This window comes from Thalassophryne amazonica, chromosome 7, assembly GCF_902500255.1.
Source record: "Thalassophryne amazonica chromosome 7, fThaAma1.1, whole genome shotgun sequence".
NCBI lineage: Eukaryota > Metazoa > Chordata > Actinopteri > Batrachoidiformes > Batrachoididae > Thalassophryne > Thalassophryne amazonica.
In genome coordinates, this window is record NC_047109.1 from 99,987,947 (window position 1) to 100,048,894 (window position 60,948).

General features: G+C 40.4%; 2 protein-coding genes across 2 annotated transcripts in view; one reads left to right on the forward strand and one right to left on the reverse strand.

Annotated features, from left to right (window-relative positions):
• The window catches only part of LOC117514673 (transmembrane protein 65-like), a 165,103-nt gene extending 154,699 nt beyond the window's left edge, over positions 1–10,404 (forward strand). The window contains exons 7-8 of the mRNA XM_034175242.1: positions 6,321–6,426; positions 9,836–10,404. Of these exons, the coding sequence (XP_034031133.1) occupies positions 6,321–6,426; positions 9,836–9,982 (253 nt within the window). The 3' untranslated portion in view covers positions 9,983–10,404. The remainder of the gene's footprint in view (positions 1–6,320; positions 6,427–9,835) is intronic.
• An 18,325-nt stretch (positions 10,405–28,729) lies between these two features.
• Positions 28,730–60,258, reverse strand: mboat1 (membrane bound O-acyltransferase domain containing 1). Its single transcript, XM_034175241.1, has 13 exons — positions 59,999–60,258; positions 49,826–49,971; positions 47,028–47,105; positions 42,788–42,883; positions 36,732–36,787; positions 36,502–36,556; positions 35,437–35,629; positions 33,142–33,334; positions 32,936–33,039; positions 32,766–32,830; positions 32,540–32,672; positions 31,059–31,210; positions 28,730–29,737 (listed from the first exon to the last, which is right to left on the reverse strand). Exons 1-13 carry the CDS (start codon positions 60,077–60,079, stop codon positions 29,587–29,589), a joined length of 1,503 nt encoding a protein of 500 aa, XP_034031132.1. The 5' UTR covers positions 60,080–60,258; the 3' UTR covers positions 28,730–29,586.
• Between the last annotated feature and the right edge of the window lie 690 nt (positions 60,259–60,948).

Genomic DNA, 60,948 nt, shown 5'->3' on the forward strand with positions numbered 1-60,948 from the left:
GAGAGAACAGAGAAGTTTCAGAAGAAGTCAGTTTCAGCATTTTATCCGGATATTCCACTGTTAAAGAGATTTTTTTAATGAAAGACGTGCGGACGGGTCCGCGCGTCGGGACGCAGCCGGCGTGGTGTGGCGGCACAGGAAAAACACCTCCGTGTTGATAACCATTTGTAAAATCCAGGTGGCTTTCAGTGGAGTGAGTATATGAGAAATTGTTTAACAGCTGGACATGTTCCAACTTGTCCTTAAGGCTTCCAACAGAGGTGTTTTTCCTGTGGCGGAGCGTCGCGGCGGCTGCGAGCCGACGCTGCAATCCGTCCGCATGTCTTTCATTAAAAAAAATCTCCTTTAACAGTGGAATATCTGGATAAAATGCTGAAACCGACTTCTTCTGAAACTTCTCTGTTCTCTCACGACGTCCTGGATCAATAGAGCCTGAAATGTGGAGGTTTTCAGCTTGAAACAGGCTGACGATGGCGCCTGAGAGCGCTGCGCGACGTCTCGCACCGTGGGAAGTCCTTAAAGCGACAGTATCACCTCAAAATCTCTCATCAGCCGTTAAAATTTTCACCGAAAACCAGCTTAATTTTTCGAACCGTGTCCACTTCGATGTGTCTCACAGGTTTAGAAAAAATTTTGATCAAACAAAGCGCCAGTCTCTCAGCAACTTCTCAGACAAAGGAATTCCGACGAGGGGCTGGACGACTCCTCCCACAAGGAGTGCTCACAGGCGAATGACGTCACCGACATGCGTGGAAAAACTCACGCATGCGCACGAGGGTTCAAGCATGTCTGACGTAAAAACATATGAATGAAATCCATATAGTTTTTGAAAAAATAAAAAGGACCTATACTTTATTGACAGACCTCGTATGTCAATTCTTAAAGGATTAGTTTAGCTATGCCCAAAACACACCCATGATTAATTAAGGGACCAAGTACAACCCTTCGCGCCCTTTGCAGTACTTTACACTCAGATTACACAGCATGGAAACAGCAAAGTTGGAGTTGGTTACTTCCCAAAAGGAGGAAGACAGAATATGTGAGAAACCTTTCAGTATATTTACAAAAGGCAATGATGGTATTTCGAGTCAGACCAACAAGTGTTTGAGAAAAGCACATCTGCACGTTTTGTCCCCACAGAGTTAGAATGAAGTGTGTGTGTGTGTGTGTGTGTGTGTGTGTGTGTGTGTGTGTGTGTGTGTGTGTGTGTGTGTGTGTGTGTGTGTGTGTGTGTGTGTGTGTGTGTGTGTGTGTGTGTGTGTGTGTGTGTGTGTGTGTGTGAATGAGACAGAACCCATTTTCAAGGGATTAAAGTTCATCACTGGGGCTAAAAACACTTTTTCTTAACATTGAGACGCTTGAGATTCTATTCATTCAGGCACACTATGAAAATCCAAACTTGAAAACTTCTTGAGATCAGTAATTACATAAAATGTTGTTTTACAATATGTTGCTATGATCTTTTTGGAAAGCATGTATATTTCTGCTCCTTTTTCTTAAATCCATCTCACACACACACACTCTCTCATGGGAAAATGTAGGTTTTTTGCAGTGGAAGCTTGACAATTGCACATTTTTCTCCCACACACAAACCTCACCTTATCTTTTTCTCACAGCTGTTTGTTACTTAAAACCATATTTGACAACCTGAGCTTATTTATGTGTGCAGTGAACTGAGGAGTCATTAGTGTCGTGAGGATGAACGTGTCTTCTGGCTCATGGTGTTGGCTGAATTTCATTTCTCCCACTGGAATTACCTGCTGCGCGTGTGTGTGTGTGTGTGTTCCTCAGTAGCCTGACACTCAGCACGCACATTAAAGTGCATCAGACCTTTAAATTCGGTTCATGTGATTGTATTATTGTGAGATCGCCAGCCGTTAGCTTTTGCATAGGTTAGTTTTTGACACTGTGCTATTGCTGTGCCACTTGATTATATTAGCGGTTCCTGCTTTTGACACATTTTTATTCTTGCTGACAGACAAAGACCTGTTTTAGTTTAAAAAATTTCACTGCACCAGGTTTTTGTTCCCCCACTTTATGCCTTCTGTATTGTTTCTGCCCCCACAAGAGCATGAAACATGATTTTAAAATCAATTCTGTGAGCAACTGTTACTCAGCTTAACATGGTTTTCACACAAAGTAGAGTTTCACCACAGCATGACTATTCACTGAAATTATCTGGAATTGTTCATTTTATTTATTTATTTTTAAACCAAAGGCAAATTTTTCCTTTATTCCTTTTTTATTTTATGTCTGGTGATGTGTCATAGGTTGTACACTTATTGTAGGTATTTGGATAGTGACACAATTTTTGTAATCTTGCATCTGTACAACACCACAGTGGAGTTTAAGTGAAACAGTCAGTATGTGCTTGCAGTGTAGATGGTTATTTTAAATGAACCATTCAGATATGATGACTCTTCGAATACATAGTGTCTCCATTGTTGGCGTAGCATTGTGGTAAAGTGCGACACCAGCACATGCTCACAGACCTAACCTCCTTCTATTTTCAGAGTACATAAGTAATGGGACAAATGAAATTTAAGAATTTTTGTTGGATAAAGCCTAATTTCTGAGTCACTGAATATCTCTTAGACTTCATTTACATCAGTCATTAAATGAAAACACCATGGACCTTAGGGTAAATCTATCCAGAGCAGGTAGTTTTCAAAAACCGACCACTCAAGAAGGAGATTAGTGAAGGAAAACACCCGTGACAACTCTGAAGGAGCTACAGATTTCTGTGATTGAAGAAACTGGTCATGGTCTGACTGTTGTCAGTTGCATACAGCTTCACGGCAGCGTAGCACAGAGAAGGATTTTCAGAAAAAAAAACAAGCGTGAAATTTCAGGTGCAGTTTGCCAGAAGGAACATGGGAGATCTGAGCCTAGATTTGGTCTGTTTTCCTATATGAAAATCCTTCTCTTTGCTAATCCATCGACAAAAGCTGCACTATGCACAGGCAAAATTAAAAAATTGTCACTGTCCAGTTACTTATGGACCTGTCTGTATTTCTTATTAACATCTACCAATCAGAAATTATCCAGATCAAATAACTGATCTGAAAAACTGATCATGATGTTGATGGTATTGCATGATCCATTCCGTGGCCCACTGTCACATTGGTGATGACTATGACATCCATGTAGTGCCCACCCACAATACGATTCCTAAAAGATGACATATGTGACACTTTTGCATTCATTCAGTCTAATGAAAATGTGCCAGGTTGATATCACGCCTAAGGAGCCCTTCACACATAGTGCAAAGTTTGGACGAAGTGCACACTTAGTGCACATGACGCAGGAATCATGTGCAAACCATGTAATGTCATCCCTGCCACCAACACGTCGTACACCTGTTGCTACAACTATTTGTGCACACAAGCTCCTGAAAGACAGAGTGTATGCTGTGCGAACCCATCGCACCCTCTTGCAGCAGGTGCCAGCCAAATTCCAGGTGAAACACACGAACATCTAACACCGCTCGCATTGCACTTAGAAAATGTGTGGCCAGTCGCGCTTTTGGCACGACAAGAGACTCCAGACAATCACTGTCGTACTGCTGTGAAATTTGTCTAAGTTCCCCACGAGTGTGACTTTGCAAACACACACTGACACGTGGGTGTGTGTGCTCCACTCACAGGACATATGGCTTCCGACAGAAGCAGCTGTGGTGATCTGTCATTCTGGACATTCCAGTTACACAACACCTACTGTGTTTGGACAGTCACAGACTAACAACTGTCCACTATGATGCGCGTGTGTCTGATTTCTGTATTTGTATGGACATAAATAAAAACCTATATCTCCGTGGTGGCAACAGGCTGCAGCAAGCGAGCGCGCGCACGGAGCGGACACTGACAGCCCCCCAGGTTGAAATGGACCATCAGATCAGAACACAGAGCGGGCGCTCTAACTGTCATGTCACCCATGTGAGCTCTGTTGCACATGATGCAGTGTTTGTGCTGTGGCGCACCATCCACAAGACACACGTGTCGGACAGAACACGCCTGTGACCAACTGGACGCACCTGACCAGTAGATGTGGACATCAGAGCACACTGCTTCTCATGCATATCATTTCATAACTGTATGTCTGTGACCATGGGTCATCACCAGAGGAACAGACAGATCATATTTGTATTGCTTGCTTGATAAATGCAGTGTTTTTATATGGTGTGGGATTTAAATTTTTTTTGTTGTAATACTTCCATGTCCTTCCTGATATGAGGCAGCTTCCTACAGCTTTCAAAGAACAGCTCCATAACTCAGTGGTAAAGTCTCTGACTAGCAATCAGAGCTTTTGGAAGGAGCAAGTTCGCATCCCAGGTGTTGTGTTTTGTGTTTTTTATTTTTAATTTTCCACATAAGCGGCACGATGTGGTCCCATGGGTACAGGCTGGTTTTTATTTTTTATTTATTCCACATAAGCGGCACGATGTGGTTCCACACGTACCAGCTGGTTTTTATTTCTTCCACATAAGTGGCGCCATTTGCTGCACCTGGCACTGTTCCTGCTCGACAGACACTGGCGCGTGCATGAACTCTCGCACTGGGTTCGTGCATGCCTGCCTGTCGGCACGATGTTTCGTGCACTAATTTCGAACTGTCTCGCGCTGTTTCACCGTTTTCTTCCAAACGCCGTCCAAACTTCGCACTATGTGTGAAGGGGCCATAAACTGAAGCAGGTAATAAAATTCATCTCAACTAAGCACTGGTGCCACGCGTTATGTTCCCTCTATCAAGATAAAACCCACTATGTGCATTCTTACACCTTCACATAAACGAATATCTGCTAAGAAACACAACATTAGCTGTAGCCCATTTTTAAGACTGAATTGATCATCTATGGAAACAAAGTTTTAGAAAGTTGTGTTTTGAATGTTTGTTGATTCTAATGTGAAACAGTTTATCAGTTAAAAAAAAAATGTGTGCGTGTGCACTCGCATGCTACATTCATGACGTCCATATTCATTTCTATCACTCTTTTTGTTATTAATGCCAACATTTGACATCCTGCTGGATTGTGACACACAGCAGCAACAAGGAGCAGATTGAAACATTAATCTGCTGATTTGTTTGACATTCTCTTTATGATTGACTACTGTGCCCATTAACGTCGCTGCCTTGGGTGGAAAAGTGTCATTCCTGCAGTGGTTTAATGGCCCATGACCTGCAGTATGGAAGATTTACAGAAAGAATAAATTATGTGACACTGAAACAAAGCAAATACGAAACAATGTTTGTAAAGCTTGTCCTTATGAGTTATGGGATTATGCATCAGTAGGTGATGAATCTAAGAGCCACGTGCTATTCAAACAGGCTGGAGTCGATGAATCCAGACTATATTGTGCACAGTGTTGCCAGATTGAGCAGGATCCTGCCCAGTGGAATGTTTTTGGAAAGCATGAGAAATCCAACATTTCCACATGCAAATTCAGTGATGACATTTTGATTGATTTTAAGCCTCTGTTTCATAATGTGTTGGATGTGAGCTTTTATTGCAAGTGCTTTTACCATTTTATGCATTTCTATAGATTTTAAAGCAACTTCAGTTTTTGCAAATTAAACATTGATAGAGACACACAGGTGTTTTATTGTTGGTAAAGTTGATGCCAGGATTTGTTGCATATGCTCTGTTTCCCGTCTGCCTTCTTTGTATGTTTGGAATGTATATCCAGGGATGCCAATTCTTCCATAATTTACAGAATTTCCATTTAAAAATGTTTCTACCTTCTGTAATTTCCATAAAAAATAACCAGGGATTTATGGAGCCCTCTCAAAGGGAGCCGCGTTATTTATAAGACTGGGTGGGAACACAGCATCTGTGGGCATTTCTGAGTGGAGCAGAAGGATTTTGACTAGAGGGCAGGACAGCATATTTGAAATAAACTGGAGCGTTATATCTTGCTCCATCTTGCCCTACTTTTTCATACCAGAGCAAAGCGGAACCAGACCCAACCACACCATGTGTCTGAAGGTGTAATGCATCATAGTTGATCTGTGATCAGTACAGACCGCCCCTCCCTTATTTTTCATACCGTCTCACCCGTGGACGCACACAATCGTCCGTGGGCTTGTGATTTACGATGCAGGTGCTGTGTGTGAAAACCAAACTCAGTCTGGAGGAAACTAGGGTCCATCAAGTTTCATGTCCCTCTGTGGTCTCAGTTTATTTAAATCTCTAAATGAAAATGCGTTGATATTGTTTGCTTGAAAATAAGAAGCCATAATTAATCAACAGTTTTACTCTTCACTGAGCAGATTGTTGCGGCATTCTTTTGACATTTTGAATTCTTTATTTGTTTGCGTCTTTAGGCTCGCAGGCTATGTGGAGGCCTTGGCGTCTCGGCTGGGGATGCAGATTCCAGACCTGAGCCCAAAACAGGCAGACATGTGGCAGACCCGAGTCAGCTCTCACGCGGTGAGTACCACTGTACTACACTGAGGTACAATCCTCAACCCACAATTCTGACTCTCTGTACCACCTAAGTTTGGACCTTTTTCATAAATGCTTAACACAAACAGTTACTTTCAGAGTTTTCTGCTACAAAGTGCATTTAATGTCGTAAACATCAAAACATGTCAGAGTTGTGTACCAGCACAACAGAATCACAGCTGTGTGTGATGTTCCATTTGGATCGCTCAGTCATCCAGTGAGTAAATCAGGACTGAATTACTTTTATTATGCTGTGAAATGTAATTTACTGCAGTTATTAGTCCAGCACAGAAAGACTCACGGCTAGCTGTAAAACACAGATCAAACATGAGCAAACAGAAATTGCAGACTCTCACCCCGGGTTAATTAACTCGTGATGAACTTCTGCTCACAAGATCCAGATAAATCATCTGGATTATTTAATGTATACTACTCACATTTATTAAAGGAGTAGGCATATTTTTGCATTATTACAGGATTATCAGAAGTATGCCAAATTGATGCCCGGAGTGTGTAAATGCTATACCGAAGGATACATCTTATTGATTGTTTTAAATTTGGTTGGCATACCAAGCTGTTATGTTGTGGGGTAAGTTTCAAACTTGAGTTATTTTGTCGGTTTTAATCATGAGGAAAAGCTGCCAAACAACTTGGAAATACTCATAAGTATCAAAACAAACAAATTTATACACAATTATGTCCATTCACTTGCAATTATATAACATAACTGAAAATTTGTACCAGTTCCATATATTAGATTTAGATACATCACCAACAATAGATTATGAGAATTAAAATGTTGAAAATTGTCCATATGGTTGTCAGTTAAAAATTGTGATAGTAGTAATAATTGTAATTTTCAATATATTGAAAATTACACTTTTATCACAGATAAGGTACCTTTTTAATTCTACAAGCATCATGCCTGCTAGTGCACGTACAGACCGTGTGCTGACTGTAGCCCTTCAGTCACATGTTTTATTATGTTTCAGTGCCAGAGAAATTGGAGCTTGTAAGGTGGTGGCAGGGGAGAGAATAACAACAGATGATCATTTGGAGGATGACTTTGAGGCGAAGAAGAGGAAGAGAACTGAACTGAGGATTAGATGATGGAAGCTGAAGGAGAAAAACTGTTGTGTGAAATTCAGGGAGGAGATGAGACAGACACGGGATGGAGGTGATTCTGGACAGGTGTAGTGAGGGAGACCGCTATGAAAGTACTGGGTGTGCCATCTGGACAGACGAGGGAAGAGAAAGAGACTTACTGGTGCAATGAAGATGTCCAGTAAACTATAAAGAGAAAGAAGTTGGCAAAAAAAAGAACTGGGAAAGTTGGTGATATGATCAAAGTAGAGAGGACTACATGGACATGCAGCATAATGTGAAAAGAGATGGGGCAAAGGCTAAAGAATGGGTATATTGTGCATGTATTTTACATGAATTTGAACACTAAGGAAAGACCAAAGGACTTGTACCAAGTAATTAGACAGAGAGACTGAGCTGGAAAGGATGTGCAGCAGCTTATGGTGATAAAGGATACAGATGGAAATGTGCTGACAAGCCAGAATAATGTGTTGACAAGGTGGAGGGAGTATTTTGAGGGGTTGCTGAATGAAGAGTATGAGAGAGAAGGCTGGATGATGTGGAGAGAGTAAATCTGGAAGTGCAAGGGATTACTAAGGATGACGTGAGGACAGCTATGAAGAGTGGAAAGGCCCAAATGATATACCAGTGGCAGTGTGGAAAAGTTTAGGAGAGGTGGCAGTGCATTTTTTTAACCTGATTGTTGAATAAAATCTTAGAAAGCAAGAAGATGCCTGGGGAGAAGAATTGTGCTGATTGTGTTTTTTTAAGAATAATGGTGATGTGCAGAGTTGAAATAACTATAGAGATAAAGTTGACCAGCCACAATGTTATGAGAAGCAGTAGTGGAAGCGAGACTGAGAAAAGAGATGAAGATTTGTGAGCAGTAATGCGGTTTCATGCTGAGAGAGCACAAGAGATGTAGTGTTTGTTCTGAGTGCTGACGGAGAAGTATAGGAAAGGCCAGGAGGAGTTGCACATTGTGGAGTACAGTGCAATAGTGAGGTTACAAGGAATAAAGATGGTTATGGTAGATGAGTTTAAATACTTGGGGTCAACTGTCTAAAGTAATACAGTATAGAGTGTTGTAGAAAGGTGAAGAAGAGAATGCAGGCAGGGTGGAGTGGGTGGAGAAAGGAATAATCTGTGGTAGAGATATCTGCAAGAGTGAAAGGGGAACCAGGGTATATAGGCAGAAGGATGCTGAGGATGGACTTGCCATGCAGGAGGAGAAGAGGGAGGCCAAACAGGAGGTTTATGGATGTGCTGAGGGAGGACATGCTACGATGCGAATTAGGTACAACCTTTCAAAATAGTTGTTTCAAAAGTCAGTGACATTGAGGCCTGATTGACTACATTGTTGTTGACTCCAAAAACAGTGTTTCACTACACTGGTGTTTCAATGGTTTTGAAGCATTTTGTTAACAGTGTTTCAACTGAGCTGTCACTACTTTTCAACACTGACAAAAAGCTGTGGCACCATCCTCAGCTAAATGTTCCACTCATTCTTTACCCAGTTTTACTGTTCCTACTCTTTTGTCGAATGTGTTCTGTTATTTTCCAGTTCAGGGGGGTTCATATTTTTCCACACAGTTGCTAGCTTAGCTTGTTAACTGGACAGAGGAGGCAGATAAACTACATGCATACAGTTGTTTGTAATTTTTCTTCATTATCCTGCAGCTACTAACCATCCAGCAGGTGGCACACACCTCCATGGATTATTACATATAGAAGGGTAAAACAAAGTTGCTTTTCCAGTCGATCTGGTGCATTAAAATTCATCAGATGCAGTTCAGTTTATCCTCATTACTGGATATGTTTTTATTTTAATTTGCTTGTTTTTGCCTACATAAGCTGGCTGGGGCGGACTAACACAATCATTCATTCTATGTTTCTGCTGTCCAAGCACTACACTAACAGCACAGGCTAAATACAAGGTCAGACCCTGAGCTGTCACGTCTCAGAGGAGGGCCAGACCATAATGACACCTGACCTTGTGCAAAAATTTCAAATTAGATTAATATTTTTACCTCCTTACTCTTACTCTTATTCTTAGTGCCCTGTGCCATGTGTGTGGCCGATGTGGCCTGAGGTTTTTGAGGTTCAGTGCCTTGCTTAAAGTTACTTTGGCTGCCTCCATTGTTTGAACGCCTCACTCTGCTGCTGACTGAGCAACAGTCACACACTGGAAGCTGACTTCATGGCAGCGACTGAGCTGTAAAGCTGAAATATGTTCTTGTGTGAGTTATTTAAAACCCGCTGCCTCACGCTGTTTGTTGTCGTCTTCTTACACCCACACTCCCGTTTGCAGGGAAAAGCCATCGGGGTCGGGATCGGCTGTATCCTTGGCATGTTTCCACTTCTGTTCTTCAAGGATGATGAGGAAAAGAAAGAAGGGAAGAAGGACACTAAAGAGACAGCAACAGCACCTCCTGCAGTGGAGAGCAGCAAAAACTGAAAAGTCTCACCTTGTCTGAGACATACTATTTTGAATCCATCTGAATGCTTAAATCTGGGTCTGAGTGCTCTTCCTGGTGGGTTGGCCTGTGAGAATATCACTGTACTCCATACAATTAACCTTCAGGCACCACACTGAGGGTATTCTGAAGAGGATCTAGATATTATTGATTGCAGACTGAAGTTGTTTGACTCTTAGGGAAATTATAGTCTCTTGGACTTGAACTACTGCTGCTGCTACTCGACAATTGGACCGAACCTTTGTGTTGTTTTGGACCAGCGTGGGCCAACTTTCCTCAAAAGAATGCACCAGTGGCCCCTTTAACTGCTCTGCTTTTCTAACGCGAGCCTCTGACTCTGCAGATGTCTTTTGAGCGAGAACAGAACAAATGGACATATGTGAGATTATTTATTCACACAGCAGAAAAGGTCTTTCAGGCTCTACTCACATGAAGTATCATTAAATGCATGACAACGTCCAGAAGCTGCTGCCGTTGATAAAAGCACTAAGTGGGAACTAGGACTTCTCAGCCAACTGTTCCAGATCATGATAGTGTCGCTAGGTTACATAATACTCCATCTGAAAAACAGGCCGACAAGATAAAAAACATTAATGGAGCAGCGTCCACCGCCGATTCACAGAACACAGGAAGGCGACTGGACGGAATGATGACGCAAGAGTTTTGTGAAGAAGAGGAAGTGACAGGAAAAAACAGAACAATGAAAATCTAAAAAAAAAAACAACAACCTGTTAAGGAAAATCGTGTTTGAAAGCTGCTTAAGAGAAAAAAGAAAAACAGACGTGCAAAGCTGAATCTGACGGGACAGGCGCGAGGCAGTATTTTGTGGATCTCTCCTGAGTTTCCTGAACACTGTTTCACAACAGCTGCATCATTTTTCAGTGTAAGAAGCATGTCTGCCTTTTGATGATGTCAAGAGTCCTCAAACGTCAAACCAGGCTGTTAAATCCGAGCTCCATAGCAACCAGTCAGCTACCATTAGGGAGACTACAAGCACGTAACAGCCGGCTGCTTTTTTCTTTTCTTTTTTAAATATTTGATTATATTTTATTGTTTGGTTGGTAATGAAGACTTTGTCGAAATGGATCTAAACCAATAATTTGGAAAATGAAGTCAAGAGCTAGTGTGAATATATTGACAGTCACTTTCAAAAGTATTAAACACCCCTGAAGGTTTTTTTTTTTTTAGATTTTAATGAATTTGTCCTCCAGATTGATTTGAATTATTAAACATATTTTATTGTCATTAATATAATTCAACCTTTATTTAACCAGGTTAGTCACATTGAGATCAAGATCTATTTTATAAAGGAAACCTGGACAATTTGGGAGGAAGCCAGAGCACCCAGAGGAAACCCACACAAACACAGGGAGAACATGCAAACTCCACACAGAAAGGCCACAGGTGGGAATCAATCCCATGACCTTCTTGCTGTGAGACAACAGTGCTGGTGGTGGTGGCAGCAGTATTGTGCTGCTGTATGTGGATACTTGCAATCGTTTGATATGGGACATTTTACTGTGGAAAACTTGGAAATACAGAAAGCCGGAGGATGCCAAGAATGAGCAGAAATCACTCATGAACTCTGACCTCAAAGGGTTCAGGTTTGCACCTCTTCGGAAAACCAATATACGTCATCAGGTGTCATTATTCTCGCACACATGCAGCAAACACGGTGCAATAGTTGTTTTATGTAGCCCACACCATCGTGGTGTTGCTGCAGGTCGTAACCGCTGACAGTGTGATGTGTCTGAGAGAGACTTTATAAACAGGTCTGCCCAAAACCTCCAAGCAGATTTAACTCTAAAAGGTAGAAGATAAATGATTTTGTAGAATATGACCCATATTAAAGACTTGGATTGAGAGTTGGATTTTCTTTAAGAGAATATTCAATCAGACTGTTTCAAGATCTACAACCATCGATTATTTTCTGTGTTGCTCGATTTTTTTGAATAATTGATTAACTGTTCAGTGTGTAACTTCCTACAGACCAAAGTGCTCTCTGAGCAGTTAATTTAAAATTTGTATGTCATTTAGTTTCCTCAAGAAATTACTTCAAATGTTGTGTGTTGGGGGGTGTGGCTGGATATTTTGGTGTTCTTTTCTTTCTTGCTCTTCAGGTGGCATGAGAACTGATTTGTCTGTGGAGAAGGTGCTGGCTGAAGAATCCTCACCCTCATCAACATCATGTGTAGCACCTGTGAATGGTGCTCACATGCAACCTTAAAGACTTTCAGCTGAAGCAGATAATTGGATGGCGTTCTGCATTTAAGTCATGTGTGATTCAAGCAGAACTGCCGGGAACTCGACCTTGTGATGTCCGTTTGTGAGACGCTGAGGACCGCGCCTGGGTTTGACACATCGAGCCCGTGAAGCAAGGAAGGGTGAGGACACTTGCTGTCAGCACACATTAAAGAGAGTCAGTTTGTCGTGTCCACCTGGGGGGTGTTTGGCGGTGGTAGTGGGTCCAGGAGCGCCGGGCTTTGATCCTTACGGGCGCTGAAGAGCGTGCCAACAGTCACTCCACCAGAGGGATGCTTTTTAAGTTCTTGCACTTTATTATGCACTAATGGGTGTAATAAATACATTGTTTTGTTATTGGAACTGCTTTCTGGTTATTTTTAGCACTGGGTTCCGTCTGACGCAGGTCCGCTCCTCAACCCGCGTCGACACATAACATCAAACACATAATCTATTATCAAAAATTGTTTTTTTTTCTGTTGGATCAACTTCAGAGAAGTTTCAATAAATAGGCGCATCATTGATAATTCAGACAAATCTGACAACCTTCAGGGGTGCAAACATAAAATGCTGATACGCACGATGAGAAGACATTTGTCGGCAGGGAATTAAACCACCAACCCTGCTGTAAACTCAGCACATTGATGGTTTTTCTGCAGAACAACATTTGATAAGTGGCCAAATTCTACCAATCTGTACTCTGTCATGTTTACAGGTGGTTCTGCTTCTGTTGGATGAGATGATGTTCTGCAGAACATTTTAACTGGCAAGCATTAAAGAAGGACAGAAATTAAAATTTAGTTCTGCACGAGTCACATCTGAACAACAATTTGATTTTATTATGGACCAAAGCAATCCTACAAATACACTTTATTTGGACTTTATACTGTATTTAAGATTTGACCTTTTATTTTCTGTTCAAAACATTAATGCTTTTAAAGACTGTTAAATGACTACATGTTAGGATATTTTACTTTTACCTGCTTTATCATTTTTCTGCTATGCTGCCCTCTACTGGTTGAAAATCAGAGGACGTTGTGAGTTTTTTATTCCTGACACTAGAATCTTAATTGTACTGTTTCAGTTGTATTTTTTTTTTTTTTTTCATGACGTATGTTGATCGTCTCAGTAGCTGAAGACTGTTTTGTGTCTGTGTGTGTGATGGTGGGGGGTAATCTGTTTTCACACTGTCAAAAACAAAAGCACTTATTCCATTTTCAGCTGATTCGTCCAAATATGAAGGACTCTCCTAAAATGTAAACCTCCACATGATCACGAAGGAGACTTTCAGCTCGTGTGAAATTCTTAAATTTTTTTTATTTATTATGTTTATATCAGTGATTGTTAGCAGTGATAAAAGTAGAGAAAATAGACACATTTGCTGTTTGGTTCTAGATTTGATTGCATTCAACACCATTGTAAATATTTGCTTTCTAATAATACTAATAATGATTAATGAAGCCTGTTGTAAATTTGCAGATTATGTCTGAATCTAAATCACTAAAGGTGAGAAGTGAGCAACTCAAGCTTAACATGCAAAAATGAAGGTTTTTGTGATTCTAAAACATATTTTTATATTGTTTAAAAAGTAAAAGCACAGAGTTTGTTGTTCTGCAGACACTGTGGGCCTTTACAAGGATAGAATTATTAGAAAAACTACAGGATGGAAAAGTGTGATTATGTCAGTTAAAAACAGCACTTCATTAAATATCATGTTTTCAGTGCATCAATGACTTATTCCACAAAAGCATGACGCCTGTCTGTGCTTCTCATCCCGTGTTCATTGTTATTTTAAAATTGCTTCTATTTAACTTGATGTCCTCATTCAGAAACTCAAACATGATGGATGAAGCCAGTTTAATATTGTTTTTGGTTTTGCGGAATTAAATAAGCAAATTTAGGTGCTTGGAGACCAAACTTTGAGACAGCTATACTTTTTTTATTTTATACCCGTTTTGATCTGTTTAATACGTTTTTGTTGTTTTGATATTTAACCAGATTTGCTCTGAGTAACACCTGGATGTGGTGCTGAATTTCTGTTTGCGTTACACTAAATATCACCTCAATTTATGTACAACTGGAAACTAAACTGGCAGAAGTATTGATTTTGAGGAGGATCTCTGTCCACCAGATGCTCCCGTCATGCTTTTTCAGTTGTTTCAAAGTACTGAATATTTTATGAAACAACTGGTTTAAGTGTTTCAAAACAGTGATTTTTTTTTTCTTAAGCAACTGTTTCAGTTTGTGTTTCGAAACTTTTGAACTGTTTTAACCAGCAAATCCCCACTGTCTATTAGATGTCTCCATTGTAGTGTTAGAAGCGTTTTACTGAAAAGGACAAATCTTTTTTTAAGCAACTGTTCCATTTAGTGTTTTGAAGGTTTAGAAGCAAATCATTTTATAGCGCAGCTTATCTTGTTTGAGGTTTATTTCAGCACTTTCAGCCTTTCACCACAGTGAATAATAAGCATGTGTTTTGTTTAGGGCCTGATTTATGAAAGGTTTGCATGTGTAACTGCGCGCAAACACCATTGCACTCACAATTACACCTGCATGCTGACTCGCTAACAGTGCACAGAATGGATTGCATCTGTCAAATGTACAAAATAGCGAGTATTGCCAATTTTGTGCATTTGCCTTTTTATAAAGATGCAATTTGGGGTTTGTCTACACAAGTGTGCAAAGTTGTGGGAGAAAACATGCAAATAGGTGATGTTTGCACATGCAACACCATTTATGAAGGTCAAAAGGAAATTTAGCAGGTGCTAATAGCCTGGCTTCATGCCCAAGAAGTCAACCATCAACTGCATTCTAACCCTGCGTGTACTCATAGAACTTAAGCATGAATATCAGCAGTGCTTCTTTGCAGCCTATATTGATTTTCACAAAGTGTTGGATGGGACATATCAGGATGTCCCAGAGACATCGCAACATTGTTTTACAGAGACACAGCTATCTCCCACTGTGTCGGACCAGGCAGTGACCCCATCACACGCCTTATTCTTATACCGCATGGACAGGACTGTAGCATCCAAAAAGTGGGTTAAGTTGTCATAGCCAGCTAATGCACAGATACTGTCAGTGCTGTTCGGAGCAGAGACACAGACTCTGAATTTATTCGTCAGGGGTGTGTTCTGGCTCCCACACTGGTCAATGCTTGCATGAACTGGATGTTCGGTAAGGGTTACTTACGAAAACCAGTGACTTAGGTGCTTTTGTTAGTGAGGAAAGATTGACTGACTTTGATTTCACAGACAATGCTCGTGAACTTTGCAGAATCGAAGGATACTTTAAATCCAGGACTTGGAATCTGAGTGAGGAATCTGAGTGCTGGTTTTATGATTGTTCTGGTTTTCAATGACTTCTGGTCTTATCCATCAGAGGTTTATCTGTAGTGGTGAAAGTGTTGAACCTTGTAGAGACATTCACTTATCTCTGCAGGGACATACATATCTCTGGGTTCTCTCCCTTTGAGATTGATGGGTGCCTGAGAATAGCTTATGGAGTCATCACTGGATGGCGGCGATTGACAGTGCTGATATCTTGAAGGAAAATGAAGTTCCATGTCTTAGGGTCCTGTTGCTTCACATCTTACTGTATGATTGTGAGACTTGGACGCTAAACAGTGACCAAAATTAGATAACTGGATGTCTTTGGTACTGCGTCTCTTTGGAGGATTCTTGGGTACCGCTGGAATGACTTTGTATCAAAACAGCAGTTAAGAGAGCCTAAGATGAAGAGTGCCACTTGCACCGTTCAACTTCAACATGAACATGTGGCCCGTTTCTCTGTGCACGATCCAGCACATAGGTGCCTGAGTGTTGAGGACCCCAGTAGTTGGAGAAGGCCAAAGGGACGCTTATGTTTCACATGCCTGGTGCAGATTATTTTAGAGAGCGAACCGGTTGTCTCCCTGGGTGGTTTGCCATCCAGGACCTAAGGTGGTTCCATGATATCATGGTTGTGGCGAAGCACAGCACCAGTACACACTCCAAGACTTGATGTGCTAATAGCATCTGTATTTTGTGAGTTTGAAACCGTGACGTTAACGTATTGTGCATGACAGAATGCTGTTCCAGCACAGAGGCTGCACAGAATCCAAAAAAAAAATAAAATGAGAATTCAAAACTATTCATTCATTGCAGATTTAACTATATTTCATACTTCTTGAAGAATAAATGTCCATGCATAACAGGTGGACTTTGCTGTGCAAAGGACACACAGCACGTGGACAAACTCATGCACCGGCTATTACAACAACAAAACAAACATATAAACAATTTCCTATTTCAGACATGTGACTGTGCACACAGTTCTGTGTGCATTCAGCCGACACACCGCAGCATAATTATTCACCAGTTTGCTAAACTACCATGGATATAACAAGAATTAAACATCTCTAATAAAGATCATTATTTTTTGTTTGTTTTTTTTATTGCGAGCGCGCTCAATTATGTAGCAGAGTTTACTTGTAACAAAATGGCAAAATGCATACTGCAAGTGAATGTACTCTTGATCTACCGTTGTGAGAAGACAACAGAAGGGCTCACAGCAAGAAAAAGAAAGTTGCAGTTTGTTTATAATGAGAGTGGTGGATACACGTAACAACCTGCCAGAAGGCATAATAGATCAGTTTCAAACATAGCAATGGAGGAATAATGATTAAGGAATAACCCTGTTGTGTCTGATGATGTGTCGGACGTTCATGCTGGGATATACAGTCGAAAACAGTTTTATCGGTGACGTGTCAGAACAGCGGTCAGGGCGAGGAGTAATACATCTTTGGCCACAGGTCTAATATTTTGTTCCATTCCACAGATATATGCCTGATTATGTCACATGATTTAACCATTTAGATTCGCAGAAAAAAATGTAATTGGATTAGAATAGCAAATATAATGTAGACAGCATTAGATAATAACATATACTGCTATTCAACTACTGAGTTGTCTTCCACTTGTATTAGCTTTAGATAAAGAGGTGCTTTGCACCTGCGTCCAGTAATTTAACTTGCATGGCTGATTTAATTTCATTTTGAGTTTACACCCCTTAACATGCAAAATCCTCATTTACTGTACAGACTGTTGTCTACGTTACATTACTACCCACTATCAGCTGTGCATTTGCTCTTGGTAAATCACTCACAAACCTGTCTCCATCCCAAAGCACAAAAGGTTGGATTGCCCACACAATTTAGCACTTGTTATCTGGGACCTTCGTAATTAGACTTAGATTAGAGTTTGATCATTTTTAAACAATGGATTGTTTTGTAGAGAATAGTTTTTGTGTTTCTGTCATTACAAAAATTGAAGCATTAACTGAAGATTTTTTTTTTTCTTTCAACAGTGGAAATGTTTCTGAATTAATACAATCATTTTTTTTCTCAAAGTATCCAAAAGTGTCAGTCCTGTCAGCAGTATATGTGAAATATTTCAGGACAGTTTGAACCCAAAATTAGCTCTTAGCCACAATTTATTGCATCGTCATGTAAAATGTTTCAGTATATGAAAAACATTCTTTACTCATGCACCATTCTTGCCATTCATTACTATATTTAAATAGAGAATAGGAACTGCTTCTCAAAGCCACCAACAAAAAAGACCATTTCAAACAGTGTTATCATTCAGTGCTTCTCATGTCTATTCAAATTTTTATTTGAATTTATGCAACATGGAAAAATCGAATTTTTTATTTTTTTTTTTAATTTGTGTGTGTGCTCAAACTTTGTTTCTTTTTGCATGCAAAAGAGCAGTAAATAGTTGCTGTTCTTGCATCATATTATTTGAAATGTGAAGAGGGAAAAGGCTTTTGTGCAGTCTGTCTTCAACTAAACAAAGTTGATAAAAGACCTTTACTTCACCTGAGTTGCAGTATGGTGATAAAGCAGCTCTTCCACCTGGCTGAGTATTCCTCAAGGCCCAACTTGGTATAATTTGTTCAAACAGCTAACTTAACATGTACTCAACTCAGGATAGTTACGGTAAGATCAGTGTAACCTTGTGCCCAATTCCCAAGCATGGAAAGCGTTACGCTGAGTTAGAGTTGTCTAGATTGGAGTATAACTCGACTGGTGTTGACCTGGAGTTTGCCCGGTGTCGATGTTGACTTTAGCCTGGTCACAAACCAAGTTAGACCAACTTACCCTGAGTTACCCGGAATTAGTTTTGGATTTTAACAGAGTTCCCTTTCCCAACTTGTGCTGAACTATGCCGAGTGGTGTGCTGAGTTCTCCTAAACTATATACGAGTTGTGCCAGGATACTATACTGAGGAAAACTCAGCTGCTTAGGTTTCTCCTCCTTTGACTTAAAATTTGAATGATTCTCAATTTTGGATGAAGGACTTAATAAAAATGATGTTTTCTTGTTCTTATATACTTTCCAGCACTGTGTTCTTCAGTTTGGAGCTGTATTCTCATCAATTGCCAGCCTGTTTAAAATACATTTGACTTTGTGCTCTGTAATATTTGGGGGAAAACTGTATAAAGTAATTTAAGTACTTAATCCTTTCATGTAGCACAAACGTAAAGACGAGTAGACTATTATTAGAGAGAATGCCTAAAGAGTCAAGTGTTTCTGTGTGATGTTTTTGATTGATCTGTTTTATTAAATATGACGTGGCTGCAAACATCTGGGGCTGCTGTGAGTGTTTTCCCTAAAATATATTATTCATTCTGATTACGGTCATAACTTTGTTTCATGTTTGTTGATTGCACATGTCTCCTTTTTTTTTTTGTTTTGCATCCATATCACAACTCTCTGCACTATTGCGGTTGTAAAATTAATCATCATAAATCTTCATAAAAGATTATCCAACCTTGGAAATTAGGGTTTGAGTTGTTTAGCATAAAATGTGGCTCCATGTTATTTATTGTTCCAATATGTTTAATTAACTTTAAAACTTGTTACCCTCCGCACAGATGATGGAAAAACATTTGCGCTCAATCAGCTTGTGGTGGCATTTTAAATCTAATTGGTCATGATTTTATGTTTCCTTGCCGTAGGATTACCTGTTTGGTAAAATGGTACATTTGGAAATAAATGTCAGACTTTTCTTTTTGTGTTGGGAAATGTTGCTCCAAGGACAGAAATAATTACTTGTCAACAAACAACAAGGTAACTGCCAAGAGGGTGAAATGATTAAATGTCATTCACTGAGTAGAATGTTTACTATATGATCTAGATTCTGAAATATAATTTGTTACTTTCATTTAATTTTATTTAAATGATTTATTTGAATGATTTGAAGATGTCTTTGGGTTCTGGGAAAATATAATAAGCACATTTTTCTAGTTTTTGATATCGTACGGGTGGGGAAAAACATTTCTCCTAATTTTAAAAGTATAGTTTTCTTAAACGTGGTGTTTCACACAGCTATACTTGTACATCAGTACAAGACTTTTAAAACACAAAATTTTAAAATAGGGACAATGAATAAAAATAGCAAACACACACACACACATCTTCAACCACTTACAACAATCAAGGGTCACAGCTGGGCTAGAGCCTATCCCACCAGTCATCGGACGTGAGGCAGGGTACACCCTGGACAGGACACCAGTCTGTCACAGGGCCAAATGGCACAACACATAAGATCTAAATTATAGACCTGAAAAAGTAATCATTTTAATTAGAGATACAAGCTCAAAACACCATTAAAATGAAGTAATAAATTATGCTGACACATCTGGAACAAAACAGGTGATTCCTTTTATTAGCGAGTTATAGATTGTCTTAAATTTAATCTGCTGAAGAAGGTACGTAAGGTCCTACAATATATGTGAGGTAAGAGTGTGCACGACTTAAATATTTTACATGCAAACAATAAAACCTTCGAAATGGATCAATAAAAAAACTTGAACAATGAAATAAAATGCAAATTGACACTAAAAACTAGAACACCAATTTGAGCAGATTCGTCACACTCCAAATTCGCTTCTATTAAACTCGATTGATAACTGTCTCGTCACCGCTGAAGACTCCAGGTTTCGCACAGCTGATGTCAAGTCTGCTCAGGAAATAGAGGCCAGCGGAAAGTAGAAGTGTTGTTTTGTTCGTAACACTGAGTATGAGATGTCCTGTCAGGCCCAATCAGGCTCACATGACCTGAATCCAAATTGTCCACAATCAGAACATGTGCACATGCTTTAAACAACTCAGCATAGAACTGTTTGTCACTGAGTACAGTGTAACCGTTTGCAGCTCAGATAAAAGCAAATTGCATTTGGAAGCGTGTGAGATATCTGGACATTTTGAGAAAAACATTACAGTTGCGAACAGATTTTTGCTGTAATATTTGGTGAACAGCAGGAGTCCAGTTTAAGCACCTGAAGCTTTATGGCTTCTGGGGAAGTACATAAACTACACATCAGAAGTGTAATATCACTAAAATCACTTCCCAATAAGGGTACTGTGTCCAAGTTAATGAGTGTCTCCTCTTATGAATAAGCAAAAGAAAATACTACATACAGTGCTTCAGGAAAGTGGTTTACAGCGCTTCACTTTTCCACATTTTGTTATGTTACAGCCTTATTCCAAAACGAGGAGGTTGGCCCGTCATTTGTACTACTATACACGGAGGACAGCTCACTTTTGGGGAAATCTGTTTTACAGTTATTGAAGTTGAATCTGTTTTCAGATATGTTAAATTTTTTCTAATGAATTATCTGTTGTCAATAAGCTTTTCTGAGGCTGCTTAACCAGTACAATATTCTGTGTAAGAAATACCAATAACTAAGGTTTTACAACCCCTGGCAAAAATTATGGAATCACCGGGCCTCGGAGGATGTTCAGTCAGTTGTTTATTTTGTAGAAAAAAAAGCAGATCACAGACATGACACACAACTAAAGTCATTTCAAATGGCAACCTTTCTGGCTTTAGGAAACACTATAAGAAATCAAGAAAAAAAGATTGTGACAGTCAGTAACGGTTACTTTTTTAGACCAAGCAGAGGAAAAAATATGGACTCACTCAATTCTGAGGAATAAATTATGGAATCACCCTGTAAATTCCCATCCCCAAAACTAACACCTGCATCAAATCACATCTGCTCGTTGACATTAACCCTATGTCCATGAAATTGACCCTATGTGTCTTTTTGCAAGGAATGTTTCACAGTTTTTGCTCTATGGCAAGATGCATTATCTTCTTGAAAATGATTTCATCATCCTTAAACATCAGCAAAGTGTCCAAAATATCAACGTAAACTTGTGCATTTATTGATGATGTAATGACAGCCATCTCCCCAGTGCCTTACATGACATGCAGCCCCATATCATCAATGACTGTGGAATTTACATGTTTGTCTTCAGGCAGTCATCTTTATAAATCTCATTGGAATGGCACCAAACAAAAGTTCCAGCATCATCACCTTGCCCCAATGCAGATTCGAGATTCATCACTGAATATGACTTTCATCCAGTCATCCACAGTCCACGATTGCTTTTCTTTAGCCCATTGTAACCTTGTTTTTTTCTGTTTAGAGTGTTAATAATGGCTTTCGTTTAGCTTTTCTGTATGTAAATCCCATTTCCTTTAGGCGGTTTCTTACAGTTCGGTCCACAGACGTTGACTCCAGTTTCCTCCCATTCGTTCCTCATTTGTTTTGTTGTGCATTATCGATTTTTAGACATATTGCTTTAAGTTTTTGTCTTGACGCTTTGATGTCTTCCTTGGTCTACCAGTATGTTTGCCTTTAACAACCTTCCCATGTTGTTTGTATTTGGTCCAGAGGTTTAGACACAGCTGACTGTGAATAACCAACATCTTTTGCAACATTGCGTGATGATTTATCCTCTTTTAAGAGTTTGATAATCCTCTCCTTTGTTTCAACTGACATCTCTCGTGTTGGAGCCATGATTCATGTTAGTCCACTTGGTGCAACAGCTCTCCAAGGTGTGATCACTCCTTTTATATGCAGACTAACAAGCAGATGTGATTTGAGGTGTAGTTTTGGGATGAAAATTTACAGGGTGATTCCATAATTTATTCCTCAGAATTGAGTGAGTCCATATTTTTTTCCTCTGCTTGGTCTAAAAAAGGTAACCGTTACTGACTGCCACACTCTTTTTTTCTTGATTTCTTATAGTGTTTCTTTAAGCCAGAAAGTTGCCATTTGAAATGACTTTAGTTTTGTGTCATGTCCTGTGATCTGCTTTTTTTTCTACAAATTAAACAACTGAATGAACATCCTCCGAGGCCGGTGATTCCATAATTTTTGCCAGGGGTTGTATATTTGCACTGTAGTGTTCACATTGAATATTTTTTCCTTTTCGTTTTTTCTTTTCTTTTCTTTTTTTTTGCCTGTGTGAGACACTGTTGAGACACAATTCTGCTGTTTTGTCCAGAGCGTGAACACAGAAAATGTGCAGATTTGAATCTGCTGTCTGGGATGTTAGAGGACAGAGAGACTGATGAATTCTGTCAGGTCTGCAGCAACCTCACAGGCTTTTATTTTGAAAATACAGGCCTTTATTGTGGAAGTGTGACAAACAGGCTTTGTTGTTCTCAAAAATGACTGATTTCTCAAAAAATATTGGGTCTGCTGGATTACTTTGCTGTTTTCACAATTTGAATCCTCATGAAAAAAATACATAAGTACACCAAAGGACAAAAGTCAAGTTGACGCTCTGGATACACAAACACACAGAGGCCACTTCCCTTTTATTATATAGAGGGATTAAATTCTTTTTTTTCCCTCAAAAATCTACACACAATACCCCATAATGACAATATGAAAAAAGTTTTTTTACAGACAATTCCTTTGACTTCATGCTTGGTTTGTGCTCTGACATGCACTATCAGCTGTATATGTAGACAGGTGTGTACTTTTCCAGATCATGTCCAATCAACTGAATTTACCCCAGGTGGCCTCCAATTAAGCTACAGAAACCTCTCAATGATGATCAGTGGAAACAGGATGCACCTGAGCTCAATTTTGACTTCATGGTAAAGGCTGTGAATACTTATGTACAGGTGATTTCTCAGTTTTTTTTATTATTATTTGTAATAAATTTGCAAAAATCTAAAAGAAAAGCTTTTTTACATCGTCATTATGGGGCATTGTGTGTAGGATTTTGAGAAAGAAAAAAATATTTCATCCATTTTGGAATAAGGCTGTAATAACAAAATGTGGCAAAAGCGAAGTGCTGTGCGTACTTTCTGGATTCACTAGTTGCCATAGACCTTGGATAAAAACCTTTAAACTCTATTTACCCTGACAGCCCATGCTCCATTTGTCAAAATATGTATTTTATCAGTTAGAATGCTTTTATTTGCTTTTTCAATATTATAGTACAACAGATTTCAGTCAGATTTTTAGTGAGTCACCAAAGTTTCTTTTAGCTGTGAAGAAGAGTCCAGATTATTCCTGAAACAAGTCCAATTTTTTTGTAAACGCTTTTGAAAGAAAATCGTATTTTCCAGTTGCTGTTTTGTTGTTGTTGTTTTTTTTTTTTACTAGTTTGGGAGGCCCAGCGACTTATACTCCGAGGTGACTTATATACCAAAAAATATCTGACTTTCCCAAGAATCAAAGCACTAAACAAAATAAACTCCAATAAAGAAAGAATAAATGCCAGTAATAAAAAAAAAATACACTACAACAATGCACAAAAATCCCAAATTAAAGAGCTCATAACACAGAAAAAGGTGTGCCATACAGTTCGGTGTGATTTATACTCCAGAAAATACAGTAATTGGCATAATTACGGATTAATTGAGTGTTTTTCTGTATTTAAGGGCCTACCTGAACGTCCAGGGCTGTCTTACATTTAAGAGCAGGAAAAATAATAATAAAGACCTAAACAATTAAACCAAGGTTTCCCGAACAATATTTTGAGTCTGTGCAAGTCCACGTGCTCCTTAAGCCACAGTGTGCAGGATTTAGCGTCTTCTACTGGTGAAGGGTGCAAAACTGCATTATGTTTGTCACCGGTCATGATTTTGTTTCCCGTCACGTCTTGGTGACGGGGACTGGTGCTTTCTTGACTTCTCTTGTGATCAGCTAAATGTGTGATCCACCATTTAACAAAAATGAGGGTTCCACGATGCCAAAAGTCAAAGACACATTTTGGCGACTCGATATTAACATGTCGGTGCAACATGACACCATGAGGGTACAAAGAGCTCATTCTAAACTCATGAAAAACACACAACTCATTGTTTAGAGGCAGGACTGATGGAAGTAGGACTGCTCATGAGGCTTCAGCACCCCCTGCTGGAAAGGAGCTGTAGTTGCACGTAAAATAACAAAAATGAATATTATTTTAATAGTAGCTCCAAAACCAATATTTTTACAATTATTACATTTGATTTAATTTTAGGACATTCAGTGTATTTTCTGTGGAGCCTGTTTGATGCACAAACACAGACAGATGGATGTCAGGGCAACTGAACTGATATCATTTGATAAGTTGCATTATTTCTTGTTTTGACTTGTATATACAGTGGATCAGACCTGCAGTCTGCATGTAAAGAAAAACACCAGTTCTATCAACATTTTTAAATCTAGCTTGAAAATACTTTCTCAGTTGATGGAGGAATTATTTTCTTTTTTAGTGTTTTTATTTCTGTTTTATGTACTTTATTTTTTATTTTAATTATTAACTCATGGTAGTGTGTTGATTCCCAGCAAAGCTTTTCTTTATTTTCCAAATAGTGCAATAACAACAACATGTTTTGAGTAAAGAATAAATAAGCATTGAAAAATGATGACCCGACTCCGGGTTACGCACACTACATCAGCTTGTCACGTGCAATTGTCAAGGTTGCTAGATGACAGTGGTAGGAGTGGGAAAAACTAATGATTTAATTGTAAAATGTGTTTCAGAGACATTTGTTTAATCTCCACAGTTTCAGAAGGCCAGATCTTTGTAGGACACAGCCTCAGAAGGATGCAGCCCCTGACTTGAGACACAGCTACTATTTAGGGTAGTATCACACTGCGCTGCGATAAATTTTGTCGGCATTCGCAAAACGTTCACGAGGGTTCACAATCTCCTCACGTGAGTCACAGGGTGTCATTGTCGTGTTGCTTGAATTCTGAACACGTTGCGAACCATTTTACGATTTAGTTTCCAGGACTCAGAACGTGTAAGAAATGTGAGACAACTTTGTGAGAGGTTGGCGAGGTATGAAACTACACTGTGACAATTGGAGACAAAAATGATTCCCACCTGGTGGTTGTGGAGCACAACCACCTTTGGATACAGAGATCTTTGTGGAATTAGTGGATTTGTGCTTATTCTGGATCAAGACCCAGATCCAGGCTTTCATGGGCTCCAAAGTAGATTTTACCAGGTGCATCTGGTGACCATAAAAGTGTAAAATAAACAAATGCAGTGAAGGTGTCAAACTTTTTTTTTTTTTTCTTTTTTTTTTTAGGTCTTCAGCCTTTGAGATCAAAACTCCCCTGGAAAAGACATGTGGACACATGAGGTCACTGGACAGAAGCGCTTGGCGATACAGATACCTTTGTAGGAAAACAAAAGTCCAGGTTGCCCACCAGTGACCTCAGGTGACGACTGGATGTTTTTGGTATTAAGTCTCTTAGAGGATCCTTGGGTACAACTGGAATGAACATACGAATGGTTTCTTAAGGAAACTCTAATGAGAAGCATCTCTTACATTGTGAGAGAATGCGAGTTACAACATTTGGGACATGTGGTGCATTTCCCCAGCAGCTAGTAAAGGCCATGGGGACGCTCATATTTCTCCTGGTTGTAGCAGGTGGATGTTCATTTTCCAGAGGTGGAGATGGACCGACTGCCTGTCTCGTTGGTTGACTTCCAGTACCCCAGGTGGTTCTGTGATGTGGTGGGTGCAGTGATTCATGGCACCGAGTCCTGACCTGATTCTGACCAAAACAATTTAAACGATGGCTGCAGGCGATAATAATCCCAATAATAAGTGCTGTGTTTAGTGAAGTGGGGAGTCCTTAGAGGCTGTCCGTGAAACATGCGTGTGCTCAAATTCAGATTTGCCAAACAAAGTAATTTTGAATGTTCAGTTCAAATTTAGTGAAAGTCAGGAAAATGACCTGTGTGCACATGCACAGAGCACAGTTTGTAGCTTCCTTCTGACAGTTTTCTCCTCTGCACATGTAATATCAACAGTATAAAACAGAATTAAAAGCCAAAAAAATAAAATCACATAGCACGAATCAAGCACAGCGTGTGAAACAACCACAATCAAGATCATTCAAACAGCATTTTATTCCAACATTCATGGGTGATTCTTAGACTACGGGCACTTATGTCCTTTGATCATATTGTATGAAAAACAGAAAAAAGGGGAAATTTCACACTTTATAGTTATCTTTACAATGAAAGTGTGTTAAGAAATTTGTTCTAGTAGTCTATGATGACTTTTTCACCTTTTTTCAGCATCATTATATGCAAATATTGCCGTTTTGTGCTTGTCCCACACCCAGACTTTTGATCTTCAATGATAAAAATGAATGGTAAGAAACGTTTTTCTAATGTTTTAAAATATCTCTGAATAAATATCAGTAAAATAATCAAAACATAATTGGGTATTCAATGTCATACAACTGTTGTGATTTTTTTTAAACAAAATGTAGTTGTCCCACACTATTGCCGTAATTTCCACCACAACACTATAATGTCCCTAACAGTTTGTATGAAATATTGTTTGGGTAGTTTCTATGGAGATAAACAGTGACATCAGAGCACATGTATATAGCGCCAAATCACAACAAACAGTTGCCCCAAGGCGCTTTATATTGTAAGGCAATGGTATGGTGGAAATCACATTTACAAGGCCAATAGTGCCCGTAGTTAAAGAATCACCCTCATACGGTGCTCCTTTCACACGTTTAACAGCAACATCAAGTGTCAGAAATGTTTCTGATAACTGATATTTAAAGATAATAGTTTTAGTTCAGAGGAAACATTTCACATCTTTGTTATTACGAAGGTTAGAGTTTAAATATCTCAGCACTGTTGTCTTGAGGCATTCAGGTGTGGTCAGTCTTTGTAGCACCATCAGCATGTCTACAAACAGTAACAGCCTGGAGCAGAGCAGTGAATCCACAGAGGAAAAGCACACATTAACTCCAAAACCGGTGCTAATGTGGCACACACACACACACACACACAACCTCAAATACAGTAATCTGAATTAAAATGTGAGCAAAGAGGAGCTCCATCCAATGAGGGGCCTGACAACCGGGGCGGGGCGGGTGTTTAGTCATTAGTGGAAATGCGGATGTAGGCTGTTCATTTGCCAAACAAACCGGTTCACGATGAGGTCAAAATGTCTTTTTGATCGTGTGACACGTGGATAATGTGTGTTGGTAGAAAACAGCGTGGTGTTTATACTGCAACCCGGTTACTGTTACACAAAAGAAAAATCTATTTTCATATTGCATTTGAAAATAAATTTTTCTTTTTATTACATAATGTTAAAAAAAGGACAAAAGATGCTACTGTAGAAAAAACAAGTAACAAACCTTACTGCTCTTTCATAAGTGGTACTTTGACGCATCTATGAAAATAATGCAATAATCTGCTTTTCATTTCTTACATCAGCTTGTCGTTGACAACGCTGGTTTATCAAACCCCACTGTGCACATTTAACAGCTACACAGCAAACAACGGGAGTTTGTTGAAAAACATAAATACATTTAATAAAATGAGTTTTCAGTTGTAGTTGGTGCTAAGATGCTTTTTGTTTTGTGAGTCCTGTGGTTAAGAGTTCTTACTTCTTCACACTGTTTAAAAACACACACACAAAACAACCAGCAAGTTTCTCCATTCCAACAAACATTTAAGATGTTGACCAGCACAGTGCACATACTGATAAGAAACTCATTGACCTGTAAATGCCCATTAAGGGTAACCTGTTCTATTATTTTAGCACTGTGTGGTTACTTCTCACAGAAGAAACAAAAGCCCTTTTGCTGCATTTTCCTGTTTCAGCTGACATATTTAATGATTAAACATGAAGAACCAATTTACAAGCATCAAGATATTAAACTGTGTTACTATTAACCTCTCACTGCTTCAGTAAACTAAAATGAATGAACGGGGTGCGGTTTAAATTATGCTTTTGTACCGTCTGAAGACATCATCTGTTACACAAAAAAGCTGAAGCAAAGGTTTTGTTGGAAGACTGTTGATTTATGGATCGTTTGTCAGCATTCCATTTTATTATTATTATTATTATTATACGACCATAACTGCTCTTTTGCGTGTTTTAAACCTATAAATTATTTGCACACACGGGTCTAAAAGGTTTTAAGTGAAATCATTTTGAACGAAGCAACAGTGAGCTGGGAAAAAAAAAATAGATTGTTCATTTCAGTACACAAATTTAAAAAAAAAAAAAAAAAAAAAAAAAAAAACACATTCCACAGATTGGAAATGGTTTTGGGCTAAATGACCCACAAAAATGGACACTTAATTTATTCACATTTTTCTTAGTCTCAACATTTGAATGTTTTATTGTAATGAAAGCTCTGAGGAGGTTTCCCGGTGAGGCGTCCACGGGCCACAGTGCAGTGAAATTAGTCATTTTTCTTCATTTGGTGAAATCAGTCAATATTTAATTGTACTCTCCACAAAATTAATTCATGATGGATTATTACTTTTTCTTCCGTGTTCATCTTCCCAGCTCAGTCACCGTGTGGCTACACTCACTGTGGACCTGAACGCGTCACCACAACTATATTTCTACTTTACTGATTACAAAAACATTTCAACCTTCTGCAATTTAATCAAATTAGATTTTGTAAGTTCACCGTTTAAGGCCAAAGCACACGATCCTTCAGTACAAACAAGGACATAGTGTGGCGGACATGTTGTGCAAAATTAATCAAGAATGAAGGAGCTGCCTTTATATTTGTGTCACTGCATACTGTGAAAACTGCACATTAGGAGAATCATCGACAGCCTTTGTGATTTTTCACCCGTGGCATGGTTGCAGAGCCTCAGCAGTCACATACAGACAGAAATAAAAACGTCCTGTGGGTGCACGCACGCTGTGCGTCTCCCGGGCGCACTCGGTCACAGTGGACACCTACAGGCTGCTTTTCTGTGCCTGATATTTGTAAGAGTGTGTGTGTGTTTGTTGAGTTTGGCATCTCCTGGTGTTAGCTGGACAAAGCAGAGTCTCTTCACACACTGCTGCATTGTTAACGGAGCGGCAGCTTAAAGAAAGATTGAGTCTCACAGTGTGGGAGATGATGTCACCAACCAGGATCCTGCCACACGTCATACCGTCGTCAATGTTTCACCTCAGAAAATAAATAATGTTTTCCCATTTTAGTCTTTGGCCTTGAGGGACACTCCCCGCAGGCTGAGAGGTGTGAAGCGGCGGGTTTTTCAGTCTTGTTTGTGGTTGTTGTTGGTGTGGACCTGTGGACACTGGGTAGAGGAGGAAGACGCTTCCCTGGGTTTGTGCTTTCTATGGAGGATAAGCAGGAGGACAAGCACAGCCAGAATGCTGAGGATGTGCACGTGAAAGTACATCGACCTAGGACAGAGACAAATGCAGGAAGCAAGTTTAGTAACTTCAGTCTGAGTTGTTGGGATTTTACTGTCAAACAACAGAATCAAGCTGGGAGAAAAATATCACGTTACTTTCTTCTTTTTTCCACTTTTCAATCAGAAACTGTACGCTATTAAAACCTGCTACATCAACAGTTTCACAGATTTTTGAGTGAGAACTTCTTCAAACTGACAGTTTCAGAGGGAGACTCAGTGATGCGTCACTGTGTGCCTCAGCTCTCTGTATGTGCAGGCGGCGCAGGCAGGAAAGGGGATGTCTGTTACTTCCATCAAAGAGGTCATGTTTTCAGAGCTGTTTGTCTGAACAGGATTATGCCAACATGCTAAACCAATTTTCTTGGAAGAAAAAAATATATATATTAATTCACTTTTGCAGTAGGTCCAATTAAGGGGCGGCTCAGGAATATGCCGAGTGCAAGTGATTCAGACACTGACATGAATGCTTCATCTTACCAACAAAACTATCACCTTCCACTGATCCTAGAGTCCAGAGAACTCTTTTGGGCACGACTAAAGTTTCCTCAAGAAGAGACATCTGCTATTACTACAATTACTACTACTAAAATGCTCAATAGCTTTGGTCACTCCCCAAATGTCAAAGTATGGTTGTGCCAAGTTTGGCTCAAGTCTGAAGTGCCGTTTGGACAGGAGAGGGACGGAAACACACACACAGACACACAGACACACACACACAGTTGTCTCTTAGTATGTACATTTTAGATTTTTTTGTTTGTTTTACTCCCTTGTTCTTTGGTGCAATGACAAATTAATTTCATCAAGAAAGTATTTTGATTCTGTTTATGTTGTACTAAACATTAAAAAACTTCTTGTATATTTTAATTATGCACATTTCCTGTCTAGTTACAGTACTGGAAAGTTACAGCTTCTCCCATCATCGCTGATCTTCTGCTGTAGACCCCAAACGGCTGTGACTTCAGGGTCAATGTTGCCGCGTTGGCTGGCAAGAGACACTGGATTAACACACACACACACTCTCGGCACACAAACAGGCCTATTGAGATCAGAATACAAAGAACAGGCACAAATGCACCCCCTCTAAATACGGTGAACACTTAGATGGTGACGTTAAGGAGAAATATATGACAAAATATTAACTACTGTGCAGGAAGCAAACATCTTTATCCAAGCACAGAGGGCTGTGAACCCCAAACCTTCTTGATGGAAGGCACAAGCATTAACCGTTGCACCGAAGTATAAATGTGACAATAATGAAGACAGTTTTCCAGCTCGTTTTGTGACCACTGTCATCGTTTTACTGAATGTACCTGTAAAAAAGAATTGTGGGTTCCACTGCCAGCAGCAGGAAAGGCATGACTGTGTAGCTGATGGCCAGGTGGGTCGCTGCCCAAGTCACGATGTCATAAAACAGCTTCAAACCTCTGGAGTGCAGGAAGTAATGGCGGACAGACTTACGCACCTAGAATGAGCCAAAGAGGGGAACAAATGAACTTCCACACAGGTGAAAAGTAGACAAACAAACCTAGTTTTATTTATGGATTCACACAGTTCACAGGAACAAAGCTGACCTGAGCGGGGTCCAAACTGTGGGTACAGGTTGCATCAGGTCTTGGTTCATGATCACGTGGGAACTAAGAGCCATGACAGCCAATTTATTTATTTATTACCTTCACCGGTGAGGTTTTGTTTACATCACTTTGTCAGAAGAAACAGTCCTAACTAGGCCCTGAGGCCCGCTGGTGCCGGTGCTCATCCCTGTAGACCACAGCGTGAAGCAGACGAGAGCCTACAGTTCTCCCTGTGATAGGACACCAGCCCATCACAGGTTACATCCCCACCAAAGACCAGAAGCAGTTTACAGCTGGCAGAACCAGATGTTATTTTTAATTATCTGTAACAATGGAAGATCAGGGTTTTGTTATTTATTTATTTTCATCAATTTTCCACAAAGTATTCATATCATTTGCATTGTGAGGAAGCGACATTCTGGCCATGTGGCACGTTTCTCTGTGCACGATCCAGCGTGCAAATGCCTGAGTGTTGAAGACCCCAGCAGTTGGAGCAGACCAAGGAGACGCCCACGTTTCACTTGGCTGCAGCAGATAAACGGCTACTTTAGAGAGGTGTGGATGGACCGGACATGTGCAGGGGTGGTTCCCATCCAGGACCCAAAGAGGTCGGTACCAGTTCATGCTACCAGATTTGACATTCATGAAGCATTTTAAAATTCTATATGGAGAAATAAAATCATATATAAAGTCATTCATATTATATTGTTGTGATAAAACCACTGAGTGTGAGGGATTTAGAGCTGATCAGGACATTCACATCCAGTGGAAGAAAATACTTTTATCAGACAGGTTTGATCTTAATTTAATCACTGCATGATCACAAAATTGAGGTAAAAACAGAATATCAAAGTGTAGACTGTTGACCATCTTTGTGCCCTTCTAGTTTAATTCGTTTATTGTGGCATGGATTTAAAGTGTGACCTGTGAGATGTAGGAAAATCACATACTTAAAAAAAAGTTAATGTTTGATTCTGTTGCATAATACTGGTAACGTGTGGGTTTATACCTGTCTATTTGGGTCACATCTGATAACCCATTTTTCTGTCAAACATGGATCCATGAAGACCTCCAGTGGTCTCCTTTTAATATGAATGTTTATACCTCTGAACGGGTAACGTGGGAACATTTTTCTGTAGGGGTTCACCCCGTTTTATTTGTATTTTATCTCATGCTCATAACTCTTCCATTCGAATATCCCGTGGAGTGCGAGTACTCACGGCTCGCGCTGCCATGGTGATGGGGATGGCGGTGATGAAGGTGAAGTAATACCCCGGATAAACGCCGTGCCACATGGCGGAGAGGATAAAGGTTAAAGCCAACCGGTGCCGGGGAGCCCGGTCATAACACACGCTGAGGAAAGAAACACACAGCATGAAAACAAAATAAACGCACACACAGAAAGTATTGAGTGTGCAGACATTTGTTTATACCCACAGTACTTACGTTTTGAGCCAAATACCCGTCCGGATATTCCAGTTGTCTATGAAAGTCTTGAAGCTCGTTGCTGTCTGAAAGAACAATCAATAATAATAATGCAATTTTACACCATATGATTACAATTCTGCAGCTTACATGTTACTGCACAGAAAGCCTTCCTGAAAGTATGAGAATACCTCAATTCCCAGGATATTAAGGTTGGTGTTTAGGTCCCAGGATGGCTTTCCGTTTGCGTCCATCCCCATGAACCCGTAACCTGCAGCGTTGTTGATGGCATCAGCTGATAAAACAAAAAAAAAACAAAAAGGAATAACACGTTATGGCTTCAGTTAAAACAACAACAAAACAAGGTATTTAAACACTGAGCAAAGTCTGAGGTCACCTAGAGTCCAGGCAAAATAGAATTTGGGTCTCGCCGCTTGTATGGAGACGAAAGCATAGGTTAGTCTGGAGAGGAAGGAGGCGTGGCTGACAAAATGCGGGTCAACATTGTACATTATTGGCAACGACCGGGTCACCACGAGGAAGAACAGCAGACATCCGGCGCAGACCATCAGCTTTCGACAGACGGCACTCTGCAAAGAGAACGCAACACGAATCCTAGTGAGATCAAAGAAGAACAACAGCTACCATTTTTTGGGACGAGACTAAAACATAAGCAGCACCCGAATGTTTGTGAACAATGCAACACTGTAGTTTGTGGTTCCACCAAAATTTATTTCATTTATATAGTGCCAAATCACAACAAAGTTGACTCAAGGTGCTTCACACAAGTAAGGTCTAACCTTACCAACCCCAAGAGCAAGCACACAGACAACAGTGGTAAGGAAAAACTCCCTCTGATGGTGTGAGGAAGAAACCTCAAGCAGACCAGACTCAAAGGGGCGGCCCTCTGCCTGGGCCACCAAAAGTGACAGTGGGTGTCAAAGAGCCACATAAATCAAAACAAATCTGGTCGCTCAAATCTTTTCACCAATTTTTGTTATACATATTTGATAAAACATCCTGGCTAAACCCTCTTCACACAAAAAATGTGATGCTGCTCTGACCAAACCAATTATATACATTATAAGGGTGTTTTCGCACACAAAAGTCTGAAACAAGGTCTGAACAGATTCTGTCCATCGTTTGGATAAATGATCACGATTTCAGCCTTCGTACCTTTAGGTCGAGTCCAGTCAATAAGCTCCACGGTCATCGTCACATTTTTACTCTCAACTCCCGTGTCTGCAGGATCAGAAAGCTCTCAGTGAAACCACACGATCGGACTAAAACCAGTGTTTTTACCAGTGGCACACGGAGGCACTTGCTGTCAAAAGTGAAACATTTTAAACTTTTTTCACAGCAACATGCAAAACCTATGTTTTATCTTATATTTTTGGGCACCACTGTTGTTTGAGGGCGGGCACTAAAGAGCTCAAATATAATGCTTATAACACAATTTTTCTACATGTGGGGACAGCAGTCGTCTGTCCCCTTCAGAAACACAGCACTTTCTCTGAGTTTTTGGGAAATTACACGCAAACAAAGTGAAAATGCAAAGAAAAAGTGATGATGCTGTGGGAAAGTGGACATGTGTTGCAGTTTGTTTTTGACCCGAGCTCAAATGTATCAATGTGGTTGTGCAGGTGAGAGAACGGAGCTACTCTATCAAGATGTGTAGGCTAAAACGTACCGAGACCACCTCTCCCATTTGCCTTGTCTTCCCTTCTCCACTGGGAACCAATAAAAACCTGCACTTTTCATGACTGCTTCAGTGATCGCAGCCAAAAACAAAACAGTACACCATTTTCCCATTAAACATGACGCCGTTTGTGAGGAGAAACTAATACCCATGTGGAGTGTGGGAGTGTCAGCTCACATTTGTTTGGCTTTTCCGTCTTTAATGGGAAAAAGCATTTTTTTGTGTCCTACAAGAACATTAATTAGCCCGTTAGTTTCTGCTCACCAACAGCGTTTGTGTTATAAATAAATAATGCTGTAATCATATTCATTTTGCTTCTAGTTGCGTGAAGCAGTAGCACCATGTTTCAAAAATACATGCAACTTATAGACCGATGCATGTTTTTGTTTTCCTTTTCATGATACATTTCTGGGCAAATATAACTAATATTCTGGGGTGACATATGGTCCAGAGAATACCATAATTTTTAATAGGTAAAATAAATAAATATATTTAGTTTTTTTTAACTTTTTTATTTCATTTATAGTTCGACTCCAGATGTATTGTTGATGCAGGTATTGTCCTTTCAGCAGTTCGTTATGACAATTAAGCAATTGCCAAAGATGAGTAAAGAACTCAGAGAACAGATTCCTAACAAGAGTCATTCGGAGATGACATATCCCCCCCAGTCCCCACAAATCAGTACTGCATATTCTCGTGGGGTCACCCAAGTACACCCTTATGCTAAATACGTTCTTGAGATATCTCTAACAAGTGAAAATGGACAGACAGACAGACAAACATGCTGATCCCTATATCCCCCCTGTACTTCATACCGGGGGGATAATAATGTTTCAGGATGACAGGGTTGTGAAACAACTGAGGTTGTTGTTTAAAAACTAAACTAAAAAGGAGCCATCTGCACTTAAGAGATTTGAGTCAGACAGATTAAAGTCTTAAACCAGACTTGTGATGATGCTTCAGAAGATGAAGTGTTGGAAAACAAGAACATACCAGAGGCGATGGTTCGGGTAGCATATCGTAGCCGTTCTGTCCATTACATGTTGGCGGGTGGTAGCGGAGCCTCTGGCGGACATGCCGGCCCTCTATGAAGTCTAAGTAATCCTTATAGTTACTGCATGGTCCCACCAGGACGCTCATGAAGTTCAGATTGTAGCTGAGGTACTGGATGAGAGAAGGCTTCTCACTGCACAGAAAACAGCACGAAAGAATCATCATCAGGGCAACTCTGTGAGACGGTCACGTCCGTTACCACGGTCAGTGGCCTTGCTGTAATCTAGCCTTCCCAGAGACTTCTCCTTCTCAACAGGATGACTGCTAGCTCACAGTGCGACCACTGACGTGACAGTGTGGTGGCATTTCCCATAACAGTGTTTGCTTTTGGTGTTATATTCTCTCTTCATTTTGATGGAAAGGTGAGTAACGTGCCATCTCGTCCACAAAATATCAGCAAGTAAAAAAAAAAAATAATAATAATGGATTGTTTGAAACCTACTCTGTTATTTAAGAGCAAAGATTTCACGGATAAAAGTTAAAATTTTAAATACATTCATAAATTCATTACAATTTTGATTTGGATCCTTTTGGACTTCATATGTGTGGAAATTATACAGAACAAGCAGTTCCAAACGGGAGTTTGATTTGAAATAAGAGCTTGAGTACATGCACATTATTGAATATGGTTTTAAGTGTTTACATGCATGAAAATAGTCAAATATAATCCATGCAAACATGATGCTTCTTTTCAAAATGAGCATGCACCTTCTTTTTTTTTTTTTAATCAAATGAATAAGCTATTCATTGGCTCCACCTCCTTGTCACTGTCCTCGTAGCTGAAGGAAAATAAATTTTTTTTTTCATTTTAATTAAAGGGCGATAATCAGATGCAACCTTTGTGCATATGGTACACTGGGATCTAATACATGATCCTATTTAAATGTACGCAAGTGAAAACTAAGCAGGTAAAAAAAGCAAACATCAAAGATATCCTAAATAAGACATCAAAGCCTAAATATCACAGTATTAATGAGTATAATCACTTCAGCTGTGAAAACTTACTGTATAGCCAGGAGCGTCTGTTCTGGGTTCAGCTGTTCAGCCTTTTTAAACATCCCTGTAAAATAAAGGGGTGAAGTCATTCTTAAGTAGGGCACTTCAAACACGTGTTCACCCCCTGATTTGATCGATCCGTTGTCACACTTGGCTTTCCTTTCTTTGTTTGCAAGATTATTAAATTTGACCCTGGTTTAAACACTGAAAATGACAGCATGATGTTTGTGTCCGTCTACCATCATGGAGCTGGAAAGCCAGAGTGGTGATCTTCTGGGTTACGATCATTAGAGGTCTGAACACAGGAGGCAGATTAAAACACAACAACAGAGTAGATTGACACCAAGTGACTTTAGCTAAATCATATAACTGCATAAATGTCACAATTTTGAATAATACATTATAGTGTCATGGACAAGTGATAGACTGAACTAGTATTTCTATCTTCTTGAGTCAATCAAAATATTATTATTATTACAGCTTTCTGTGGTTCTTCTGGAACCATCCTGATGGTTCTTCTGGAACATCCTACTGTAAAGTAATCAGCGCCTTCCACCTTTAAATGGGTTTAATAACCAGTTCTTTTGCAGTGGCTGAGATGGTTGTCCTGGGCACTGCATCCAGGACTGAGTGAGACATCCAGCCTGCAGAAAGTAACTCCAGTTACAGGGTCGGTACAGGGACTGGTAAGATGCCGCACAAAGCTTGAAACCTGAAAAGCCTGTGGGAGGTACTCTGTTCCTGTGTTCAATCAGGGGGGGAGCATGGTGTACAATGGAGATGTGTTATGACAATTAAGCAACTGCCAAAGATGAGCAAAGAACTCAGAGAACTGATTCCTAACAAGAGTCATTAGGAGATGACATATCGCCATGCACGGGGCAACACGTGTGTTGCTTCCATGCATGGCAACACAAAGGTGCAAACTGAGAAGGAGTACCGGCGCACCCGGTGGACATTTTTTTTTTTTAAATGACCACCTTCCATGGTCACTGAAGGATCCTGGAATGTTCCACATTGAGACGGTGCTCTCCGAATCTACAGGTCTGAATGTGGCCAATCTCAGTGGATGGATTGCAATGTTCACAAGAAGATGAGTTTCTTCTCAGAAGAGATTCTAATATCATCTACAGGAGTTTTGGCAATTCTGCGGTGCGTAGGGAGTTGAGAAAGTGCCTGAGATTGTACCGAGGGTAGACAAGGAGGCATTTGTTGAGGAATCTACCATCTGTGGTCTAATGGTCTGCTTACAGAGAAATCAAAGCACTGCCCTCATGTAAATGTACATACTGTCCTTCTGCAGTCACAGCAAGTGATGACAGATGACTGTGCTGCACGGTTCTGGCTGGGCTGGTTCCACTGAGCAGCTGGATGAGGCTGATCCTCCTGCCACGTCAACAATCTCTACTGCCAAGGTTCTCATGGCTGATCCTTGAAGAAGCTGCAACCACCAAATTAGTGACAGTACAATGGTGGTGGGAAACAAATGACAGTGGGTACATTTGAAGGGGCCTGTGGTGTTGGTGCTAAAACTACATGAGGTGGATGGGACGATGCTCTCCTAGCGTTGCAAACAACCCATGCATCCATGTGGGAAATGGGTATCAACCCAACAGACTAGAAGAAACGAATTCCTGTCCCTCCCTGGAAAGGAATGAGTGAACACCTGAGCTGCAACAACTACAGGGACATTACATCACTCTCTGTACTGAGCAATCCCCAGTAAGTTGTTGGACGTGAGCAGTCCTAGTTGTTTGTAGTTCTAAAAACAAAAAACAACAAAAAAAAAAAACAGAAACTAGTGCTGCATTCCAGACAACTCTGAAGTTTTTTTGACTTCATACTTAAAGGAACAAAGGAATGGCACGTTAAACACCAAGATGTCATTGAGGGAACAGCTAAAAATGAGCTAGTAGTCACATGGGCTCTCTGTGCCACAAATTCAGTTCAACTGGTTGTGGACACATGCACAACCACATGCACATGAACCTGCACATCATTTATTATGTCACAACACAGCCTGTCCAGGGTTCACCCCGCCGCTCACCCAGTGACTGCTGGAATAGCCTCCAGCCAGTCCACCCCACCCCCACCCCTTGCTACGCGAGACCCACCCAATGAGATTCTCAGCAGGCACAAAAACAGGTCAGCGCTGACAAACCTCATCATGTTTTGCTTTCTTCTTTGATATGCACCAGGTCGGAATCTAGATTATTTCTGGTCGGAAATTTTAAGATACCTGGCGACACACATTCACTTGATGATAATGTTCGCAATACAACCCCTTAAAATAGGGATGAACTTTAGCGTCATGTTCGTCTGAGTGCATATTTGACCTCCAGTTGCCCTGATGGGACGTGGCGCTTGTAAAATGTGCTGGTGGAGGACATTACTGTCCAGCACAGATATCCTGCTCCAGTTTCACTCTCGGACAGAACCCTCTCTGTCCCTTCACTGGCTCTGTGTTCCTGAGTGGGCTGGATTGTGTGCACAAGCGTGGAAAACTGTGGCACAGAGAGGCTGTGTGCCATGTGGCTGGCAGTGCCAGCTCAATGACGGCTGGCAGTCAGCTTTTAATGCGCCAGCCCGTGTGAGCAACTCGACACCCTACAGATGTTCTCTTTCCTGTCGAGACGCATCAAATTCAGAACAGGTCATCCTGCAGAAATGATTGACAAATCAAAGTGAACTCTTGTGCAATTTTTTCAACCAAATTTAAATATATGAAGACCTCAACGTATTTCTTAACAACACAGAGGCTCACATTCAAAACGACCATTCCTGACCCTGAAGTGCCCTGAAGGAAGACGGGTGCCCACGTGATGAGCCTAGAGAAGAATTTGTGCCCCCTTCTTTGAAGAATGATGTGAAAAACTGTAAGACCAAGTCCTATGAGTTCAACACACTGAGCTATTTTACTGCTCATCACAACAGGAACTTGCACATTATTCAGCAGTGGGATGCACAAAGAGATGTACCATAAAAAGCATTTTTATTAGTTTGGGAGGTCCTACGACTTACTCTTCGGTGTGACCAATATACTAAAAAAAATCATGCATTCGTTATTAATAAGAATAATAAAGGGCTATCCCAGGAATGAAGGCATAAACAAAATAAACTCCAATAATAAAAGAGCAAATGGCAACATAAAAGTACACTACAACAATACACAAAAATCCAAACTAATTTTAATTGTCGTGTTTCAATACATCTGCATTGAATAACATCAAATATGTGATCTATCGCATGTTTATTTGTACAACCCCTGGCAAAATTATGGAATCACCGGCCTCGGAGGATGTTCATTCAGTTGTTTAATTTTGTAGAAAAAAAAGCAGATCACAGACATGACACAAAACTAAAGTCATTTCAAATGGCAACTTTCTGGCTTTAAGAAACACTATAAGAAATCAAGAAAAAAAGATTGTGGCAGTCAGTAACGGTTACTTTTTTAGACCAAGCAGAGGAAAAATATATGAAATCACTCAATTCTGAGGAAAAAATTATGGAATCACCCTGTAAATTTTCATCCCCAAAACTAACACCTGCATCATATCAGATCTGCTCGTTAGTCTGCACTAAAAAGGACGTGAACACACCTTGGAGAGCTGTTGCACCAAGTGGACTGACATGAATCATGGCTCCAACACGAGAGATGTCAGTTGAAACAAAGGAGGGGATTATCAAACTCTTAAAAGAGAGTAAATCATCACGCAATGTTGCAAAAGATGTTGGTTGTTCACAGTCAGCTGTGTCTAAACTCTGGACCAAACACAAACAACATGGGAAGGTTGTTAAAGGTAAACATACTGGTAGACCAAGGAAGACATCAAAGCGTCAAGACAGAAAACTTAAAGCAATATGTCTCAAAAATGAAAATGTACAACAAAACAAATGAGGAACGAATGGGAGGAAACTGGAGGAAACTGGAGTCAACGTCTGTGACCGAACTGTAAGAAACCGCCTAAAGGAAATGGGATTTACATACAGAAAAGCTAAACGAAAGGCATCATTAACACCTAAACAGAAAAAAACAAGGTTACAATGGGCTAAGGAAAAGCAATTGTGGACTGTGGATGACTGGATGAAAGTCATATTCAGTGATGAATCTCAAATCTGCATTGGGCAAGGTGATGATGCTGAAACTTTTGTTTGGTGCCTTTCCAATGAGATTTATAGTAAACAGTAAACAGGTTATTTATTTCAGCAACAACACAGCAGCATAAAGACAACATATCAAACAAATAAAAAAAAAAAAAAACAAGATCAAATTTAACACCGTGTGCCTGAAAAGGGGGTGGGAAGAAGCAAAGCTTATAAATTACCCACCCCTCATACCCCATCCCAAAAGTCCAAGTCCAACATATAATTACACTTATTTATAAAGATGACTGCCTGAAGAGAACATGTAAATTTCCACAGTCATTGATGATATGGGGCTGCATGTCAGGTAAAGGCACTGGGGAGATGGCTGTCATTACATCATCAATAAATGCACAAGTTTATGTTGATATTTTGGACAATTGAAAGGATGTTTGGGGATGATGAAATCATTTTTCAAGATGATAATGCATCTTGCCATAGGGCAAAAACTGCAAAAACATTCCTTGCAAAAAGACACATAGGTCAATGTCAATGAGCAGATCTGATTGATGCAGGTGTTAATTTGGGGGATGAAAATTTACAGGGTGATTCCATAATTTTTTCCTCAGAATTGAGTGATTCCATATTTTTTTCCTCTGCTTGGTCTAAAAAAGTAACCGTTACTGACTGCCACAATCTTTTTTTTCTTGATTTCTTATAGTGTTTCTTAAAGCCAGAAAGTTGCCATTTGAAATGACTTTAGTTTTGTGTCATGTCTGTGATCTGCTTTTTTTCTACAAAATTAAACAACTGAATGAACATCCTCTGAGGCCGGTGATTCCATAACTTTTGCCAGGGGTTGTACATGTTGCTTGTTTTTGGAATTTAACAGCCCTTGTGGTACGCACCTCACGCTGAGGGCTTGCTACATAAATCCACTGTTCACTTCTCCATCAGCATCCATCTTACAATTTCTTTTGCCCAAACTGCATCAAATAACCAATATATTGTACAATGGCCATTTACTTGTTCATCTTGCTTATTTTTGGAATTTAAAAGTCCTTATGTTAATCAACAGGACAGGCTGTGGTGTGCACATATATGTCGAGTTCCTGTCTGTTCTTAAATTTATCAAAATGAGTGCACTCATTGTTCTGAAGCTGCAGTTGCCATGCGATCACAAAGACCAGAGAGAGGAGAGCAAGAAACCACTTCTCTGCTCTTTCATAAGGACAACAAGATGGTTTGTGCAGCAAATCATCTTTATGACCATCAACTGGTGCTTTGTCTCCTCAAACAATCTTTATCTGAGCAGGAAAACCAAAAATGCAGCAGACGTTCAGACTGTTAGCTTAAGCAAATACGTCTGGGGAGAACACACAGCAGTTACCAACAGCGCTGTATCCACGGAAACATTACAGCAAAGTAAAATTCAAAAATCCACCCATTTCCGGAAAACTGTCGTAACTGTGCAGCTCAGTCTTACATCTGAAAGTGTACCCCCCCCCAATATTTGCTTATTTCATGTACTTACACACACAGTATCTATGAGTTACAGCAGTTTATCTGATCCCATCTGGAATCTGACAGAAGCTGCTGCTCTAATTCAATATATGAACAGGCGAAGGCTGACTCACAGGCCTGGCGGTTCACTGCCAGAGTCACGAGGAGTGAAACCGAGACTGCCAGCAAATTCAGCCATACCAGAACTGGCCAACAAAGCTGCTGAACGCAGCAGAGCCAAACGTCACTTTTAAAAAGGTACAACTGCATGCATTTTCCTGATAATTCCCATCTTTTACTGCACAAAATCCTCCCTGGCTTCTTTCTCAGCTGTTGGAACATTGATGATCCTTCAAAGAGTTGCAGCACACGGTTAGTTTATGACCTTTGGCCATTTTACTTATGCTTGTAAGGTTTAAAAGGAGGTGAACTTGCACAAAGAGGCAACTGACAACTCCCTTCAAAACAGCCCAGTTACCAACGTAACAAAGTTGCCTTTAGGTGCCTGTGTGTGTAAAAAGGAACAATCCACAGTGCTGGATTTTAATCAGTGGTGCCATATTTGCACAAGGCTGCGGCAGCACTGGCTGTGTCGGCAGGTGCACCACAAGTGAGGGAACGTTAACCAATAAGATGAGAACAGCTCTGACACCACTCTCACAGAGGAGGTGCGGCACAGAGAGGTCAGAGCGAGTCAGCGCCTCCTTACCCAGAAAAATCAGTGGACAGGATTCCGTAGTTAAAGATGAAGACTCGGTTCACTTGGCACGCCGTCAGATAGCCCATAGCCATCACCATCGAATATCTGTTTGTGGAAGGAATGAACAAAACCAGTTTAGACAACGGGCAATTTTGAAGTGTGGCTTAACTAAGAAGCTGATAGTTACCTTCAGCATGTGTCTCCATACTATCATTATTATTATACAAAACATGTTCAATCTAACTTTTTACAATTAAATATGGTTGTTTTATATTAACCATCATCAAAGTCCCACAGTTCACTGGCTGTATATGTACAAACCACTATAATAAGTAAACTAGAAGCTGCAAACCGTTAGATTTCAGTGACGTATGTCACAGAAGTCCATACACGGACTCTCTGGCTTCCTATTTTGGACACACCAACTAACTGATCTGCACTTCAAGTGAGGTGCTAACATCTCATCTCATCTTATGCACACTGTACAGCAAAACGACACCCTCCACCCTCAATATATATACAAACATGGCCTACACAGAGAGTGGTAGCTATAGCCAGGCAGGGCTCAATTACAACATTCATGCATTTGTCTGCCCTTGGCTAAGCATGAGCCCACCCCTGTTTTTAAAGAATGTTGGTTAAATGCCTACCCAAATATATATATTTATTAAAGTTTAGTAAATGCCCACCTAAAATAATTAATTTCATGACTCCAACATATGGAGAAAAAAAAAAAAAAAAGAGTTTTCATGATGTTTGTCTCATCTCTTCCACATCTGACGATGTCATCAGTTTGCACTGGTAATATACGTTAAAATGTCCTCTCATTTTGAAAGTCTCTTGTCCAAGAAACAGGAAGTGTTCCGGGACAATGGCTAGCTTTGTGAAAGTTACGACGCTCCTGCCTGAATGTTGCAGGTCAGTGCTTCTAGACATGAACAGAAGATCAGAAGATAAACAGAAAAAAATGCCTTCCCATGTTGGCAGTCAGCTGCAGGACAATCTGGACATCCCACTGTTTTCAGTGAGAGGCTGACAGGAAAATGACATCTGTTGTAGCAAATGGATGTTTTATCTTAACGAGGAGGTGATTTAAGTGCAGAGTCGCCTGGATTTAAATAGGTAGGAACTTTTGAAGCTACCATCAGAACCAGGGTTTTCCTGCACAAATATAACACTGTGCAAAATGTTTCAGTGAAGTAAACTATGAAATTGTCCATGTGATTATATAAGGAACGTTGCCTCCTGCAGTCTGCCACTGCAGATGGAATTCTGCTGTGACAGTTTTCCTGCTGCGAACTGAGAAAGCAACTAACAGACTGGACGTCCACTGGCAAGCTACGGACAAGGACAGGACAAAACAAATGGAAAAGGAAAGTTCTGACAGACGCTCAAGTTTTCAGCAAGCACAAAACTTTCCTAAGAACTTTCCAGACATCAGCTGACAAGGAGCACATTTAATGAACCAGAAAAGGATTTGTACAGGACAAAAACAGACAAACAGGTGAGTTATTTGTGGGAGGGTTTTTGTTTGTTTTTTTTGTTTGTTTGTTTTTTTTTTGGTAATGAAATATGACATTTTATTGAAATTGGAGCTGTGACAAATGTAATATTTGGCTGTGATTGTGCATGCACCCATGTCCTCTTCAGGCAGAATGTCACGTGAAATGTCCACGACCCTCAGACGCATGAATACGGCAATTCAGACTTGTTGAAAAGTATGCCACATAATTTGTCTGATCATAAAGACTCCAAAAAAAGTATAGTTTGTACTATAAACAGCCTATAATTATTAGAAACACAGCATAAATTAGTATACCAAAAAAGTAAAAAAAAAAAAAAAAAAAACTTTTGAAAGTCCCCAAGAAGCAAAACTTTTAGGAACCAACTGCTACTGTGTGGATAATGCCGGAAATAAATATATATGGCGACTGCAGATATGCAGTCACCAGTATCTCTGAAGCTCCACCAGCTTCAGTGACACAAAACTGAATGTACACAACACACTGATATCAATTCATAATATTAACATTTCCCACATTATTGGTATTTCGGCACTGGCAGCTGTAAATGTGGACCACCTCCTGTCTCATGCTCACCAGTAATGATGTCACAGATGCCACCTTAAACAGCTTGTTTGAGCTCAAATAAAATCTAAAAGTAGTATTCATGTGTAAAACATGTCAGACAAAGGAGCAACTTCACGCCTGTCAAAACTAAATTCTTGAGCTTCCAGATTTTAGGATGTCACAGAGAGCGAGTCCTCTGCGTGCGTGCGTGCGTGCGTGCGTGCGTGTGTGTGTGTGAGGGGTTTGATTTCTTGGATTTTTCTCCTCTTACTGTGCAACGAGTTCCGGAGGTTTAAACTATGGTACCACGTACACACTCACTCACTGGATTGTCACATGTAGAGACTGAACAGTAATACCTGAACAGCCCACATAAATGCTGCTTCAGTCATGCCTGTAAAAGCAAACATGACTGATTTAAATCACGTTGATTGCTCTTCTATAAGCTGACACACATTTACACCATATCTGTGATTCCAACCGGCTGCTGTTCAGCTGAAGCTCGAACATGAGTCGACATCAGACCGAACTATCAACAGACACAAAACAGCCGGGTACACTCCTACGCTGTCTCTACAGTCAGGAATCCAGCACCAAATCCATGTTGACAATCAGCACAGCAACTGAAACTTACTGCAACCTACCAAACACTGAGCTGGGACAAAGTCTTGTTTGGCGGGTTTTACCTGAATGAACCAGTTACTTGTATTGCACCACAATCAAGAAAATGACGCACCGGCCTTCTGTTGCCTGACAGGTTGCTCTAGTCACAGATCAGGCCTAGGAGCAAATTACTGAAATTCAAAGGAGGAAAAAATGCATTCAAAAGCAAAAATAACATTTATACTTCACCATAATGTTCATGAATATGTTTTTGATATGATCACTTCTATAATTCATTTCCACTATTGATTTATCTGTTCATTGTTTAAATAAATAAATAAATGTTTAGTTTATGAAATGTCAATTTCCCCAAAGTCAAAGATAACATCCTCAAAATATTGTCTGGTGAATAAACCAAAGATGAAAATACCGAATTCAACATGACAAATAAATAAACATGAAATCTTGAAATATGTGAAAATTTTAAAGGGATAGAGAATCAAAATCATCTTTTTCATGTTTTTGGTGTTAGTTCAGAGTCTCCCCGCTGTGGGGAAAAACACGAAGTGCCAGCAAGTTTTCAGAACTTCTATTTCAAGATTTCTCCTTTTTTGAATTGCCGGCAGAAAACAGCCAATCCGTTTTGAGAGAAAAGTTACATCACTTTTTCACCAATAGCTCCACAGGACATGCATGCGCTGCCAGTTGGAGACACACCAGCAGATGTGGACATGAATGAGACGAGCGAACTGCTTCTCATTCATGTCATTTCATGACTGTACATCTGTGACCATGGGTCATTTACAGAGGAATAGAAAGGATCATATTTGTATTGCTCGCTTGCTAAATGCAGTGTTTTTAATATGGTGTGTGATTTTAAAATTTTTTTTTGTAATACTTCTATGTCCTTCCTGATATGAAGCAGATTCCCGCAGCTTTCAAAGAACAGCTCCGTAGCTCAGTGGTAAAGTCACTGACTGGCAATCAGAGGTTTTGAAAGCCGTGAGTTCGCATCCAGTGGGTGGTGTGTTTTTCTCTTTTTTTAAAAAAAATTATTCCACATAAGCAGCGCGATGTGGTTCCACAGGTACTGGCTGGTTTTTATTGTACCACAAAAGTGGCGCCATGTGCTGCACCTGGCACTGTTCCTGCTCGAAAGACATCGGCGCGTCGGCACGATGTTCATGCACGATGTTCCACGCGCTAATTTTGAACCGTTTCACCATTTTCGTCCAGACGCTGTCCAAACTTCGCACTGTGTGTGAAGGGGCCATTACCGCTGTCACCAATGTGATTATTCATGATGCATGTAAGGTTTTAAATCTTGTTTGTGTAGCAATTATGCCGACTCAAGTTGTGATTTGGAGCTGTATAAATAAAATGAACTGAAGTGTCTTTCCTTGAAGAATTTTCCTTCGTGCAATTCTTCTTATGATGTGCTACTGGTACAAGTGAAGCTTCAGAGAAATCCACAAACCGGTTTTCTGAGAAGTTGCCCTTTTAAGATTTGTGGACAAAAACTCCTCTGCTAAATGTGAAAGTTCCCTTTGAGGTACAGTATGAATATCAACACTTACTTGTGCACATTGCTGATGTCAGCCTTGAGGGTGATGATGTAGTTTATAAAAACCGTAATAAGGACGTGAACAGAGTACCTGTACACACAAAATGAAAAACAATTATAACTCTCATCTAACATTTTCTTTAAAAAAAAAGGGGGGGGGGGATTACTCTTGCATTATCATTGCAATATTTTGTCTAAAGTCTAAAATCATGGGAACTACTTTATGAATAAGAGTATTCTACTGGCTTTATTCACACACACAAAAAAGGCTTTATTTTTGCCTCAATGATTTCTTTATTTTATGAAACTCTTATTCACTGACACAACCAGAGACACGATGGCTGTTTTCAACTGGGGAAAGGAAAAAAAGGGTTCAGTGCATCCATGGAATGCATTTAAAACAAAAAGATGGAAATAATTCTGTTGTGCATTTGAATTCTTAATGTTTTTTTAATAAAAATAAAAATCATATTTTCATCAAATGATTACTCTACTCAACCTCTGTAACTGGTAGTGCTAACAGTATCTGTTAGCATAGCTAGCTAATGAGAAAGTTGACCAATTTATGCATATTTTGATGGCATAAGGCTTTTGGAACATTTCTGATGTGGACAAATCAAATATGAATTATGATGCAGGCGTTTTGACAGATTTTAATGTTTCTGTTGGAGGTCTATACGTTAATATATGGCCTGATTTTAGGCAAATTGGACAGAGTGCGTAAATAAGCCCAACTAACCACCCAGTGAAATCAAACCGTCACACATTCTCAAGAAACGCTGGTTTCTCAGCGACCATTTCATTTCTAAACGGATGGCTGTATGGATCCGTGACCATCGTGTGCAATTTCTCTGGTTATCACAAGAGCTGGACATCAACCATTTTCCGGCAGATTTCACTTTTAACAAGAGATTTAGTCATGGAAAGCCGAGCGGAGGCTTTGCGCGTCACGATGGATTCGCTACTGGAGCGAGACAAAACCACCTCTGTTTTGGTCTCACAGGACGGCTTTGAGATGGTGTTCAGACAGCTGTCGGTGGTTTTTCCATCGAGTGCTTATCCGAGAAATTGTGGATGTGCCTGGACATGCCAGAACATGTCCCGTGAGGCTTCATCATGGTGTTGCTGTGCGCCATGCGGCACCGCCGCAACGCACGAAGCCTCCGCTCCTCTTTCCATGACAAAAACTCCTGTACAGTAGAATGTGCCGTTCATTTCCAAACTGGACGCTGTGTTTTATCCGGGATGTCATCTGGCTAGCACAGGAATTGTGAAAAGACGTGGACATCAGCACTTTTTCGGCACATTGAGACAGACGTGCGTAGGAATTCCCGCGCGTCGCGCCAGTGCCGCATTGAGCAAGCAACGCCGTGATGAAGCCTCACGGACATGTTCTGGCATGTCCAGGCACATCCACAATTTCTTGGATAATCACTCGATGGAAAAACCACCGACAGCTGTCTGAACGCCATCTCAAAGCCGTCCTGTGAGACCAAAACGGAGGTGGCTTTGTCTCGCTCCAGTAGCGAATCCATCGTGATGTGCGAAGCCTCCGCTCGGCTTTCCATGACAAAATCTCTTGTTAAAAGTGAAATCTGCCGGAAAATGGTTGATGTCCAGCTCTTGTGATAACCAGAGAAATTGCACACGATGGCACGATCCATACAGCCATCCGTTTAGAAATGAAATGCGGCTTCGGAGCGCGGCGCACCACCAGTCGCTCTGGGCTGTCCTTAAAGCGACAGTAACACTCTGTAATCTCTTTGAAGCCCATAACATTTTCACCAAAAACCATCTGAATTTCTCGAATGGTGTCCACTTTGATGTCCCTCACAGTTTCTGAATAAATTTTGATCAAGCAAGCAGCAGTCTCTGAGCCATTCCTAAACAATGAAAAAAACGACGAGAGGGGTGGACCACTCCTCACTCAAAGCCTGCTCACAGGCGAATGACGCAACCGACAGGCGTGAAAAAACTCACGCATGCGCACGAAGGTTCAAGCTTAGCTGACGCAATCACACGTGATTCAAATCCATATGGTCTTTGAAAAAAATAATAAGGTCGGATAGTTTTCTAATAGACCTCGTATTTTGTGTTCTGCGCATGTCCTATCCACAAGGAATCTTCGTCTTTTGAGTATGGCAACTACTTGTATGCGGCGCGCGCAACCCAGCGGACACCACAGAAGCAGAGATAAACAAGCATGGGGAAATCCAGATGCGGCAGCACAGCACCACGCTTTTGGAGCGAGGAGGAAACCGAGTACTTCATTAGTATCGTGAAAGACATGAATATAATGTCTTTTATTGGTGGTAGAAAGCGTGAAGACGAAACGGAAAGGACGCATATTTGCGTCATGATGTTCTCAGTGTGTCTGGACGTTGCCCATGCGTCACTGTTTAGATGGGGATATTCCAAATGATACCAGTGACCATGTATACAGGAGTAACCTCTGTCTGCTTAAGCATGTAAACGGGTTATTCCTAATGATTCAGAAACCAGTTATATTGACCTTAACCCGAATATTAACGGCATGTAACGTAGTCTGTGATTTGTCTCAAAATGAAAGGAAGATGAACCATTACACCCCAACTGATGAACTACAATCAAACCCCCAGACCGTAGTTTCCAATGCCCACATCAGACAATTTCAGTGATGAGTAGGTCATCCTGCCCCTTACTCAAAGAGGCACTAGGCAATGAAATCCCTTGGTGGATCCTGGTTGAACTACATCTCCGTGTCATATTTCAATCAGCCATCCAGGTGCGAGGGTGTCTCCATTAACATAATGACAAAAGAATATACAGTACCAGCCAAAGCAGAAGATGAGGAAGGCGATGCCGAGCAGAGTCACCACCGTGTGCCTGACCAGGGGACTGGCATGTTTAGGACTGAGGTAGAGACGAAACCAGAAGGCGGCAATCAGGGAAAACAGCTGGCACGCCAAAAAATTTACCTGTGCGGGAGGTACAAAAAGATAGCAATGAAGAGGCTGCACACATCTACGGCAAGTACTGCCCAGCTCGACAAACGTGACTACCAAGGTATGGTTAAACTATAATTTTTATTACAGAGTGACATAGGGTGAAACAATGGTGCAGCGAGGAGAGAGATGGGTATGCGCAAGACCATTTACAGCCTTATATCAGCATAAAAACCTTAAAATCAGCTCTTACAGTAACAGGAAGCCAGAACAGGAGTAATGTGATCAAATCTCCTGCTCTTAAGTGGCAATTTAGAAAATACATAACAATAATCTATTCCACAAGACATAAAGGCAGAATCAAAGATTCTGCACCCACCATCTCAGATTGGTGCAATCAGAGTGATATTTGCAAACAAAATGGCACATCCCAACAACCTGCTTAATGTGTAAATCAAAAGTGATGTTGGATTAAAAGGTCACACCAAGATAACTTTTTCATCATGATGAATCACAGACACCCAAAGGCATGCCGACCAATCACAAAATGGTGCAGTCTGGCAGGGCCAATGACAATCTCAGTCTTCAAAAGCAGGAAGTTAGAAAACATACATTTTTCTTTACTGCAACCAAGCAAGCTACCAGCTTTGCAAATTATCCGCAGATCTCCAGCATGGCAGTAAATTCAATTCCATGACTTTGTACAACCCCAATTCTAATGAAGTTGGGACATTGTGTAAAATGTAAATAAAAACAGAATACAATTATTAAAAATCCTCTTCAACTATATTCAATTGAATACAACCACAAAGACAAGACATTTAATGTTCAAACTGATAGACTTTGTTGTTTTTGTGCAAATATTTTCTCATTTGAAATGGATGCCTGCAACACGTTTCAAAAAACTTGGGATGGGGCAACAAAAGACTGGGAAAGTTGATGAATGCTCAAAGAACACCTAATTGGAAACAGGGAGTGTCATGATTGGGTATAAAGGAACATCCCTAAGAGCCTCAGCCGTTCACTAGCAAAGATGGGGCGAGGTTCACCACTTTTGTGAACAACTGTGTAAAAAAAATAGTCAAAACAGTTTAAGAACAATGTTTCTCAGCGTTCAATTGCAAGGAATTTAGGGATTCCATCATCTACAGTCCATAATATGATCAGAAGATTCAGAGAATCTGGAGAACTTTCTACACGTAAGCAGCAAGGCCAAAGACCAACACTGAATGCCGGTGACCTTCGATCCCTCAGGCAGCACTGCATTAAAAACCGACATTGTGTAAAGGATCTTACCGCGTGGGCTCAGGAACACTTCAGAAAACCATTGTCAGTTAACACAGTTCATCGCTACATCTACAAGTGCAAGTTAAAACTCTACCATGCAAAGCAAAAGCCATACATCAACAACATCCAGAAATGGCGCCACATTCTCTGGGCCCAAGCTCATTTGAAATGGACAGACGCAAAGTGGAAAAGTGTGCTGTGGTCTGATGAGTCCACGTTTCATATTGTTTTTGGAAATCATGGATTTTGTGTCCTCCGGACAAAAGAGGAAAAAGATTGTTACCAGTGCAAAGTTCAAAAGCCAGCATCTGTGATGGTATGGGGTGTGTTAGTGCCCATGCATGGCCAACTTACACATCTGTGATGGCACCATCAATGCTGAAAGGTACATCCAGGTTTTAGAGCAACACATGCTGCCATCCAAGCAACGTCTTTTTCAGGGACATCGCTGCTTATTTCAGCAAGACAATGCCAAGCCACATTGTGCACGTGTTACAACAGCGTGGCTTCATAATAAATGAGTGCGGTACTAGACTGGCCTGTCTGCAGTCCAGACCTGTCACCCATCGAAATGTGAAGCGCAAAATATGACAATGGAGGACCCCGGACTGTTGAAACAACTGAAGTCGTACATCAAGCAAGAATGGGAAAGAATTACTATGTACCACAGTGTTTTAAGGTGGCAGTAATTAAACCATTACTTAAAAAGCCATCACCTGACCCAGCTATCTTAGCTAATTATAGGCCAATCTCCAACCTTCCTTTTCTCTCAAAAATTCTTGAAAGGGTAGTTGTAAAACAGCTAACTGATCATCTGCAGAGGAATGGTCTATTGAAGAGTTTCAGTCAGGTTTTAGAATTCATCATAGTACAGAAACAGCATTAGTGAAGGTTACAAATGATCTTCTTATGGCCTCAGACAGTGGACTCATCTCTGTGCTTGTTCTGTTAGACCTCAGTGCTGCTTTGATAATGTTGACCATAACATTTTATTACAGAGATTAGAGCATGCCATAGGTATTAAAGGCACTGCGCTGTGGTGGTTTGAATCGTATTTATCTAATAGATTACAATTTGTTCATGTCACAGACTAAGGTTAATTATGGAGTTCCACAAGGTTCTGTGCTAGGACCAATTTTATTCATTTTATACATGCTTCCCTTAGGCAGTATTATTAGACAGCATTGCTTAAATTTCATTGTTACGCAGATGATACCCAGCTTTATCTATCCATGAAGCCAGAGGAACACACACCAATTAGCTAAACTGCAGGATTGTCTTACAGACATAAGACATGGATGACCTCTATTTCCTGCTTTTAAACTCAGATAAAACTGAAGTTATTGTACTTGGCCCCACAAATCTTAGGAACATGCTGTCTAACCAGATCATTCAATGCGCATATTAAACAAATATGCAGGACTGCTTTTTTGCATTTGCGCAATATCTCTAAAATTAGTAATTAATAATTAATTCATTATTATCAGGTTGTCCTAAAAGTTCCCTGAAAAGCCTTCAGTTAATTCAAAATGCTGCAGCTAGAGTACTGACAGAGACTAGAAGGAGAGAGCATATCTCACCCATATTGGCCTCTCTTCATTGGCTTCCTGTTAATTCTAGAACAGAATTTAAAATTCTTCTTCTTACTTATAAGGTTTTGAATAATCAGGTCCCATCTTATCTTAGGGACCTCATAGTACCATAGCACACCAATAAAGCGCTTGGCTCTCAGACTGTAGGCTTACTTGTAGTTCCTAGGGTTTGTAAGAGTAGAATGGGAGGCAGAGCCTTCAGCTTTCAGGCTCCTCTCCTCTTGAACCAGCTCCCAATTCGGATCAGGGAGACACCCTCTCTACTTTTAAGATTAGGCTTAAAACTTTCCTTTTTGCTAAAGCTTATAGTTAGGGCTGGATCAGGTGACCCTGAACCATCCCTTAGTTATGCTGCCGTAGACGTAGACTGCTGGGGGGTTCCCATGATGCACTGAGTGTTTCTTTCTCTTTTTGCTCTGTATGCATCAATCAATCAATCAATTTTTTTTATATAGCACCAAATCACAACAAACAGTTGCCCCAAGGCGCTTTATATTGTAAGGCAAGGCCATACAATAAAATGGCAAATTAAATGCACCACTCTGCATTTAATCATTAGTGATTGATCTCTGCTCCCCTCCACAGCATGTCTTTTTCCTGGTTCTCTCCCTCAGCCCCAACCAGTCCCAGCAGAAGACTGCCCCTCCCTGAGCCTGGTTCTGCTGGAGGTTTCTTCTTGTTAAAAGGGAGATTTTCCTTCCCACTGTCGCCAAGTGCTTGCTCACAGGGGGTCGTTTTGACCGTTGGGGTTTTTCTGTAATTACTGTATGGCTTTGCCTTACAATATAAAGCGCCTTGGAGAAACTGTTTGTTGTGATTTGGCGCTATATAAATAAAATTGATTTGATGAATTCTAAAAAGCTTCAACAATTAGTGTCTCAGTTCCCAAATGCTTACCGAGTGTTGTTAGAAGGAAAGGTGATGGAACACAGTGGTAAATATGCCACTGTCCCAGCTTTTTTGAAACATGTTGCAGGCATCCATTTCAAAATTAGCAAATACTTGCACATAAACAATAAAGTTTATCAGTTTGAACATTAAATATCTTGTCTTTGTGGTGTATTCAATTGAATATAGGTTGAAGAGGATTTGCAAATCATTGTATTCTGTTTTTATTTACATTTTAACCAACTGCAGGGGTGGTGGCCAAGTGATTAATGCACTTGATTTCAGTTCAGAAGTCTCCGGCTTCAAATCCCACCCCTGCCACATTTCTCCATGTAATGTGGAGTTGCGTCAGGAAGGGCATCCGGCATAAAACCTGTGCCAATTCAACATGCAGATCCACCCTGGATTTGCTGTGGCAACCCCGAATGCAAACAAGGGAGCAGCCAAAGGGACTTACTATTTACATTTTACACAACGTCCCAACTTCATTGGGATTGGGGTTGTATCATCTGATGAAGAAATGCAACATAAAGAATGAATAATAGTGGACCCAGAATGGAACCCTGAGGTACCCAATATTTCATAGTTGAGAATTCAGATGTGTTATAATAAAAAGAAGGCAGTCGGCCCAACAAGTATGTTCTCAGCCATGAAAGCACCCATCCAGAAATACCAAAATAACTGAGTTCTCTCCATCAAAATACAATGATCAAAAGCTGCACTCAAATCTAGCAACAGCAACACATACGTGGAGTACACATCCATAGTCATCAACAAATCATTTACCATCTTAGTAAGTGTCGTCTTCATGGAAGAAGGGCCCACAAGTTCTCAATAGGATTTAAGACGTGGTATGTGGGGGGTGGGGGTTATCATTAATCTGTCATGTCTGAGGCCTTTGCTGGTTAGTCAAGCAGAGCACTTGGATACTTGTGATGGAGCATTGTCCTACATAAAAATCATGGTCTGGCAGTAGCTTTGAGAGTTGATTTTAATTCTGTCGTCATCCTAATAAGGTCCAACTAGCTCCTCCTTAATAATAGCAGCTCATACCTGTATGCCTTCTCCACCTTGATGGCACCTGACTCTAAGTGGTGCTGTGTACCCATTAGTGATCCAGCTATGACCCCATCCATCTGGTGGCCCATCAAGCATCACTCTCATTTCATCTGTCCATAAAAATGTTGAAAATTCTGTCTTTGGGTATGTCTTGGCCCAATCTTGCTTTAACTTGCGAGTCTTGTTCAGTGGTGATCGTGTTTCAGCCTTTCTTACAACGGCGATGTCTCTGAGCACTGAACACCTTGTAGTTCTGAACACTCAAGGTAGGTTGCAGTTCTGGACTATTGTGGGACTGATGGATAAAGGTTGTGGAAACCAGATTGAAGTTATTAATGAGATGAAATTTTGAGCTTAATTGGACCTATGGCCATATCTCCTAACATAAAGTCATTGTTTCTAAAGAACGCTGGACTGATGAAAATTTTCCAAACCAAGGGGTGACCCCACCCCCCAAAAAAAGAAAGGAAAGAAAGGATAAAGGATTTCAATCAGTAGCTACAGTTAAAATTACATGATGATTAATCACTTTAAGAGTATGGACTGATAGGAGCCGTCGACTGCACTGAGCCAAATTCAGCAAGTCACCATGTGCACATGTGCAGAAAAACAGGAAGTTGAAGGCGGTATTCGATCAGCCCGTGTGGTTGAGCTCACAGATACATTGCCCAATTTCATTTTTAATCATTGCAATTGTCACCCAAACACTCCAGACCAGTTCACCAGCTACTGTAAGAGAAAAGAAAGTCCATTTTTGAGACTCACTGAGAATAGGGATGGTATATGGAGATTAAATTACAAATTACTGCCACCGTTACATGATGCAGTCAGTTTATCACTACTTGGCTCACTGCGGTCGATGGATTCCAAAAACACGCCAAAACTGGGTTGATGTTGTAAAAATCTTTTTTTTTTCTATAAGTTTCAACATTTCTAAGACACAAAGTCCTGTGACGCTCGGCTGCTCAGCTGTTTCGTTGCAAACCGAGTAATTCACAATTATTGGAAGAACATAAAAGTTCACTTTAAGTGCTGCTTTTGAATCGATTGCAGTGAAGTGACCAGTCTGAAGAGCTGCCATCGCAGTAACTCATTCTAATATTAAAAAACCCATCATTTTAAACATTCTTATAAACAATGGGAACTCAGGAACATCAACAGGCCACATATAACTAGTGTAGCGAGTAACAGAATTCCTTCCCTAATCCCTGGTTTAAAAAAAAACAAAAAAAAAAACATAAAACTGCTGACCAGATCAAGAACACCCTGCAGGAAGTGAGTGCGCCCGTGTGTGGTTTGTCACAACATGTAAACTACTGGTAAACCGACAAAACCAGAAGCCACATGAGAGCCTGTCAAATTTATATATATATATATATATATGTACTTTTTTCTTTAAATTTGAACACAAACCTGAAATGTCTTCAAAAACAACATAGAGACAGATGAGGCAAACACCAGTTTTACCCAATCTGAGATGCATGATGGATTTTATTTCTTGGGTATGTATGGTTTATCTTTTGACATTCATCCAAATCCTTCAGAACTCCTTCAAGGTGTGGACGGACAAAGACTTGACGCAACCTCTAAGCAAACCAACACTTTTTAAAGCAAATAAAGGAACTATTCTTCAACGGTGAGGTCAATCAATTCAGTGGAGTCCAACAGAACATTTTATGTGTTGAAGGCAAAACTCCTCAACAATACACAACAGCTGATGTCATCAGTGACAAAACTTAATCCACCCGACCGTATGCAAAATTTACACCTCAAACAGCTCATTAGAGACTGCTGTGGTTTACAGTGCATCTGGACAGCACCACTTTTTACACTTTATGTTACAGCATTATTCCAAATTGGATGCAATTTTTTTTCCTCAAAATTCTACACACAATACCCCATAATGACAATGTGAAAAAAGTTTTTTTTTTAAGATTTTTGCAAATTTATTTAAAAAAAAGAAAAAGAAATCACATGTATACAAGTATTCACAGCCTTTGTCATGAAGCTCACAATTGCGCTCAGGTGCATCCTGTTTCCACTGATCATCCTTGAAATGTTTCTACAGCTTAACTGGAGTCCACCTGGGGTTTGGAAAGGCACATGACAGCCCACCTGGAATTTGCTAAAAGGCCTCTCAGGCCATGAGAAACAAAATTCTCTGGGCTGATGAGACAAAGATTGAACTCTTTGGTGTGAATGCGAGGCCTCATGTTATGAGGAAACCAGGCACCATCCCTACAGTGAAGCATGGTGGTGGCAGCATCATGCTGTGGGGATGTTTTTCAGCAGCAGGAACTGGGAGACTAGTCAGGATTGAGGGAAAGATGAATGCAGCAATGTACAGAGGCATCCTGGATGAAAACCTGCTCCAGAGCGCTCTTGACCTCAGACTGGGGTGATGGTTCACAACTCTGTGAATGTCCTTGAGTGGCCCAGCTAGATCCAAGACCTGAATCTGATTGAACATCTCTGGAGAGATCTGAAAATGGCTGTGCACCGACGCTCCCCATCCAACCTGATGGAGCCTGAGGGGCCCTGCAATGAGGAATGGACAAAACTGCCCAAAGATAAGTGCACCAAGCTTGTGGCATCATATTCAAGAAGACTTGAGGTTGTAATTGCTGCCAAAGGTGCATCAACAAAGTATCGAGCAAAGGGTGTGAATACTTATGTACGCATGATTTCTTAGTTTTTTATTTTTAATAAATTTGCAAAAAAATTTTAAAAAGGCTTTATTCATGTTGTCATTATAGGGTGTTGTGAGTAGAATTTTGAGGAAAAAAAATAAATTATTATTATTAATTTTATCCATTGTGGAATAAGGCTGAAACATAAAAAAAATGTGGAAAAAGTGAAACACTGTGAATACACTGAATGTCACAGAAGTCCAGATCTGGACTCCTGCTGGCTGTGTGAGACATGCCCACTGTCTCGGTCTACACTCTGTGTGAAGGTTTGTGAAACACACAGGCTGTGTCTCAAGTCAAAGGCCACATGCTTGAAAGGCCGTGTTCGCTGACTGCGTGCATCACAGCAGCACGACCAGACTTCCTCATGTAAAAGGTTCCTTGGAATGCTGCAACGGGCGTATTCTTTGAGGCATTGCACAACTGTTTTGTTTTGTTTTTTCAAATACAAAATGGTTTAATAAATTTTAAAATAAAAAAACAATAACAGGAGAACTTCAGGCTCTGCAGCACAGTGGCTTAGTGTTTGTACTGTTGCCTCACAGCCTCGTCCTTCCTATGTGGAATTTTCATGTTCTCCCAGTGTTTGCATTGGTTCCCTCCAGGTGCTCTAGCTTCCTCCCACTTCCAAAGACATGGAGATTAGGTGAATTGGTGACTCTAAATTGAACGTAGGTGTGCGTGTGTGTGTTTGTGTGCCTGAGCCCTGTCCGGGGTGTACTCTACCTCACACCCAATGACTGCTGGGATGAGCTCCAGCCCCCGTGTCACCCTTGATTGGAGTAAGCAGTTTTATATAACGGCTGAGTGGATCCTTGTCATTTGATTGGTGCTTTGTATGTCACATGACATGGATTATTCATCCCATTTGTGTTGCATTACATTTAGAGTGCAAATTTGGTTCCATACATTTGGTACCATTGCACTATGCATACACACACATGTACACACACACAAAACAAGTCCACTGCGCTGTCTGGAGGCTGTTAGCAGGAAGTTAGAATGAAAAGCTGGACTCATTTCTGACGTGATTTTTTTTCGCTGCACTGAGGATGTACACAGTCTTTTTTTTTGTAGTACACTCACGCACAAGCACCAACTCGGTTGTGCAAGCACCGACACAAGCGAAACGACAATTTGATTGCGCTAACTGACGGTGCTAATTCTTGTAACACATATATACACACACACAAAATCCACTCCGCTGTAAGTCATCTGGATGCATGAAGAGCTGTTCAGATAAAAAGCTGATGTGATTTTTGGCTGGACTGAGGAACTACACAAAGTTTTTTTTTTTTTAATGGAAGTCCGAAGTCAGTGCACAGCATCACTGGACTACACGTCACAATTTGGACTTTAGCAGTAGTGAAACACCAAAACGTTAGTCCCTTTTCTGTTGTTTATAAATGAATAAAATATCAAATGACAAGGATCTATTTTAGCTGTTATATAAAACAAATAATGAATGTTTTTAAATTGTTTCAGCGGAACGAATATTTCATGGTGAAAGCTGGAACGTACCATTCAAGGAGGCGAAATATTTGTACCACTGAACTCATAAACTTTCATTATTTCTACAATAGAAAACAAATGAATTTCAGGTTCATTTGAAATAAATAATGTTATTCCGTATAAATATCTAAAAATTATTACTAAACTACAGGTTACACCCACTACACTAGCTTGTTACGTGCAGCTGCCCAGCTTGCCAAGGGATGGGGGATAGTAGTGGTATAAACTAATAATGCAACTGCAAAATGCTCCTTGAGATAGAATCTAATTTCAGAACGGTTGGTTCGGCCTCACGCGGTCTCGGAAGGCCAGATCTTCGTAAAACGCATCCTTCAATGTGTGCAGCCCGAATTGAAGGCCGTGGCTACGAGTACGGACCGTATCTACAGAGACTGTGTATTGCCGACCAATCAGAATGCGCAAATATGTCCGTACCCATACCATATGCGGCTAAAGGTCCGGCAAGGCTTCAAAACTCATCCGTACATTGTCCGTATCTTCAGTGAACCTCGGTCCGTACCTTAAGCAGTCCCACAGAAGATACGGATGTATGTATCCTTAGCCACTTCGTGAAATGAAATAGGTTGTTCCCATTTAAAGCGACAGGCACAGAAACAGCCCGACACCTGAAAATGATCATTTTTAAGGATGCATCAGCTCAGTTTGTATTGGGTGATTCTGAATAGAAACTATCACCCCTTTAATGTAGAATTCTGTTGGTTTTCAACTTATTATTGGAGCTTTTTGACAGAAAAAGTGATGTAACAGCAAACAGCTGGTTAAATAGGTCCAAACTTTGGGAGTACCTAATGTTCCCAGACTGAACCGCAGTCCAGACTTTGGATCTCCCAACTCTTGATTGGACCAACACACCTGGTTTACCTGAGGAACCTCTCAGGGACTAATGGTTCCCACCAGCAAGAACCTCTGATGATTACAAACCGGTGTGGAGTTGAGAGGTGCTGCTGCTTCAGCTGACAAATACGTCCTGTGAGTGAGTTGACATTCCAGAGCAGATGCTCAGAGTCCTACCTGGTCGAGAGGAAGTCCGACCGACGCGCTGACGGGCTGCAGCCACACGGACCCGGTGGTTTTAAACGGGCGCTCGACCATCCTGCGGACTTGGTGAAGAACTTCTCAGACGTTTCTCCTCCTTTTAAGACAACTCGCTGCTAATTTGTGTGAGTGAAAGACATGGTTATTCCCCACAGTCTCCGTGACAGGTCAAACCAGTCCGTCTGAGACACCGTGTCACTGTCACGAACTGAGACGACGGCGACCCACCTCCCCTCCACTGCCGAGCCACCTGTCAAGTCTGACGACGTCGCGGTAACACAAACAAACGTTTCTGGTCGTGATTTTCAAAATAAAAGCGGTGAAACTAACCAGACTGTCAGGACAAGAATGAAATATACACATTAAACCAAAAGCCGCAAACAAACGTGTCTACTAGGTTGTTCCGTCATCAGCAAAGTTGACCACATTCATAATAGCCACATCTTCACATTTTTCTACAACACAATTCTATTTTCTTCACAAGAGAAGATTTATACACACTGCACGCGCGCACACACATACAAAACACAAATATATAAAAAAGAAAATCACAAAAGTTGAAAATAACACCACAATATTTCTGGCTTTTACACTCCATCACATCTTCATTACCGCCCTGGATTAACCTGTTGTTCATTAAGCTTATATTCATTTAACATTTGCATTTTATACCCTTTTTTTATGTTTTTACTTTCATTTAAGTGATCTGATAAGCTATTCCATAATTTTACCCGTGATACTGAAACACACATATGTTTAAAGTTGTTCTGACTTAGGTTAGGAAGGACTTAGCTTTTTTAGGTTGAGTTTCCTTCTTAAATCTTATATATATATATATATATATATATATATATATATATATATATATATATATATATATATATATATATATATATATATATATATTCCAGCAGCATTATATAGCA

Coding starts and splice junctions, on each gene's coding strand:
- mboat1 (XM_034175241.1), bottom strand. CDS start 60,079: ATGGTCGAGCGCCCGTTTAAAACCACCGGGTCCGTGTGGCTGCAGCCC. Junction 47,106..49,825: donor CTCATCTTCTGCTTTGGCTG/GTACTGTATATT, acceptor TTGTGTGTACAG/GTACTCTGTTCACGTCCTTA. Junction 33,040..33,141: donor CTATTTTGCCTGGACTCTAG/GTGACCTCAGAC, acceptor TTGTTTTATCAG/CTGATGCCATCAACAACGCT.